The sequence below is a fragment of the Hylobates moloch genome, unplaced genomic scaffold (assembly GCF_009828535.3).
Source record: "Hylobates moloch isolate HMO894 unplaced genomic scaffold, HMol_V3 SCAFFOLD_1, whole genome shotgun sequence".
NCBI lineage: Eukaryota > Metazoa > Chordata > Mammalia > Primates > Hylobatidae > Hylobates > Hylobates moloch.
This window is the reverse complement of record NW_026652276.1, coordinates 53,295,990-53,368,078: the sequence shown is the minus strand read 5'-3', so window position 1 is coordinate 53,368,078 and position 72,089 is coordinate 53,295,990. Positions and strand designations below refer to the sequence as shown.

Sequence of the window (72,089 nt, the reverse complement as noted above, 5' to 3'; positions counted from 1 at the left end):
ACATATTGCAGTTGCAAGAGACAAACACATATTGAGACAGCCTTTGAGAATCAACACATCCATTTCTACCTGTGATGTCACTGTCAGTCTCTTGGTGAACACAGGCTAGCTGGACCATGTCCTGGCCTGGAGGGCATTTTGAATGCTCTCACTAAAATATAGTAAATGTATCGGATAAACAACCTATGCATACTCACAAAGTTTACCTCTAGCTATCTGTCTTGTGTGTTAATTTTCAGATATTTATTTAGCACCTGTTACAGGCTAGGGAGAATATTGGGTTATTTAAACAAAAGAATGACTTAAACATAACTGTTGAAATACTCTTTGCTGCATTTTAGACATGTTTTTATTATCCAATGAAAAACTTTAAGAAAGTTTATTTCCATGGGTAATCTAAGCTGACCTTCTTTTACAACAATAAAATCTAATTCCACATCCTCCCTTCCATTCATTCTTACTCTTTCTCGCTTTTACTTTCAACAAATATCAAGCCCATACTAGAAGCTAGGGATTATGCTGACCTTTAGAGATCTAGGTGTAAGTGAAACAAATAAGATGACTATCTGCTTGATTCTTAGACTCTATTAAAATTAACAGAGAAATCATCAATTTAAATAGCATGATGACTGTTTTAAGAAAGTGTAGGTACGTATGAGAAACAACTGACTTTTCTATGCTTCAGAGAAAACTTCCCCCACTATGGCCATCTGACGATGAAAAATGGGTAGGAAATAATCTGATAAAGTGGGTTGTGGGAAGAGTGTCAAGCAGAATATATTTGATAATCTGGAGGTTAAGAAAGAAGGTGATCAGTTTTGGGGAACTTAAACTAGTTCAGCATGGTCAGAATGAAGACTAGCATGTTGAAATCTGAGACAACAAAGTGAGGTGAAGAAGAATTAGGTAATCCTTAAGGTGTAAATTTTTATCCTATGGGTGGTGAAATGCCATTGACAATTTATGAGTTGGAGAGTAGAAGGATGAGATTTGGATTTTAGAACTATTTCTCAAGAAAGTAAAGAGAATAAATATTTTTTTAAAACTGGAAACGGCTAGAAACTTCGAAGATGTTACATAAATCTAGGCGGAAGATAGACTATAGTGATGATCTCTGGGGTAGCGATGTGCATAGATTTGAAACAATGAATACGTTTATAACATGGAATTTAAGTTGCCCATGAGACATTCAAGTGGATGTATTTAGTAAACAGTTGGATATATGGCTTAACAATTGGAAAGGAAATCAGAAGTGAAGTCAATGTTTGAGTTTATTTTGTGATTCGTTTATTTTAAAAATATTTGTTTATGACATACCATGTCCCATATTGGGGACTGAAACTAGCTACTGGTGCTGCAAAAGAGAACAAAGCAAACAATGTTTATAAGTTCTTTTAAGCCAGTTGGAGAGAGAATAACATAAAAAGAGGTAAAACAGATAGTATATCAAAGAATCACAAATAGTGAGAAGAAAAATAAAGCAGGATAGAGAAGGAAGAGTGCTGATAAGAATACGCCATTTTAAATGAAAGAAAAGAGTACTCACTAGGGTTATATTTAAGCAAAGACCTGAAGAAGATGAGCAAGCAAACCACGAAGCCATTGGGAAGGAGTGATCCAGGTGGCAGAACCAGCAAGTACAAAAGCCCTAGGCAAGGATTTGCCCAATAAATAAGTAAGGATACGCCCAATATATAAGTAAGGATATGTTGGTAATTAAAATAATAGAATATGGTTTCAGGTCTTAGATTTAAGTCTTTGATCCATCTTGAGTTCATTTTTGTATAAGGTTAGAGATGAGAATCCAGTTTCATTCTTCTACATGTGGCTTTCCAATTATCCCAGCACCATGTGTTGAATAGGGTGCCCTTTCCCTACTTTAGGGTTTTGTTTGCTTTGTTGAAGATCATTGACTGAAAATATTTGGCTTCATTTCTGGGTTCTCTATTCTGTTCCGTTGGTCTATGTGCCAATATTTATGAGTACCATGCTGTTTTGGTGACTATGGCCTTATAGTATAGTTTGAAGTCAGGTAATGTGATGCATTCAGATTTGTTCTTTTTGCTTAGTCTTGCTTTGACTATATGGGCTGTTTTTTGGTTCAATATGAATTTTAGGATTGTTTTTTCTAGTTCTCCATAATGATGGTGGTATTTTGATGAGAATTGCATTGAATTTGTAGATTGCTTTGGTGGTATGGTCATTTTCACAATATTGATTTTACCCATCCATGAGCATGGGTTGTGTTTTCATTTGTTTGTGTCATCTTTGATTTCTTTCATCAGTGTTTTGTAGTTTTCCTTGTAGAGCTCTTTCACCTCATTGGTTAGGTATATTCCTAGGTATTTTATTTTATTTTATTTTATTATTTTTTGCAGCTATTGTAAAAGGGGTTGAGTTCTTTATTTGATTTTTAGCTTGGTCGCTGTTGGTGTATAACAGAGCTACTGATTTGTGTACATTAATTTTGTATCCTGAAATTTTGCTGAATTCATTTACCAGTTCTAGGAGCCCTTTGGATCAGTTTTAGGGTTTTCTAGGTTTAGAATCATATCATCAGCAAACAGTGATAATTTGACTTCCTCTTTACCAGTTTGGGTGCCCTTGGTTTCTTTTTCTTGTCTGATTGCTCTGGCTAGAACTTCTGGTACTATGTTGAATAGAAATGGTGAAGGTGGGCATGCTTGTCTTGTTCCAGCTCCCAGGGGGAATGCTTTCAACTTTTCCTCTGTTCAGTATAATGTTGGCTGTGGGTTTGTCATAGATGGCTTTTATTACCTCAACTTATGTCCCTTCTCTGTCGATTTTGCTGAGGGTTTTAATCATAAAGTGACGCTGGATTTTGTCAAATGCTTTTTCTGCATCTACTGAGATGATCAGGTGATTTTTGTTTTTAATTCTGTTTATGTGGTGTACTACATTTATTGACTTGCAAATGTTAACCTATCCCTGCATCCCTGGTATGAAAACCACTTGATCATGGTGGATTATCTTTTTGATATGCTGTTGGATTTGGTTAGCTAGTAATTTGTTGAGGATTTTCGCATCTATGTTCATCAGAGATATTAGTCTGCAGTTTTCTTTTTTTGTTATGTTCTTCTCTGGTTTTGGTATCAGGGTTATACTGGCTTCATAGAATGATTTAGGGAGGGTTCCTTCTTTCCTTTCCTTTTCCTGTGAATTAGTGTCTTAGGCAAAGACTTCATGACCAAGAACCCAAAAGAAAATGCAACAAAAACAAAAATTAAAAATGGGACTTAATTAAGCTAAAAAGATTATGCAAAGGAAAAGAAATAATCAGCAGAGTTAACAGACAACCCACAGAATGGGAGAAAATCTTCATAATCTGTACGTCTGACAAAGGACTAATATCCAGAATCTACAAATAACTCAAATAAATCAGCAAGAAAAAAACAAGCAATCCCATCAAAAAGTGGGCTAAAGACATGAATAGACAATTCTCAAAAGAAGATATACAAATGGCCAACAAGCATATGGAAAAATGCTTAACCACACTAATTATCAGGAAAATGCAAATCAAAACCACAATGCAACACCACCTCACTCCTGCAAGAATGACCATAATCAAAAAATCAAAAAATAACAGATGTAGGCATGGATGCGTTGAAAAGGGAACACTTTTACACTGTTGGTGGGAATGTAAACTAGTACAACCACTATGGTAACCAGTGTGGAGATTCCTTAAAAAACTAAAAGTAGATCTACCATTTGATCCAGCATTCCCACTACGAAGTATCTATCCAGAGGAAAAGAAGTCATTATACCAAAAAGATACTTGCACACACATGTTTATGGCAGCACAATTTGCAATTGCAAAAATATAGAACCAGCCCAAATGCCCATCAATCAATGAGTGGACAAAGAAAGTGTAGTATGTATATACCATGGAATACTACTCAGCCATAAAAAGGAATGGAATAATGGCATTTGTAGCAACCTAGATGGAATTGGAGACTATTATTTTAAATGAAATAACTCCGGAATGGAAAACCAAACATCGTATGTTCTCACTCATAATTAGGAGCTAAGCTATGAGGACGCAAAGGCATAAGAATGATACAATGGACTTTGGGCACTAGGGGGAAAGGGTGGGAGTGGGATGAGGGATAAAAGACTACAACATTAAGTACAGTTTACACTGCTTGGGTGATGGGTGCACTAAAATCTCAGAAATCACCACTAAACAACTTATTCATGTGATCAAACACCACCTGTTCCCCCAAAACCTATTGAAATATAAAATAAATTTTTTTGTCTGTATGAAACTGAAGAGGGGGGGGGTCTCGCTCTGTCGCCCAGGCTGGAGTGCAGTGGCGCGATCTCGGCTCACTGCAAGCTCCGCCTCCCGGGTTCACGCCATTCTCCTGCCTCAGCCTCTCCGAGTAGCTGGGACTACAGGTGCCCGCCACCACGCCCGGCTAATTTTTTTGTATTTTTAGTAGAGACGGGGTTTCACCGTGGTCTCGATCTCCTGACCTCGTGATCCGCCCACCTCGGCCTCCCAAAGTGCTGAGATTACAAGCGTGAGCCACCGCGCCTGGCCTAAAATAAATTTTTAAAAAGAAAAACTATCATAGGATAATAAAGAAGGAATAGAAGAAGGACAAGGATAAGGAGGAATGGAAGGCAGGCAGGCAAATAGGCAAGCAGGCAGGCAAGAAGGAAGGAAGGAAGGAAGGAAGGAAGGAAGGAAGGAAGGAAGGAAGGAAGGGAGGGAGGAAAGGGAGCGGAGAGGAAGGGAAGGTAGGCAAGGAAAGGGAAGGCAAGGGAAGAGAAAAGAAAAGGTACCCTTTACCTTAAAATAAAGGTTATCTGTATTACCGCCAAAATATCCATTTAGATAAAGCCTTCCTCACATGCATTACAAAATTGCCTGTCTCCCTTGTGTAGCATATAACATCCCACTTTTACTGGTAAACGTTATTGACAGAACTGTGGAATAGGGTATATTCAGGCTTTTGTAGATTTGCTTGCTCTAACTTTGAATATTTTAAGGGTACTAGGATTATGATCTGTACATAAAAAAGAAAAACTAGTCTGCCTTTTACAGTGCCTTTATCTATCCTGTTTCCTACTTTATCTCATAGAAAAACTGGTCTGAAACCCATCCAATTTTTTTATATCAACTAATACTGTGCAGCCATATTTCTCTTCACCATATTCTTGTGCAATCAACTTTTTTACCAATGATTTTGCATTTATCTCTTATACAACTTTATTAGTCTAATAGAAAAACAAAAAGCTTTTTTCTTTTAATCTTAAGGCTATCATGCGTGTGTCGCCTTGTCTTACCTACAAACTTGATATGAATTTTTGCTATGTCTACTAATGATTATTCTGTAGAAATATTAGTAAAATAATTTCATACATCTTAGTTCAATATCATTTCACTAAGAGGTCTTAACTTACCTGGCAAGGGATAATATGAGCTTTGCCCAAATTCACTAACATGAACCTTGCAGTATCAGGAAGTACATTGAGCATCTCTGCTTAGTCTCAAATATGTAGAATTGTCCAAGCATATGGTAGTAACTTTGCAATTTATGCCCTATCACTTTAAGTACACTCACTCTTCTTTACACAAATAAGTGTTACATCATGTTTAAATTTACCATTTTATAAGTGAGAGAATTTATACCAAGAGTAGCCAGATAATCTGTTTAATATTAACTAGATTATAATGTATTTAAGGCTAGGGCTTATGCATTGCTTTTCTGTTTCTATCCTGACAAACTCAGTATGGTGCTGTGCATACAGTATGTATTTGAATAGCATACTTAACTAATTGAAGGAAAATTGTTTGAGCTGTAAATTATACCACTATCCGCATAGAGGCACTTACTTAAATGGTTGGAAAGTAATTTGGAGGCAATATGTACAAAGTGGATAATGCCCTTGAAAACCCACATCTATAAAGTGAGAGTAAATGACACATCCATCAAATAATTAATGACTAAAACTTAAATACCATAAAAATTGGAATTTGGTTAGCTGTCTTTATTTATTTAACTGTTGATAATGTACAATGTTCCTCAGTTTAACTGTCTTTCATGTTCTTCAACTGCTTTTTGGCACTGCATAAATTATATATACATATATACGTACACACACATAACTATATGTATATATAACAATTAAAATGTTATTTGGAGCAAAAAGTTTTCTTTGAAGAAACTAGGGAATTTATCAAGCTTGAAAAAGTGATAAAGAGATGTCTAAGTTGAGAAATGTTGGAAAGTCTGGGAGAGTGTTGTAAAGAAAAACCTATGATCCTTTTGGAAATACTTGCCTAAGTATGTCATTTCAGGACAGCTCCCTGCCACATAAGAAAGTTTTGTTGGAAACTGTGTTCATTTGTGCACTGTCAGGGTGGGATCATTTTGTACAGTTTACAACGTGGATGGGCTCTGAGGGGAGGGAAAGCCTAATTTGTCACTTTCTGGCTTTACTCAACTAATCTAAGCTTAATACTGACTACAGGAAAACTCGGATTATCCTAACAGATTTTAAGAAAAATAAAAATAGGATTAAAAAATCTAGTTTAGTAGAAGAACGTGAGTCTACTCATTCAGATCTTTTGTATTCCATTGTATGGTCACACCATCTCCATTCAAAACAATAAATTTAAAGAGCTTTCCATTGACTTTTAAATGTCATAGAGTACTGAGTTTTTCTCTTTTCTATTATTTACTTTTATTTTTGTAATCACAACAGAAAGAATGTGTGTTTGACTGGATCCTCACATATTTTTCAAAAACACTTTTGGAACTATTCTATGGAATTTCCTTTAGGATCATTTTATGAGACATTCAAAAAGTCAGAATCATTACCATATATTCATATTTTTTGATGCAATGTCAAACCACAACTTGCAACAAATTGTTTTTCGCATTTAAAAACAATTAAGCCTACCCTCAATGGTTCCACCAATAGGAACATGACAATAATATGTTTTGAACAAATAAGTAATTGAGAAAAAACTGAACAAAATGTAGTTACTCAAAATTATTCCATCAAAGAGGAAACCACTCATTTGAATATAGAGTTTTGACATATTTAAAAGCATAGGGCTGTTAAATTCACATAATACATTGGGATTAAAAGAATGAATTCCTGAACCAGACTTCCTGGATTAGCATCTTGGCTCTGTCATTCACCAAGTGTGTAATCTTAGACAAATCAGTTTCCTCATTTAAAAAAACATATAAAAGTAGTACACATTCATAAGAATATGATGAGGGTACTTTCTGTGTTTGTATGTGAGTGTGTTTGTGTGTGTGTGTGTATAGTACTTAGTATGCATGAGCCCTATTCTAAGTTTATATATGTGTGCATGTGTGTGTATAGCTATTATTATTCAGAAATGCTTTATTGTTTTAATTATAAAAAATCTACAATTTTTTTCATAACAATTTCTATACTAATAAAATCAACATATGTAGCCCATTTCATAATTCACCATTAAATATACATTTACTGAGCAACTCACATGCCAGGAACTGCATCAGAAATTAGATATTTAATATTTCTCAGATTTTATTGTGAGATGATTGAAGCTCTCTGCATAACACTTTTTAGGGCTAACTACTTAAATCACACAGTCAAAAACCATTTCTGAGACTAGTTTAATTGTGAAAGACTCTCTTCCTCTTCTTCACTCAACCCCATTTTTTGCCTTTATCTATGCAAACTAACATTTGCAAGCCAAGCTTTTTCTTACAAGCTTTTGGAAAAAAAAAAATTATCTCTTGGATAGGGATCCAAAATAAACAGTTCAAATAAGATAGGCTTCGGGAAAATGTTAATAAACTTGCCTCTGGCAAATTATTTGAGTTTCCTTGTATTTCTTTCACTTGGCAGGGATTTTAATTTGGAAGTTAAAAAAAAAAATGAAGAAAATGTCCTAAGATTTCACACATGGATACTTTTATTATAAAGTGATAATTTTCTTATAAAACCACAACTCAAGATTGAAAATTGGGGGGGCTTAATTTAAACTTAAACTATATAAAATAGACTGGACAAATAATGATATTGCCAGAAAATTTTGAATCATCCATATTTGACTAGAATCTCAGTATCTCATCAGTCAACAGGTCCTTACCAAATGTCTGCCCTTTTGGACTGCTTGCTAGGTGCTAAAGAAACAGTGACCACCAAAACAGACGCAACTCTTTCCCCGAGGAGCTTCCAGTCTTGCAGCAAACCTAAAGTAATAATTATGAGCAAATTATTATAACTATCAGAAAATAAACGAAGCACTTTTGGAATGTAGCCATTCACTATGATCCATATTTAGGTATTCTTCAATATTGTAAAATATCTTTACCCAAAATTTTGATGCCCATTGTCCCTAAATTCTAAACTTTCGAGAAGAAGAAATGAGAAGCATTATCTTTATCTTTTCTACGGAAGCAGAAGAAAAGTTAACTACAGCAATGTAGTGGTGGGAATAACAGTGAAGAAAGCTGACACCGTGATGGGTACATATAGGCACTGGAGATGTTGACCAGCTATCACTGCTGCTGTTGTTTCCTCTGGTTGCCTTGTCATAGTTTCTTCTTAATAACAGCTAGGAAGGATTTTGCTAACTAGTGGGCTGCAATCATTAGGGACTTGGTGAAATTCCAAAATCCACAACCCCTAGGAATTTTCCTGGATCCCCTACTTGGAGAAACATTGTAAGCAACTTACAGCACACTAAATCAGAAAGGTTGGCCTGTAAAACCATTTATGTAATTCCTCTGCTTTTGTTTTGGGGAATCTTCCAAAAGAAGTGTCTAGAGAATCAGATATAATTTGAGCAGAGTATGCTAACGTGGCTTCAACAATGATTTTACTTTTCTCGTAATTCTGTACTCAACAATCATTTTTTCCAGTGATGTGTCATGCTGTCCCAGTTGACTGTCTGGCCATATTTTGCCCTGGTGTTTGCTATAGCAAAAAGTACAGCTATAAAATTATCTTCTTCAGCTTGATGTTAATTTCGATGAAATCTTCCAAGATGTATCTTTTTTCCCCTCTAAATCTATATGATAACAAAAGATCAAATAGTTCTCGATCATATTTTGCATGGGAAATATTTGTATCGTAAAACAATTCAAGAGCCTTATTTTAGCTACTTATTTCTTTGTGGTTAGTCATCGTAACAAATAACCAGCAAATGTACTTTTTTTCTCCCCTTCCTCACCATAAAAAGTATGTCACTTGCACAACTTCAAGTTAGGAAATGGGAAGGGTCAGGGAAATCTCACACAATCCTACGCAGTTTGATCACATATTACCTCCAACAGCTAGCCTTCAGCTGTTGATCTAACACCGCCAGCCACACCCTAACTAAAATTTTAGAAGTGACTGTTTCAGCTGGACACCAGGACACAATCCATGGCAACACACCCCTGATGCTGAATCTAGGTCAATGTGGTTGCCCACTTTGCAGAGCTAACCTTGCCCTTAACAACCAAAAAATGGATTACAATTCCTACACATAAAGGGACCACTCTGGAATACTATTATCCGCCTTGTGTGTATCCTTAGCATGCTCAACTAAACAGATTGAAGTTCCCACAATTCTCATGGGAATTGAACCTAATAACTCAAGCAATCAAATATAAAGCTTTAGACATTTGTCTTACATTACATGTGGGGTGTCTGTATTTGTGGGAAGGTAAGGAATTTTCAGTGTTTTGATTTGTATTTTTTCTTTTTTTTATTTGACTTTTTGCACAGTTTTTTCCTTTTAAAAATTTCACTGTAAGGAAATTGACTCAAGAAAAGTGAAAACAATTTAAACAAAAAGTGTGATAATTCCTCTTTGAAGCATTTTAATTTCATGATGCTCATTTATATGTCATTTTTTTCTTTTTACCCTAAAATAAAAATAAATTAAAATTATGACGCATTTCTAGTTCAATTATTTCAATTCATTTTGAAATTAACTTCTGGCTTTTCTGTCATTCTCTTTCATAATCCTTGGTACATTACCTGTATTTCTTTCTATTTTACAAATTTTTTTAGTGGTCTCTGACTTGTAATACTTGTGGTGAACACAGAGTTTGACTGCTTTCAATTTATTTGCTAACTAGTTCTATTGTTTATTTTTTTCTGTTTTATAAATAAATTCATAACATCTGGAAGTTTTTTAAATCAATTATAAATCCAAAGACTTCCTATGCTGGAAAGAGTGACCTTCCTTTTTAAGAGTGATGGAAATACTGGAAATAATTAACTTATTGAAAATTACATGAGTTCTAAAGGATACAAAGGAAATAGATTACTTCAGATGTGTTTTTCTGGATTAAGTGTTTCATATTTTAAATCATTTGCCATTTGATTCTTATTAATTTCCTACTATGCACAAGGCCATGTAATAGCTACGATGGAGTATAAAATGAAAGATAAACCTTAGTTTTTCCCTGGAGTAGCTTTCAGCCTAGTAAAGGACATAAAAGGATGTAAATTAAATTAAACTCAGAGGCATAGGAAAGGTAAGGTAAATTAGAAGAAGAGCAAAATGATTTTAACAGGGAGGATCAGAAAGATTTTGTAGATTACTTGATCTTTGGGTAGAATCTTCAAAATAGGATTTGAACATATAGAATGAGGAACAATCATTTTAGACAGAAAGACAGTATATGCAAAGGTATAGAAACCCAGAAATGTAGAGTAGGTATTGGGAAAAAAAAGAGAGAGCCATTTGATTTACTAAGAAGATAGTTCTTGGATCAAGATGAATTGCATATCAAGAATTACCTAAAATAGTGTTTTGTATCCTGCTGGGTTTGGGTTGAGAAATAGAGGGGGTGGCTGTACATGAAATAATAGAAATCAAATTATTTTAATCTATTTAGTATTATTATCCAAAGGTTAGCACTTTGAATAATCAATATGGCATAATTTTTATGTGAAGACTTTCTACTTGGACTAGTTTATTTTCATGAGTCACATGTTTTACCTTAATCACTTTATGAAATGTATCTGATATCTATAAAATGAAGAGGTGAAGAGCAGAAACCGATCCATGGTCTGGGTCCTATAATTTTTTTAAGAAATGCTTATATTATTAAACATGTAATATTTTAAATACTATTTAATACCATCCTAATTCAGTCAGTCTTCTTTACATTGATCAGTATTCATTATGTATAAGGGACTGTGTTTACTACTGTGCATGATTTTTAAAAGTGGGTGAGGGTAGGAAACAAAAAAGGTTATAAAAAGGAATAAAATAAGTACATAAAGAAATAGAAAACAATGCTTCTAAAACGGACATTGCCACTAGAAAGCCAGGACTCCAGAGGGCAACACTTGAATCCTTGGGAACAAAAGGAGACTATTTGCTGCGGCCTCCTTCCTCCAAGAATAATGTTCCATATACCAAGAACATACCTAAATGTAGAGTTCTTTACACATGATTTAATGTACAGACAAAAATGAAGGCTTTAGACAATTTAGTAGACAATTTAATAGCCATGGCAAGTTAAACACAGAAAGGTCTGTTTATGTCTGTTTATTTTAGGCAACGGAGCCTGATGAGGAGGCTTTCAATTTTTGTGTACTTAAGAATTAATTGGAATCAAAGATCCTAAATCTGAGCCCCCATTGTGTATCTAAATAGAAAGGATATTGATAGGAATTAAAAATCAGTCTCCATTTGAAGCATGTAGATTCCCTGTTTTGCTTTGACCTATTTCATGTATCTATCAGAAGATCATGATTTGGGCCTTCCTTTTATCTTTATACAGAATTGGCTACAGCTGAAGAGCTGTTACAGCTGTGTTGGATATTGCTGAAAATTCCTAAGGATGACTCAGATGACAAATTATATTTGATAGAGAGTCTAGTGGGATTTGCAGAGTGGAGCTTCAACCCTGAGAATGATTAAGTTAACTGAAGACTCAATAGGGAACTCCTGAGCTGCTTCACGATGTGGCATCCCAGTTTCTGTGTCACCCCTGTGGTAAATGTATAAAGTAATCACACTATTCAGGAATGAGATTAGGTAAGGAGATGAATTTCAATCTTCTATGAATTTTCAAATATAATTACAATAATAATTATGATAGCAAATAAAGCTATAATTAAAACATAAGTAAATAAGGACTTCGTTCAAGAGAACATGCTTACAATACTTCAGAAAGTTTCACAATTCAGGTAGAGGCTTGCCAGTAGTTTCCCTTTCAGTGATTAATAGTCTGTTATGTTAAATAAGATTTCAGGTGACAGGTTTATGTCTACATAAGACAAAACTCATAGATACTTATCTACTTATGTGAAGCAACATTGATATAACAAATACAAGTTACTTACATGTATATTAAGGAAGTTTCCTAGAAATTTTTACTTGCTCGAATTTCTGACAGCTTTTAAAAGTATATACATATGTATTTAGTTGTACATATATATGTGGGGGGTATATAAACATATACACATGCAAACACACAAAAACACATATGTGAACTCTTTTGCATGCCCTAAGATGGTACTTCATGAAGTGTAAAGTAGTGAACTTTTACTTAAATACAATACAGAAAATTACTCAAAGATTAATGACAAGACAAAAATCAGAATAGTAATTTTTGTAAATTGGCCATTAACTCCATAACACTATCATTTTTTTCATCCTTTCACAATGCCTCATTAGAAAAATACAAAATTAAGTGTCAGATTTGTATTTACCACACTCCTAAATTGCATAAAAATATCTTTACCACAATCAGTGATTAGTGGAAAGCATGGTGAAAATATTTGTAAAGTGTGCTAGTCAGTTCCAATTGCAATGAATTATTTTGAGGTTCATGTAACCTCTTTGAACTTTCTGTTCAATCTTGGGATACTTCCCAGCTGCAAAATACAAAGACAAAAATTCAGAGCCTTAGCTTTAACAGCAAAGAATAGATAGGAATCAAGATACTTAGTTTTTTCTAACTAAATTTTACTGGAACTTTATTTTACTAAATGTCAAGAAAATATGGATTTTGTACAAAAGTGAAAATTTTTAGATAGTTACAATTCCAAAGAGTAATTTTGAAAGTCACGTAACCTCTTTAAACTTTCTGTTCATTCTTGGGATACTTTTCAGTTGCAAAATACAAAGATAAAAATTTAAAGCCTTAAGTTTAATAACAAAGAATAGATAGGAATTGACATACTTCGTGTTTCCTAACTAAATTTTACTAAAACTTTATTTTACTAAATGTCAAGAAAATATAAATCTTGTACAAAAGTGAAATCTCTAGGCTAAAAAGGAATGGTTATTAAACTAGTTCTATAAGAAAAAAACAAGGGGTCAATGAACTCTACCTTGGGGACTAAGGGGAAATTAAAGGAAAGGGTCTTGAAGACTTGGTCATATAATCACTCAAATACTGGACTATCATGTCCCACTGCCAGTGTAATTTGCCTCAATCCTGGAAATATCTATGGTTAAACATGTTTAAGTCCTGCAAGTACAACATGACTTTTTAAACCATATTTTTGGCTGTACTATGCACATACTAGTATTTGTTAAAATTCTTTTAAAGGAAACACAACTCTTCAAATGTAGCTTTACCTTTATCAACTGAGTGAACTTATCCACCTCTCTGAGAATAAGAAGACCTGCGTTGTATTTTACAGTTGTATTGGTAGTCCTATTAAGCACAAGTACTTTTTAAATGGCTTTACAGTGATTTGAGATCTAGAAAATGTCCCTAAAAATAAAGCATCTTGTTGGCTTCAAAAAGAAAATCACACATAAAGCCGCACAACAAAGGGGAGGGGAGAGGAGAGAGAGAAAGATTGAAACATTTCTGTTCCATGTGTTTTCCATGATGGAGATAATTGATTTTCTTAGTGCTCTTGTAGAAAGCGCTGCTGGCATTCACTAGCCTACTGAGTTCATCACAGCTGTGCTTGTGCATCTCTCTCAAGCTCCACTTTCCACTGAATTGGAAAAGATTTGAATTTTTGGTTGATAATCTGCCACACCCTTGCTTTGCCTCATCTTTCCAGGCACTCTCTTTGTTAAAGGAGATCCAGATTAATCAGTGTTTTAGTTGGTGCAGGTATTTAGATTTGTGTTAAAGCTCCAAATGCAATCCAAAAAGCAAAATGACATGTTTATGTGTCCTGGTTAACATCAATAAAGTCAGGGAAGTATGGGAAGAAATGTGTGTCTAGATAACAATGAGGACAGCAGTTCCTGGACGGCATAATAGGATTCAGAAGTGTATGCATTTCACCTAGTTCAGACCCTGTATTAAGAAATGCTTTGACCCCGTATTAGGAAATGCTTTGATAGGAGGTAGAGAAATAGGATCTGGGACACAGAATACAAAGGATCCTAGTGCAAAACCTCCAAATATAATCATATATTCGAGGTAGTGAAGAATGGTAAATCAGAATATCTGGAGAATGAATTCTCTAGGTCTCTCCTGAAGACCTTAAAATACAACAATCCTTCCATATGCAAAACATCAGCTAATGTTTCTTAAGTGAGTGGATCAATCATGAATTTTTCTCATGAGTATAAGGCTTTTATTTGAATAGCTAAGCAAATTAAGAATTTTAGAACAATAGTAATTTTATTTATAATGCCTAAAATAAAGCATAACAAGCATTATTATAAAAATAACATTCCTAATTTTTCACAGTGGAAAATAAATCTAATGAAGAAATTCAATAAATTTCAGCTTGTATAGACCACCTAAAACAAAGAGAGAAATCTAATATAGATATATGAATTCTGTGTAGATACAAAGACATCATGAGAAAAACTATGTTTCTGAATTGGTTTGAACACAAGAAATATTTTTTGTGTACAGGACAAAGATGTTTGAAAGACAGAAAGATGCATATAACAGCCTTTCCCCAACATCTCTACCGTGATCCAGTAGAAAAGCTTATATTCATGACCATTCTCAACAGTTACTTTTCTCCCACGCCCCCAAGCAGTGACTCTCCAATCTAAAATAAAGATACACAAGAGGTTGGTCTCGTTCTAGTTTTCCTTTCCTGTCATCAAATGATGTCATCTACACTGGGATGTCTTGGTTTGTGCCCTTGTAACTAAAGATATAAGAAAGCTTGGGAGGCCAAGGCGGGCGGATCACGAGGTCAGGAGATCAAGACCATCCTGACTAACACGGTGAAACCCCGTCTCTACTAAAAATACAAAAAATTAGCCAGGCGTAGTGGCGGGCGCCTGTAGTCTCAGCTACTCGGGAGGCTGAGGCAGGAGAATGGCGTGAACCCGGGAGGCGGAGCTTGCCGTGAGCCGAGATCGCGCCACTGCACTCCAGCCTGGGCGAGAGAGGGAGACCCCGTCTCAAAAATATATATATATGTAAGAAAGCAAGTTTGCCACTGTCCATGCTTACAGGATTCATGTACACCTGGGAATATACATATGACGTGAGTTGAGTGAAAATCTAGTAACAAATTAGAAGAAAGAGAAAGATGAAAATTAGTTTAAAGGAGGTGATTTACTTAAGGAGGAAAGTTTTGCATTGAGGCATAAGGAAGTGACTTCCATGAATTGGTGTGAAATCAGGAGAATTTTATGTGCACAGGCATAGAGATGGACATGTTAAGGTGAAGATAAAGAAAATTAGTTCAAGTGACCTTGATTAGAATTGAAATGTCCACTGTAGATTATAGAGATAGATGAACTATGAACTGATGATTAGGGTGTAAAGAAATATCTCCATTGCCAGATATAGCCTTATACTGTGGATAAGCATATTTTTCCTGCAGAGATTTATCAAAGACCTATAAATGGTATTTGCCCCTCTTTCAAATATGGCACAAAAATTACTGCTTAGATAGATCCAGAAATACATTGGAAAGTTTTGTGGCTGAGGATCTGGAAAGTATACCCATAAAAGTCTAGATTAGAAATATTTATATTAATCTTTAGAGTAATGCAGAAAAAATGACCACTTTCTCGGTACTCTTTTGCTATTCTATGTGATAAACTCTTTCTCTTCCAGTTTCCTAAAAAGTTATGTCATGAAAAGACTGAATTTTTCTCTAGAAAAATCTGCTCTGTCTTTCCCAAGCAACATAAAAATTGGAAATCTCACAAGAAAGCACTCTGGCTTGCTAAAGAAATTCGTGAGAAATGGAAACAGCTATAGATAAGTATCTAACTTTTAGGAAGCCATTCAAACATAGCTCAAATACTTTGTCTTTTGACATTTGCCGGAAACTTAACTTCTAGGACCCAGGGTGGGTGGATGGGTCGAAGGGGCAAACGGAGGCTTTTCCTTCAGTGAATCTCTTACAGTCCCCTATTTAAATTGAGTTAGGATTACTTCTGGCAAAATCCCAACAAAAAAATCTTCTAGGAAGATCAGATCTGCAAATTAGACGTACTAGATAAATGGGCATCAAGCAGTTTTTCAAAATTATGCAGTTGTTAACTTTATAAGGGGAAATAAAAATGTATGCATTTACATTGTATGTATTAAAACAAGGCAGAGCATTTCTATACGTTCCTAAGTTATACAAACATATATGTAAGACTGAAATATGCAAAAAAAACTTTTACATAAGCAGATGCATACAAACTCCAGATGTGCTCTTTTTCTTACTGTGGGTTGTGTCTTCTATAAGGGAAAAAGAAATATTTATCATTTCTTTTACTGCTGAGGGGATGGGTGCGGCTCTCATATTTCAGAAAGGGGCTGGAAAGTGAGGGAAGCCAAACTTTTTCCTATTTAAGGCCAAAGCAAAGGAATCTCAGTGGCTGAGTTTTATGACGGGCCCGGTGCTGAAGGGCAGGGAACAACTTGATGGTGCTACTTTGAACTGCTTTTCTTTTCTCCTTTTTGCACAAAGAGTCTCATGTCTGATATTTAGACATGATGAGCTTTGTGCAAAAGGGGAGCTGGCTACTTCTTGCTCTGCTTCATCCCACTATTATTTTGGCACAACAGGAAGGTGAGTAGGTACTGATTTCAAGAAACTTTATGGGATTTTTGTCTTTTCTTCTCCTCACAAAGAGGGGTGTAAAGGGGAAAATCGGCTGCCTGATTAAAGATAATTTCCTCTATAAGCTCCGAATTGTGAAACGTTGAACTGACCATGGCTGTGCTTTTTACATTACTTGAAAATTAATAGCGTTATGTATGTATTTAAGAGTTCTGTGGTTGTTTAAGATAAGATGTTCTTGTACTAACTTGTTTTCATGTTAAAGGCACTGGAAACTTTTAAAAATGGCTTTAAAATTTTTCCCTCCTGGATTGTTAACATCTTGGAATACTTCCCCAGGCAGTCTGGAAGTTATTGGTCTCTTGCAATAATTTTATGTTCCTCTTTGTCTGCTGGATTCTTTGTAGGGTTAGAATATTGAGCATAGTTTTCTGAATAAGAATGCATTTCAGATATCATGGATTAAGAACAGTCTAAAGGAAGGTTCTATGCATTATCAGAATCATTGAATATATTTCTGCAAAATGGCTACAAGATACCTATAAACATTCTTCAAAGGGATCAAACTGCTAAAATATTTTATTATTCCTGTTTTTATTTTGTTTCAAGAATGATTGATTAACTCATCTTTTCTAGTAGCTTGATATTAAGGCACTAATATTTTCCACATAGTCTACATTTTAACCACATTCGCATTAATGAAGAAAATATTTTTTAAAATGTTTCAACAGGAGGTTTGACTTTACTGCAAACAAGGTAAAGATACTAGTACTGTTTGACTTCAGAAAGCTGTTTTGCTATATTTTCTAATAATTGCATGTAATGTTTTTCATATTCTAATTTCCCCTAAAAACACATTGTCTTATTATTTATGTGAAAATATTCTTTTATTTACCATAGTCATGAAAATGCTGGACAAATTGGAATACAAACTTCCATAGAAATAAATATTTAAGTGCTAAACGTAAAGATAGCTAGGAGAAATTATTAGACAACTTTTATTGCACATAACTAAACACGGTTACATTTACACCTATAGATTTTGCAAAGGACATTGCATGAAAATTTGGTTTTTGTTTGTAATATCAAATGTATTTGTTGTCCTCATAGGTAATACATGTAAATGTGTGTATGAGGGGAGGGGTAGATATACAATGAAATGTCTTCAGTTATATTCAGCCCATGGACACAAAAGAAAAGAAACACCCATTTTCCTTGTTCCCTTAATTTCCTCTCCTCCTTACCCCTCCTCTCCTTCCCTTTGCCCTCCTCCTTATCTCTCTCCACCCCTTTTGGCTCCTTTAGACTTCTCTTCACTCATCACCCCACCCCTTCCTAGGCAAGCCCATCTCTACTCCTCTCTCCTCCTCTGTCTTCCCTGCCTGTTACTCCCTCCCTACTCCCCATGTGGCCTCCTTATGCCTCCATTTCTTTTTTTAGTTCTCTCTCTCCTTGCCTCCTCACCCTTTCTTTCCTCTGAACTCTCAATCCTTCTTCCTTTCTTATTCCTCTCCCCTTTTCCTCCCTATCCTGCTCTTCCCAGGAGATGCTACAACTCACAGTCCTTTCTTAGAAGGATACCAAATGACTGCTATCCCCCACCAACCATTTATTGAAAAGACTACAAACTTTGGGGTTTTAGCTCAAAAAATTGCAACATATTTGTAGTTGCCTAGTGGTTGCAAGCTTTTTATAAGCACTGTGGCTATTTTTCTTCTCAATCCAACTTTAGAGGGAGTGTTTGACACTTACAGTACCTTGACTTCACATTAAGTTCTGTTTATTTCCCTTTTTCTCTTTAGATGCAAAAAATAATCAATAAGTATAAAATTTTGCTGATATGTGTTTGTGTGTTCTTAAGCTCAAAAAGAGTGGAAAGAGAACTGTTCAGCCTATTTTTTTTTTTCATGGATAAAAGTAAAGTTTAAGTGACTTAAGACAGTACATCTTATTTTCCCTATGGGTTTGACAAGAAAATTCTGCTATAAGATAAGCTTTGGAAAAGTTACAGGAGGTATCTGAATATACAGCACACTGAGAGCTGTCATAAAGTTCTGGGGTGGCGTTTCTTATATATGCCCTCATAACTTCAGAGATGGCACAGCTCTAATGAACACTCACTTCTAGTTCACTCACAGGCATTTTCTGGATACAAACAAGTCCTTTTAAAGAATTTTGGTCTTCTTACAAATTTGTGAAAATTGTATTTAATTCATGTGTTTTATTCCACCAATGGAGAAACATGGTCTGTTTTATATTTCCTGTAGTTGATAAACATGCCAAATTTTAAGTGCAAAGATGCGTCACCTAGTGGCTGACAAGCCAGGTTACCATTTACATAACGAATGCCAATATTAATGTTACGTAGCTGGCTTCGGTAGTTTCTAATGAGCTTTAAAAAAAATCGTATGCGTGAATTTTAAATGTTAACACTGCTTTCCTAAGGAAATTAGTATGTTACGGATAAATATTGCAAACACATATACTGACACAAACACACAATGGTAATGATATTCAGAGTCTTTTTGGAAATTAGCTTAAATGTTACGGCCACTTAAAAAATGCCACATGTGACTATTGTTTAAATATATTTTTCATGTCTCTGATGAAGTCCTTATTTGACATAAGTATTTTATTCACTGCTTAATTGCTAGATAGATTATAGACAGCTGTTACTAAGTAATACTGCTCCATTAGGGCAGAAACAGAAACTTTATTTTAATTAAATGTTTACTAACGTTTGAGTTTCTATATTTTGCTACAGTAAAACAAACTGTAGGCCTCTAGTTGTTTTAGAATTTTAAGACTGTAAATGGACTCAGAGAATCAGTTTCTTATTAGACGTCATGAGAGTATATTTTTTCATTATGCTTTAAGAGGGAATTTGTAACTTGCTCAGGTAACATTCAAGTTTTCTGGTTTATGTTTGTCCCTACAATTAAGCACACTGAACTAACAGGAAAAGGTTACATAAATTTAGGAACAATTGCACTTTTAAGAGGAGAGGATGCATAGTTGCTCACATATCTCAGTGTCAGTCACCTAACATGGATCAGTGCTTTATTTGAGATTACAAAACTAGAAAATGACAGAGTCAAGGCTAGGACCAATATTCTGTTAAGTCTTAGATAATTACAGAACACATGTTAAAATCAGAATATTTTAATTTTCTTAGTTTTGTGACTATTTGTCATTGAAAGGAGATACTAAAAAAATTATATATCGTCCTAGAAAGTACATGAGCTAATAATGCATTTCTAAAGGTGAAAAAAGAATAGATATTTTTCTGTTTAATATTCAATTTTATAGAGATTAGTACGTTTATTTTTTTAAACCCCAGAAGCTCAGGATCTTATCATTTTAAAAGAAATTATCACCAGTTCTGTGTGAGTAGATAAAGTATTATAACACTTTGTGTTTTTCATCCAGGATACCTTGTATTTACTTCCCTGAGCTTTTCTTCTAGGGAAAGAAAAGTGCTCAGGTAATACCAGAGCTTTGAAAAATTTGGATTTTCAAAAATACCTATTTATGTATAGGCCTTTAGATCATCTGATGTTGAATACTCTTTAAGTGATCTAAAGGCCTACACATAAAAAGATATTTTTATTAAATTCTGGAATTAAACATTTCAGCATTATAAGAAAAGAAAGCAAAGCCACTGGAACAATTCCGGGAAAGAAGGAAAGACTGTGATTAAATGCCTCTTAACTAATTCAGATTCCTGGATTGATGTCTTATCTACAGGTTTCTTTTTAAAAACCAAGAATGATTGGCTGTGAGTTTACCAGGATTATAGTTGAGGCTAAAGGACAGCTCCTCAGGAAAGCCCCTGTTCTACATCTACAGTCACATGCTGGACCTTGAGTTGTCACTCAGAGAAAAGAGTGCCATCTACCGAAACTCCGCAGTTTCCATTGTGAATGGCTTCTTTGGTGAAGAGTTCCAAAAATTATGTAGCCCAGCTCTTTAATTTTGTAACATCTAATGATATCACCGCCTTGAAGTGATTAAAGTAGATTGCTTAAGAATTAAAGCTTTAAAGATGAAAGATGTTATTGCTTTTGCTGGACATGAGGAACAGTTGTAAAGTTTCCAGGTCTACAATAACTTTCTGGAACCCTGTCAGTGAACTGTTTCTTGTAAAAGTTTTCCCTAAGATAAAAGCTCAATCCCATTGTTTCCACACTCAAAAAAAAAAAAAAAGAAAAAAAAAAAGGTCATATAGTGTAAAAAAAAACTCTTCAGACTTTTCAAAGGGAAAACTTTGCCTGTTTCATGTCAAGATGACAACGGAAAAAATGAGATAGCTATTCTTACATAAATCATTTGTGAACTGCAGTTGGAGGAGTTACATTAACCACCAGAGTTTCAGTCTGTGTCTAATGAAAACACAGCAGAAGTGGATTCCTTTCAGATTAACTAATAAAACCCTTGTTTTTTTCCATGACTGAGGTCAAGCACTGCTGTTTGAAATGTAGTCTTGATGAACAAAATGAAACGTTGAACGAGGACCAGTCAAAATGCCCAAAAGATGTAAACATCAAAGAGAAAAGATCCAGAAATTATTAAAAGTTAAATTTCCCTTGAATTCTAGTATTAAGAAAGTACTGCTTCAGTAAAATGGCATATATTTTTCTGAAACTGTTTTTCTATAGTATTTTGTGTGGAGGATGACAGAGACTGCATTTCTCAATTGAACTAAAATCACAGAAATACTCTTTGGAGTTGCATAGCATGTTCACAACTTTCCAGTTTCATTCAATGAAAACTTCTGATGAACTTAGATGTGTATTAACATGAATCATTTAGTAACTATATTTTCTGAAAAACAGTGTGTTAATGAGATATCTTAAACATATTTTTGCGTTGGATGCAGAAGTCTTTTCTGTCCAGTACTATTGTTGTTAGAACCCTACTTTTTTGTATATAGCAAAATGTATGCAGGGTTTCTGAGTCACACATTTATTCTGTTGGTGGTCTGGATGTCATCAGGGTAGCTTTAGAGATATAACCCTTCTTCATAAGGTCAAGAGAAAATAAACAGGAGAATTTAACTCCAGATGGCATCTTCCTGTTTTGAGGCCAGATAGAAAAATATTTTGCAGAGAACTGTTCTCCTTAAAAATATACCTATCTAGATTCAGATTTTAACTTTGCAGGGATAAAAAATCACATGGGACAGTGCTTTGGAGTTGGCTTCTTTAATCGCACTCAGTTTTGAAATAGCAGAAAGAAAATAGAATGCAGTAATTAAGAGTATCAAATTTAGAGAAAGCCTTCTTACACTCAGATCTTCTTTTTTACCCTGACTGTGTAACCTTGGGAAAATTACTTAATGTTTCTGTGGTTAAGATTCCTCATCTGTAAAATTAGGATTATGACAGCTCTAAGCTCATAAGGCCTTTGGGAGGATGAAGCAAAATAGATATTCAAACTACTCAGAGCAGTGCCTACAAGATAGGAGGTACTATAGCACTAGTTTTACTAACGCTGGCAAATAAAATTACTCTAAGGAAGAAATTAAAGTACTTAGTAACTTAGTGATAAGGATGTGAAATGTAAAATTTTATTTATAAGACTATACAATTTAAAGTTGTTTGCCAAATGTAATAAGACAAGTAGAATATATTCTCTTCAATGACTTTATAATTTGACAATAAGCAGATTTTATTATATACGCAATTGCTGGTGGTTAGATATATGATACTTAAAATTTTCTAATTATCTAATTATTTTTATTTTTAACAGGATAAAATATTAATCAACTTAAACGACATTTATAACTGGAGATTGAAAAATCATACATCTATAAAATATGAAACAAGAAAATATCTACAAATGATACTTTATCAATTTTTTTTCCTGGAGGTAGCAAGAATAAATAAAATCTTATTTTCTATGCAAAACAGTGCTTTTAAATTAAAATTATTCACCTAGAATGTCTACAGATACTTTCTTCAGAGTCCTTTTTGTTAAGTAATCTAACATATTTTAACATACTCTGATAAATACATAAGCAGCAGAAAAAATATTTTATTAAAATTTATGTTTTCCAAACAGTGTCATTTAAAAGGCAAACCAAACATATTTCAATTGGAAACTATATGGATGCCAAATACCCACACGTACAAAATATTCAGCTTTCTAAAGTAACGAAAATAATTATGATAATTTATATATCATATTTGTGATTCTTAGATTTTCAGATTATACAGCAGCTTTTCCCAGATACGGATTTAGTAAGGAGAGAAAAGGAAAAAATATTCACTTTTCATTCAAGCCAAATTAACTAATTTAATTAGGTGCTTTAGGGAATAATATTATTGCTCTAAAAATAGTATTAAGACAAACATAACGTTCATTTTTTGTCCAAACAATATGATTTCTTCAAGTCAGCATGATTTAACATGAAGAATGTAAAGAAAAAAATCACAAAATAGTAAGCTTTATGCACATCTAAAAATATGGCTTTATTTTTCTCTAAAATTCCAAAATAGAAAACTAGGAAAGAAGCAGCTAAGAGTGGTTTAAGACATGTGTTAGCTTCAATATGTTTTATATTATAGATCTCAGCAAGGAGATGATTGAGTTTAATACATTGCTTGTGTGGTCACAAGTAAATTTCTTTCAGAATTGTACTTAGTAGTAAGGAACAGAAACACCAAATGACATGGGAGATGGAATTTAAAATTAATTATAAATTGGAACCGAGAGATTTAATTTAAACAACTAAAATAATGGAAGTAATTGGAAAGTCCATTACTTTCCAATAGTAAAATGAAATTATTTGCCTTTTATTTAATATTTTTGGAAAAAATTAACATTTTTTTAACCAAAGCTACTCTGAATACAGATATCTTAGAAATGAAGAGAATAATATGAGATGACTTACTTCTAAATCCCATTTTCTATTCTATTTATAAATGTTGGCAATGGCTAACTAGAGCATTTTTATTCCTCTAGAAACAAAACATTCTTTTCCTTGACTTTGCCATGATTTTCGCACATATTACTAGATATTAAATGAAGGTCCATGAAACATCAGTCTAAGAGGTTTAACTTTCAGTAGAATATATTGCTAACTATATTTTGTCATGCATGGAATAATAAAGGAAGCTATACAAAACTATTTTTTTTCAGCAAAGGTAACTAAGGTAGAAAAACAGAGAAATGGCTAATTTCAGCCACAAGTTTTTACAGGAACTGACTTTTCAGGAGAGCCAAATTTATTTCAAGTGGACGCGAAATAAGTTATGGCAATAAACAATGTTGCATTAATTCTTATTTTTTAAGCATTCCAACTCTCTTTTTTTTACTTAAAAGAATATGACTTTCTAAAGTAAAACAAAACATGCATGCACCATGTTGACTGTCATGTGCAGGTGAGAAGAAAAAAATATTTTAAGAATATGATAATTTTTTAAATTGCACTAGAATAATCTTTATATTGAGGCCTCTGTGTTTTAAAAAGTACTATATGTTTCTAATAAAATTTGGAAACAATAAGCTAAATAACAAGGTTAATATTTATAACATTGCGTTTAACCGAATTTTAACAAACTCATTTACAATTTTAATAAGTGAATATTGTCATTTATTTAATAATTAGCAGAACAAATGGAAAGTACTGTATTTCTAATGATGTGAGGACAACCTTAATAAGACATAAACATAGGAGGATGAATACACAGGAGGGAAAAGTATTTATGTTAATTTCTAGGCAAATCAAGAACATGTAGAAGATACTTAAAATAGGAAATGTTTGAGCCTAGCTTTAACTATTATCTTCATTTGTCTTTAATATGCCCTTAGTATTCAATAGCTGTTTTTCATATTCCACATGCTATATTAAGTGTGAAAAGATACTGCTGATCCAGAGGCAAAGAGCTAAAAGAATCATCCGTACAATCTAACAATGTTTTTGAGGATGGATCTGGGGAGCTTAAAATACACACTATTAACGGGAAAATCTTGAGCTGAAACTAATCTGTAGGAACATTTCATATAAAGTTGATCTGGAGAAAATTTTTAAGTGGTTCATTTTGAGAACAGGAACCAATGTAATTACAGTGTTCCATGTAATTTTACTGCACAATCTTCCAACCCCAAATTTTCGGACCTTTTCTGCAAACTGGTGAACTTAGTACTTAAATATAAGACGCCAGTTCTGTCTAGAGAACAAAATGAGTTTAATGCATAGACTCACCTATGTTATTACTCTTCATACCAATGTGTAAATGACTGTTTGCTCTTCTCTTAAATATATTTTCCATAACACCGTTCAAATAGGCCTACTTCATTTCCACTGAGATAAGTATTTTGGTATTCAGCTTTTATATTCACTAAGAATTAAGAAATGCTCTTTTAAAAGCTTAGGAAATGTATATAGAAAATATATCCCATGTTCTCATATATGTGTTTCAAACACAAGGGAGGAATTGGAATAACTTTTCTAAATAAACAAATTATTTGCCTACTTAAAATTGCAATTAAAAAAATGAAGCTTTCCTTCATTAGCTGGAAACTACATTGAGAAATTGTAACATGAAGAAAAAATGGATTTTTAAAACTTCTCAAATAGATCAAGTGTGTTGTACAATATCATTAAATTTGTATCAGAACACATAAATGGAAATGAGATGGGGCAGCAATTTCATTCTAGAGTCTAGGTTTTGAAATTCTTTTTGGTGAACATGTACTAAATCAGCTAAACATTTCAACTCATTTAAATATAAATCTAAATTAGTATTACCCTAGACAGAGAGATGACATAGAAACAAGAACTTGAAAGGTGATTTTTTGTGGCTGCATGTAGTGCCCAGATAGAAAAATCTTAGGACCACTAAAAGGACTCTTGACCACTAGGCAGCAAAAACTAATTTTGAACTACTTGCCTACTCGGAAGCAGGCCTCTTTCAGTAGACATTTTAAATATCTTGGCTTTGAGAAAATAAAAATTTCACCGTCTCGCAAAAATATAAATTACTGAACAACATCATTTGTTGTTTGCAAAAATTTTTGCAGATGCTTAGAAACTTATTATTTATTTACTCAATTACTGGCAAACTATCATACTAATCATCAAGAACTAAAGTTGTATTTAACCACAATACACAGCTAATGCTTTAAGAATTGAGACCAGGTTTTGTTTTGGCAATTCCTAAGCTGATTCACAGTTAATAGCTGCTGAAATTTCAGTACCTTGTATATAATTATGAAGCAAGTCTAAAATTTTGGTTTAAACAATTTTTTTTACCATTTTAAGCCACAAATACAGATGGTTATGATTCATATTTTCCCTATTATTTTTACTTATTCCTTGCCAATATTTATTTTAAAAACATCTTTTTCTTTTCTTTTTGGTGATTTGGAAATGTCTTTACATCCATATGGAATATACAATATATTATGTCATATCATGTTGACCTACTAATGCCAAATAGAGCTAACAGTGACATTCAATACACACAATAAGTTCTGTTAAAGCTTTCCCAGGAAAATCTGGTGGAGTTTTATGGTGCCAAGATTAGCTCAGTTTTCCCCTGAATTTCTCAACTAGGTTAATAAAATCCAGAAAGTCTTCAGAGTTAGACAAAATCATCTTTTTAGTTTAATGCTCCCATCTGCTGTTAAGGCAAAGAATAGCAATTGGGTAGAAAAGCTGATTTTCAATTTTGCCTTTAATAAATAAATATTTAAATGCTTGTGTGATACACATTGATGTTAATTCTTACTATAAATGAAATTAAAATACCTGTTGGTCTTAAGGAAAATTGACTATGGTGTGTCAATTTTATGTTAATAAGCAGATATGATATTTTAATTAATTTCTTGCTACTTAGCAAATTACATAGGACAACTATAATTTCCTAATGAAAGGAAGAAATTATTTGTTTCAAACCATTTCAACTTTGGCTATTGTTAATAGTCTTGACAGCGTAACAAAAATCACATTTCAGCAAAATCTAAGGAAACTTCATGTCATCTAATTTGTTTTTCAGCTGTTGAAGGAGGATGTTCCCATCTTGGTCAGTCCTATGCGGATAGAGATGTCTGGAAGCCAGAACCATGCCAAATATGTGTCTGTGACTCAGGATCCGTTCTCTGCGATGACATAATATGTGACGATCAAGAATTAGACTGCCCCAACCCAGAAATTCCATTTGGAGAATGTTGTGCAGTTTGCCCACAGCCTCCAACTGCTGTGAGTTTAAACATAAACTGTACATCTTCAGTATTCATATTTAGACACATGAATAATTCCTATATCCTAGGAGGCTAAAAGGAAATGAAAGTCATGTTGGTCAAATAGCCGTATTTGTATTACAAGTAAAAAGTGGACGTTTCAATTTAAAGATAAGGATTGGTTAGAATCTGGGTTAATAAATAATATGCAAATTCTGTGTCTTGTTTAAGTTGTTTCTTTTCCATTTATTAGCCTACTCGCCCTCCTAATGGTCAAGGACCTCAAGGCCCCAAGGGAGATCCAGTAAGTAAACATTCTTCAGTAGAATAAAATTAATACTAATGATAATTCTAGTAAGAGTTTGCTTTTTCTAGATTTGAACTTTCATCATACATTCTCTTTATTACCACATATTTGAATAATGGCACCAAACAACAGACTGAGAATCCATAATTGTACATGTAAAGATTTCAATTTCCCAAACTTCATATTATATCTCCGCCCCCATGATCAGTTTAAAGAAAATGTGTAGGTCAATATACAAAAGGAATATATTATACTTAAATTATTCACAAGATTTTGATTAAAAAGTATGTGTTATAAAGAAAATATATTACTTATATTGTTTCCTAATATTATAAAGTGGAGAAACAACAATCTGATAATGATTCTGTATCATCAGGATTTTTCACTATTTAATTTATTTTTATTTCTTTTTTTAGGGCCCTCCCGGTATTCCTGGGAGAAATGGTGACCCTGGTATTCCAGGACAACCAGGTTCCCCTGGTTCTCCTGGCCCCCCTGGAATCTGTGAATCATGCCCTACTGGTCCTCAGGTATAACAAATTACGGTACTTAAAAAATCCCCTCATAAAACTATCTAGTTCATCTTCTTTCTTTACTCGATATTACATCTCACTATTACGAGTTCTTTGTATCTGTTCTCTGATTCTATGTATTTAACAAATCCTTATTTAGTGCTTCTATGTATTAGGCACTATTCTAAGTGCTTTCTAAGTATTCATTCTTCCTCATAATACTAATGTCATTGCTACTATATCCTTGGAAAATTTGCTAATTTCTCAGCAGATATATGGCATACACATTATTTTTAAGAAGTGAACTATCAACTTACAAAAAAAACCTAAATAATTTAGTTAGTACTATATCTATACTTTATTCTCCTACTAACACCAATGTCAAAGCCTCTAAAAGTTTAGACAAAAAGAAGTTGAAGAACTGTGAATATTCCTATTGAACAGGATTATTTCTGCCTATGAAACTGCTCTTGCTAATACTTCTGAGCAGATCTTGCTTCTCCTGAAGCATGGCAACCAAATAAATCTGCACGTAAAACAACCAGACAAATAAATATGACAAAATTTCTGTTGCATGGAATTAGGTGAAACAAGAAAATATATTACATAAATCTTTGTGAGGTTAAAAAGTGCTTTTCAAAAAGCAATTCAACAAGAACCAAAGTATATTGTCTAAGTTATTCTTATTCTAGTAACCAAATAGAACCTAACTCTAGAACTAGAACTTAGAATTTAAAAAAAGCTTCAAAGAAATCCAATAAGCATATGAGCCTTCCTACTACTTTTTGGTTTATTTTCTATGGAGATGTTTATTTTTGAGTGAATCTTTTAGTTATTAACCTGAATCCAGGGGATATGAATTTTACTTGTATCATTAAGTGTTGGAAAAATAATTTGACTTCATTTTTTGCTCAAAATGAGAAGGTGTATTATATGACCTCGAGACTCTTTTGGCTTAAAACAGCCTATGACCCTGTGTTTGTAATGATGTAGATACTGCTTAGAAATAATAGCTTAAGTAAGTGCATAATAGGAAAAATTGGGGAGAACCAACATTGAACACAGTGGAAAGATTTGTGCATCACACAAGAAAATGCCTCTGTCTATCTAATGTCTAAATCTAATGTCTATCTAATGTCTAAATCTACAGAAAGACAGGATAAACAAGATAATTAGTGGATACATACCACATCTTTTGGCACACAAAAACCTATCAGTAGGTAGTAGATGTTGCATGCACTTCTAAATGCTTTTTAAAAGAATTATGAACTGTCTATTAAAATGATCATATCTATTTGTCTCCTTGCCACAGAACTATTCTCCCCAGTATGATTCATATGATGTCAAGTCTGGAGTAGCAGTAGGAGGAATCGGTGGCTATCCTGGACCAGCTGTATGTACAAATGTTTCTCAGCATTTTAGAGCTTTATTATCTTTCCGGTTTGTAAAATCTTGAATGGTTGCTCTTCTAGGAATTCAGTATTTGTATGGAATTGTACAAAATAGCTTACTCCTACTAAGGTTGGAAAAGAAAACGGTAGCATTATCGTGTTCTTTCTATCTCATTCACATTATTAAACCTATTTTTAATCACATATAAACTTTTTATTAAAAAACAAAAACCAAAGTCAACACTTATTAACATTTCAGAAAAGTGTTTATAGGAGAAAATGGAAATATACAAACTATTGTTTTATAAATTTACTATCAGCATTTAGAAACAGCATGTTACAAAACTGAAGCATACTGTTTTCAGCATGCTGAAGGTTTTCTAGTTTAATATGTGTTTCTGAACAATGATAAGTCAATTGTCCTATGTATGATGATTCTTGTGTGATCATATAAATCTCTATGTCAGTTAACTCTGTGATAGATATATCAACATAATTATGGACTTTAGGGTTGATTTACATTAGTATTTTAGATACTTGATTATAGGATTTGTAGTGTGCCAATAAATGTTTTTCTGCACTGAGTTTGGCTGCCAAGCAAGAAATTGCTTCTTCACCAGTGCAATATAATCCTAACATTGCAGGGATTTTCATAGCATTGTGCACTAATTTTTCCAGATTTTTAACTCCCTTCCTTAAGAGTTCAGGACAACATTTTATAACATTTATTAATAATTTATATGGAATCTGTGAGAATTTCATTACAGTAATGTTTGCTTACTAAGATCTTCATTATAGATCTCATGAATAGTTATCAAAAAGTTATCAAAAGATGAGATATAGTTGTTCATAGTTTTAACAATGCTAGCGTCATCGCTCTGAAGCATGGATAAAGTATATTTTGCATTCATTTATTTTGTTTTTTATTCAAATTCACATTCCAGGGCCCCCCAGGCCCTCCCGGTCCCCCTGGTACATCTGGTCATCCTGGCTCACCTGTAAGTATAGCCATTAGTGGTGTTTTCTTCTTCATTTTTAGAAAAATCTAATTTATATATATTCTGCTGTAATTCAGCCATTCCAGCATGCATAATCCCTGTTAACTAGCGAAATCATAACCAAGAAACTGATTAAGGCTTCAGAGATGGAATTCCATATTTAATTCCTTTCCACCAACAGTTTATAGCAATTGAAACCTTGGTAAAATTAAACCACATTAATTTGCATGTAATATGGCTTTTAGTTCAAAACCATTCAGTTTCGATGGATTGCAATGAATGGAATGAAATACATTAACTTCATTCTGATCTGAAAAAAATTTGGTCTCAATATTTATAAACTGGAGTAACATTTGCTGATTACATTCACAATCCTGATTTCTTACTGTCAAGATGTAAATGAATTACATGACGATTTTGTTACTTTAAAAATATTTACATATTCTACTCACTAGGGATCTCCAGGATACCAAGGACCCCCTGGTGAACCTGGGCAAGCTGGTCCTGCAGTAAGTAAAAATTAAATTTATATTTAATAAGTTGATAATTCTATATGGAACCTACCTTTGTTTTCTAAAACAAGTATAGGTCCTTACAGAATGAAGATTAAATTTACCCTTAAATTTGTAAATAACAAATAGCATTCTATTGAGTCTTTTGGATTCTTTCAATTGTTTAGCTGTCTTAGAGACACTAGTTAATAAAGGAATTCCCTCATCATTAGCCATCAGAATAGTCCACTTCCCAGAGATGATAAAAATTCTGTATATATTAAATATAGATTTCATTTTTCAGTAACCACTCAGTTCACTCTTATATCTAATCTATTGATAAATATAGTTATATATATTTACGTATGTAAATATACATATACATGTATCTTAGGCAGTCGAAATAAACATAATCTAAGAGAGTCCTTTAGAAGGATATGCTCTGTAAATAAGCAAGTAAAATAGTTATTTAAATACAATATTTCACGGAATTTAGAAATACCTTTATATTTAGATATATTTAATATCCCAAAACATGTAGAAATGCATTTGGATTTATAAATACACACATAATATAAAATACAGATATGTGATGCTTTTAATTTTTATTAACAGTAAGTTGATATAACAGAGTTATAATATTAACTTAGTAAGTATCATTTTCATTATGAGAAACATTAAAAGTATTTTCTGGCCGGGCGCGGTGGCTCACGCTTGTAATCCCAGCACTTTGGGAGGCCGAGGCGGGCGGATCACGAGGTCAGGAGATCGAGACCACGGTGAAACCCCGTCTCTACTAAAAATACAAAAATTAGCCGGGCGTGGTGGCGGGCGCCTGTAGTCCCAGCTACTCGGAGAGGCTGAGGCAGGAGAATGGCGTGAACCCGGGAGGTGGAGCTTGCAGTGAGCCCAGATTGCGCCACTGCGCTCCAGCCTGGGCGACAGAGGAGACTCTGTCTCAAAAAAAAAAAAAAAAAAAAAAAAAAAGTATTTTCTAAAAGGAGGTTCCTTCCGGGAATACATACACTGTGTAATAATAAATTGTAACAGAAAAACTTACAAATCTATTCATTTCTTATTTTCTTATTTTCAGGGCCCTCCAGGACCTCCTGGTGCTATGGGTCCATCTGGTCCTGCTGGAAAAGATGTAAGTTTTTAAAAATTAAATAAGAATACAGCAAAACTTAACTTGGTGCATTCTAAACAGTATATGCTTTATGTCAGAATCCCAGAAGAAAAAAAAGTTATTCAAAATATTGTTGTCTTAACAACATTTTAGTTAATACTAATCTTTGAGTAGCTACACAGTATTTGCGTACCTATATATATCATTTGTTGAATTCCAAAATAAAATCCTTAAAGTGCTTTTTGACTACTGAGAAGACTCATCCATTGAATATATCATTTAACTGAAGGAGAAATAGGTGTCTCTGCCTGCCTCTTGTAATGATGAAATTGATACCACTATTTAATGAACTTGAGAAGTTGTAGATGCCTTCAATTCAATGGCATTCCTTCTTTCCCTTTTACTCTCCAATGGCTAATTCTTTTCACTGGGTTATGTTACTTCAGTGATTAGAAGCACCTGCATTATCTCTTTATAAGCTTATATCAAAGTGGGAAAGGTCTTCCTCATGCCTTCTACCAAGAAAGCTGATCTCAACCATACATTTTGTGTAACAATTTTAATGAGTCCTTTGCAACAAAAATGCAAAGTAACCATTTTGCTTATTGGCTACAATGTATTTTCTCATACATGAGCACCTATGTATTCTTTGTTTCTCTACCTAGGGAGAATCAGGTAGACCCGGACGACCTGGAGAGCGAGGATTGCCTGGACCTCCAGTAAGTCTTCAGCATCTAATAAATTAATTGGAATAATCTTAGCTCGAAAACTATTATGTAATTCAATGGAATTAAACTTAAAAACAAAGTGTTTTACTACTAGATTGTGATTCTATTTGAAGGTTCATTAATATTTTTTCATTCATTATTTTTAGGGTATCAAAGGTCCAGCTGGGATACCTGGATTCCCTGGTATGAAAGGACACAGAGTAAGTAGAGTTTCTAAGTTGTTTACAAGGTATTCCGCTGGGCTATTTTTACTTGCCCAACCAATTTTACTGGACAATTATGTGCCAAAAAAGATGATTCTGACAATTAATTAATTTGATATTTTTAAGTCTACCAAGTTTGTTTGTTGACCAAACTAGTCATTTTTTGCAAAATAGAGGAGTTGATTTCTAGTGTAGAAAATACTCTTGAAAAATATCGTTTTCTTACTACCACTATCAGAAAAATAAAAACATTTTATGAATTATGTTTTTTATTGACTTAATCTGATTTATAGATTGAGTTGAACAACTTTATTCTATGCAAAACATTTAGTACATTCAACCAACTGTGCCTACAACCTATCAACTTAATTATAATAAAATCTATGAAACTCATGTTTGCTACTCTACGGTTAAGGCAACTTTCTTATCAGACTAAATTGCACTTTCTAGTTAGTTCATGTTTTCCTGCTGTAAAATCAGTATGAAATATCTTCAACCCCTTTAAACAAGTTTTAAATTATTTAAGCTAATTTTGAAGTAGTGTTATAAAGACCAATTAGAAAAGTTCAATGTAAACTTTGTCATTCTAGATTATTAACAGATTTTAATAATTTTGCTATTTTTATACATTTCCTAGGGCTTCGATGGACGAGCTGGAGAAAAGGGTGAAACAGGTGCTCCTGGATTAAAGGTAAATCACAACAAAAATCATATTTTCATAAGTAAATTCATTAAATATTAAAGCTACATTTAAGATTCATATTGTGAGCCTTAACTTGTTTTCTGAAATTTACCTGAATTTTACCTATTAGGTGTGAATAATGGTAACTAATTGAGATATTCTATTAACGCTTCCATGAAAAATGACAATTTGAAGAGTCTAGATTAGAAATAGTTGAGCATCTTAGTATAACTTATCAATTACTTCACTTTAGTCTTTAAGTTTTCAAATACAGAAATTGAGATTTCTGGTAAATAAAATACTAACAGAAAATTAATATTGTTAAAATGTATATCTTTTTCTAGGCTCTATAAACTTTTCCATAATATTCTGTATTTAAAAATCTATAATATTTTCTTCCTCTTATATGAAATAGTAACGTATTTTATATGTATCTAGGGTGAAAATGGTCTTCCAGGTGAAAATGGAGCTCCTGGACCCATGGTAATTATGTTTCTTATGTATAATTTTCAGTTTTATTATTAACCTCATTGTTACCTAAAACTAGCTTTGCTCCCACCCCAACTGTTCTTACACGTGTCAAGATTAGAGTAAGACCATATTTCAATTTTACTCTGTAGGGTCCAAGAGGCGCTCCTGGTGAGAGAGGACGGCCAGGACTTCCTGGGGCTGCAGTGAGTATTGCTGCTAACACCACACAATTGCAACCCAAAGTGACAGATTGGTGTCTCAGTAAAGTTGCAGGCTGTAAAAATATGTTAGGAAAAAGACCTTTCTACAAAATTATACTCAATGATACTGTGATAAAGTTTTGGCTATAGTTAAAAGGAAATGAATAATTGTTTTACAATTATTATCTCTATTGAGAATTTTTGTGTTAACTTTTCACATGTCATTAGAGCCATTATATCTGCATTCAGTCCTGAAAACACAGACTCCAATCCTTCTACATTTGATTGTTGCTGTATATATCAGAATTGTAATCATTGACTTTAAAATATATAATTATTAAGCAGATTTCAATGTACTTGAAGAAAACTCAACTCACTTGAGTCAGAATTTTAGTCAAAATATTACTCATGACCAGCCATTCAGAATTAAAAAGATATTTGATGTAAACTTCTCTTTTTAGGGTGCTCGGGGTAATGACGGTGCTCGAGGCAGTGATGGTCAACCAGTAAGTAACTTTCTATCTCTTATTTGTTATAGGGTAATGAGAAGTTATGGATTGTGGATTATTGAATATTTTATATATATATATATATACTGTTAGATATATATATATGCATATGTATATATCTAATATACACATTAGCATCTCTGTTGACCATTTTTACAATTTAAAAAGTGAAAAACTATTGTAGCCCCAATACTCAATATTGTATATATACCTGTGATTAAAACTGACACTGAGCCCATAAACAAAATCTAGGTTCTGACACTCATTCTGCTTGATCAACTGCTAACATTTGAATGGTGCTCCCAATGTTACTTAATATCCTATGTAAGACATGGCACTTTAAAGAGTCCTACAAAATGGATAAAATAGATGTTACCTCCATTTTGTAAACTGGAGTACAAAAGCCCAGGGAAAAGTAGCCTGCACTAAGTCACAGAATTCATGGCAAAGTAGGGAGAAACCAAGAATTTCTAACTTCAGATTTCAATCTTTTCTTATTTTACCACATTGTTTCTCTACATAATATCCATAAAATATGAATATCATTTTTATCTGCACAAATATCTTCTTTACTTTATATGTGCTCACGTATTTACTAGTATATCAGCTTTCATTTAGTTGAAAAAGAGCTCTTGAAATTGTATTTAATTTTTTCAGGGCCCTCCTGGTCCTCCTGGAACTGCCGGATTCCCTGGATCCCCTGGTGCTAAGGTAAACATGTGTTTCTATAGAAGGGTATAAAAATATCTTGGAGACAAGAGAAAAGCATTAGATTACTTCTTGCAACTGATTTTTTTAATCAGTCAAATGGATAGCTTTTATCTATACATGTCTTTAAAGCCTTATTCTTGATTCTAAAAGAGGTCTTGTCCCTAGTATTCAACTATCTTGATATTTCTTCTGATGCCTTCTGTTTTCCCCAGACTCTTTCTAGGAAACTGATAACACAATCACACACATAGTTACATTTTTCTCTGCCTTTATGACTAGTGATTCCTTGCTTTACCTTCAGTATAGAGTCCTACTACTCCAACCTTTGGGAGATGTGTTTAAACAGGACTGAAGGGTGAAGTAGCTAAGTGAGCAGAAGTGGTAAGAGAAACTGACTACATAAGGTTTTACCATTAGGGTGAAGTTGGACCTGCAGGGTCTCCTGGTTCAAATGGTGCACCTGGACAAAGAGGAGAACCTGGACCTCAGGGACAGGCTGGTGCTCAAGGTCCTCCTGTAAGTATCATAGTTGAGAGGGAGAGTGCTGCTACACTTACTCCACGAAAGCATGTGCTTCAATATGGCTATCAATGAAAATTACTTTGAAAAAATTGTTGCTTAGTGCTCTAAAATGATCCTCCTGTGACACATACTGATTTGATTAGTAGTAAAAATGATAGTTTTTGACTGTTGCACTATTCCAGAATTCATGATTTTTTATGTTTATATGAAAGAATAGAGGATAGAATAGTTTTCTGATGCTTTCAAGGATGTGCCCCAAGCTAATCACCAATCATAAAAATTCAGAGAAGAACCAAATTCAAAATCTCTTCTATTTATGTATCATTTAATAATTTATACCAAGTACATATTATCTCTAATTTATTTAGATAATGATGATTCTTTTGACTACATTTCGTACATTGTGTTATAGTTGGAGGATTCACTTAATCTCTACAAAGCATAACGCTCACCAATACATTTATTTTCACACAAACAACTTCAAATATATACGAACTATTTGCATTACTATTAATACATTATCTGTTTTTTGTATACTTAGGGCCCTCCTGGGAGTAGTGGTAGTCCTGGTGGTAAAGGCGAAATGGTAAGCTGTCCCCACTCCTCACCCTTATCTCATCCACACATTACTGGCTTCTTTTGCATTTTGCATGACAATAGATTTGTGATATTTAAGTGAGATATTCATAAAAGAACATTCAAGTTTGGCTAATACAGTGTCTTTGGTTTGCTCTTAGGGTCCCGCTGGCATTCCTGGAGCTCCTGGACTGATGGGAGCCCGGGGTCCTCCAGGACCAGCCGGTGCTAATGGTGCTCCTGGACTGCGAGGTGGTGCAGTAAGTTGCCTTGTTTTTTCTCTGTTGACTGAAAGGTATAGTTTAATTCCATCAACAAAAAATTAATAGCAAAATTTTGCTCCCGTTCAGTTCAATTTATATTGACTTCACTCTTGTCTTATAACTGAATTATGTGTTACTGGTGATGATTTGTTAGTCAAATCTTCCCTGTTTTTCAACCAAGACTTTGTTATACTTTAGGGTGAGCCTGGTAAAAATGGTGCCAGAGGAGAGCCCGGACCACGTGGTGAACGCGTAAGTTTTACTGCAACAGATCTGATTATTTTTTGAAAAAATGCAACATAATTAGAAAGTAAACAGGTAAAGACTTTGAACTAAATTCAGTCATAAATTCTTTATTTTACCATCTTTTTTTTTTTCAGGGTGAGGCTGGTATTCCAGGTGTTCCAGGAGCTAAAGGCGAAGATGGCAAGGATGGGTCACCTGGAGAACCTGGTGCAAATGGGCTTCCAGGAGCTGCAGGGGAAAGGGTATGTTTTCCATGGGGCATCTAAAAGAAAAACAGCATCACTGTCATCTAAATAAAACTACCTTCAGGGTGAGACAGCCAATTTTTCTGAAGTTGAGTGTTCAGTGGAAAATATTGTTTAAAGCATTCTATGACATAAAAATATTTGCTACTCAAGAATTATGAAAAAGAATTGTAATCCTTTGGACTGAAATACTCGTCTTTCATTATTTTCAGGGTGCCCCTGGGTTCCGAGGACCTGCTGGACCAAATGGCATCCCAGGAGAAAAGGTAGATAACTTTAGTTTCTATGTTCCTAAATGCTAGCACCACAAATAGGTAGTTCTTGTGTACAATTTCTCATTCATGAAAACCTAAATATCTGAAAAACATAGAGTTAAAAATACTCGTAATGTAATGCATCCTCTGTTCAACCACTTTCCTGGCTTTGTTACTTACCCTCTATGAGAATCCTTTACTTATCTGTTAATTGGAAAGCATTTATCTGAGCATCATTGAAAGAGTACAATAAACTAAAATGCCTGAAAAGTCTTTGAAAACTCTAAGGTTACATCCAAATATGATTTCATATCATCAAGATATTTGATTTTAGATGCACATATTTTTAAGCACAGTGAATACTGTTTTATTAAGCATGTGATGTTCACACAGTTGCTTCGAAATTTTTTCAATATGGCAATCCAAGCTAAGATAACTGATTTTACATACAAATTTTTCAGCAACACACAAACCCTTTTTAAAAGTTCAAATGACGTTCTCTATTTGTAACCAAACTATTGTTGCTATCTAGGTTAGTGAAGGCTATTTTAATTTTTTTTAATTTCTTTCACTACTTAGGGTCCTGCTGGAGAGCGTGGTGCTCCAGGCCCTGCAGGGCCCAGAGGAGCTGCTGGAGAACCTGGCAGAGATGGTGTCCCTGGAGGTCCAGGAATGAGGGTACAGAGAAACATTTGTTTGAATGACACTTTAATTTAGACAGAAGAAAGGCAAGACAAATGAAGACAGATCAAAAGCAACTTAAATCAATCGGATTACGTATTTTGTAAGGCCCCAAACAAAACAAAATTCTTTTAAGTAAACTTAAGCCGAGATAGTTCAAGGAGAAGAGAACATAGAACACTTGCCTTAGATACTTTATAGACAGGAAAAAAGATGTGCGAATCTGAGGCTTCCCATGTAAGTGAAAATATGAAAATCATACAAATAGTGTATGTTGTAATTTTTTATTGTTTCATTTTAAATCACCAAACAACTGACTTCTTTACTTCAGGGCATGCCTGGAAGTCCAGGAGGACCAGGAAGTGATGGGAAACCAGGGCCTCCCGTATGTACATTTTTAAAATCTCATTTTAAAAGGCCAGTTGAAATGGAATGTATATGTTGGCCTATCCTTGAGTGTGTGTGTGTATGTATATATATATACATATATATATATAATGTAGATATATATATACACACACATACTATATATATAGTATGTTTTAATCTTATCTTTATTAAACTTTTATTAATGTAATTTTTTCTTATTAGGGAAGTCAAGGAGAAAGTGGTCGACCAGGTCCTCCTGGGCCATCTGGTCCCCGAGGTCAGCCCGGTGTCATGGGCTTCCCTGGTCCTAAAGGAAATGATGTGAGTTCCTCCATTAATTTCTTCAATAAATATTTGACTGGAAGGCTTTTATTTTCCATATGGAGTATAGAAATGGTCAAAACTCAGTCTCCTCTTCAAAGCATGGAGGAGTATATGAAAATCAAATTGCGTGTAGGAAGGGAGCTAAATATATAATTGGTTATGGTTGTATGTGTGTGTATGGAGCAGGCAGATAAAAAATATGAGACAAGCCAGGTGCGCTGGCTCACGCCTGTAATCCCAGCACTTTGGGAGGCCAAGGCAGGTGGAACACCTGAGGTCAGGAGTTCAAGACCAGCCTCGCCAACATGGTGAAACCCTGTCTCCACTAAAAATACAAAAATTAGCCAGGCATGGTGGCGTGTGTCTGTAATCCCAGCTACCCAGGAGGCTGAAGCAAGAGAATCGCTGGAACTCGGGGGGCAGAAGCTACAGTGAGCCAAGATTGCACCACTGCACTCCAGCCTGGGCGACAGAGCAAGACTCAGTCTCAAAAATATGTGTGTGTGTGTGTGCGTGTGTGTGTGTGTGTGTATGAGACAATAATATGATTAGTTATTGCCCTTTGAGAATTAGTGAATACTGACCACTTCTTTTTTAGGGTGCTCCTGGTAAGAATGGAGAACGAGGTGGCCCTGGAGGACCTGGCCCTCAGGTATGTAGCTTTCATCAATTTATTTCTAGCCTTCTAATAGATGCGTTCACCTCCAACCTTGTGACTTCTCTCTGTAATCTCTATTATTTCTACTTCCCTAACTGTTCTTGTTTTTAGGGTCCTCCTGGAAAGAATGGTGAAACTGGACCTCAGGGACCCCCAGGGCCTACTGTAAGTTCACTCACATAAAATTGGAGATGAAAATAGGGTGGAGATGGGGCAGGAAGGCTTCAAAAATTACATAATCTCTGACACTATGTTATTATAGTTTACCAAAGCAATGATGAAACTTGATGACCTAGTTATCTAGCTAAATGCTAGCACTGAGTTTAGAGTGTACATGTGTGCTTTGGGTCCAGATCCTCCCCTTTCTTCACATCACTACTTTTATAATTAAGCAACAGGCCTGTTGAAATGGATACTGTAGACTAAATATAAAAGGATGTTTATAACAGAGTGTATCATTATAACTTTCTAGGGGCCTGGTGGTGACAAAGGAGACACAGGACCCCCTGGTCCACAGGGATTACAAGTAAGAACTTGTTATTTCAATGTCATGTCATATCTGACCGTCAAATTTTTTTGTGTCCCTAATAGATTATAATTTATCTGAAGCTTAACTTGTGAGTCTGTCCTTCATCTGGAAATAAAATGTTAGGCAATGTTAATAGATAGGCATATCTTCCATGTCCATTCCAGAGCACATTAATAAATTATTTAAAAGAATTAATGAAACTCAAATAATTCTATTTGCTTACACTTATTTTTATTATAACATAAATCCATATAGCCAAGTCTATCCTGCCATGGTCGTCAATACATTTTTATTTGTGGCAATTGAAAGAACAGAGAGAGATGAACATGGATTTGTAAGCTATGATTATCACATATGTGTCACTGGATTTTGAGTGGCACAACGTTTCTACCCCTACAAGACCACTGAAACTTTTTTTTTTAAATATCTTGCGGAAACATGTGTACATATGAGAAGCTTTTCTATAAGCCATGTTTGAGCTAATTACCTAATACAAATATGATTCTTTCTAGGGCTTGCCTGGTACAGGTGGTCCTCCAGGAGAAAATGGAAAACCTGGGGAACCAGTAAGTTACGTTTCATTTTTCAAAACTCAGAAACAAAAAGAATACATACTAATTGTTTGTCAACTATTAACTTCTTAATTTTCTTATGCCATGATATTTGAGATTTTTTGGTTTTGAAATGTTATCAAAACAAAGACAAATTATTTAAAAGATAACTATCATATAGTTTGAATTTTACCATAAAATAGAGTTCATAGTTTCAAGATTTGAAAAATTATACAGTATGCCAACATGACAAATGTGTGTTTTGCTTATATTTACATAAAATGCATTCTGATATGGGCCTAATCATATAATGCCAATCTCCCAGGGTCCAAAGGGTGATGCCGGTTCACCTGGAGCTCCAGGAGGCAAGGTAGTATTTCAATTTATTCTCTACCTTCTTCAGCATGTTAGAGAGCAATTGATTAGTAGTATATTTTTAGTATATCAAGTCAAAATACTCTGTCTTTAAAAGAGCATCATTACAAATGTTTGGTAAGTACACTTAGAGAAACTCAAGACATTTTCAATACATTAAATTTGCTTTAATCTGGAAGGTCCAATTCTCTGACATTCATAATCACTACAGAATCAAATGTGGACTTAAAATTTCAAATGGAAAAATATTGCCAATATGTTGGTTCTATGTAGGAAAACTGTTTTGGTAAAAGAAATTTAAAATGTTGCCCTTGTGAATAAAATAATAAGTATTTCAATGACAGCTCACACTTAAGCAGACTAAGTATCCAAGTTTTATTTTAGACACTCTTTTAAGCTTCTGGTTCCCACCCAGCTGTTCAACTATTTTTAAGCATACAAATTTCCAGATTGTTCACAATAAAATAACCTAGTGGCCTTATTCAAAATGATGCAAGCTAAGGTGTTTTGTTTTTAGCTTTGGGTTGTCTAATATGGTTATTTACATATTTTTATCACAGGGTGATGCTGGTGCCCCTGGTGAACGTGGACCTCCTGGATTGGCAGGGGCCCCAGGACTTAGAGGTGGAGCTGGTCCCCCTGGTCCCGAAGGAGGAAAGGTAACTCCACAGCATTCCATTCACCTAGGTTTAAAAAATGCATTTGATTTCCTTCTGATCATTTATTATTTCTCGCTTATTTTCAGGGTGCTGCTGGTCCTCCTGGGCCACCTGGTGCTGCTGGTACTCCTGGTCTGCAAGGAATGCCTGGAGAAAGAGGAGGTCCTGGAAGTCCTGGTCCAAAGGGTGACAAGGTGTTGACTTGTTTTCTCTTAATCGTTCAACAAATCAGTCATTGTAGGTTTTAAAAAAAGCAACACTCCTAGAAAGTAATCAACTGTATTTTCAAAATTAATATTGTCATTTTATAGTAAGTGAAATTTAAGATGGATTCCTAGAGCAACAATGAATTAGAACACCCAGTATATATCCCAACAAATCCTAAGGGTTACTCCTCTTCTTGGCTGATTTTCACTGAAGATACTTTGAATCTGATGACATTGGCTTTTATTTGACAGGGTGAACCAGGTGGTCCAGGTGCTGATGGTGTCCCAGGGAAAGATGGTCCAAGGGTAAGTATCCCCAGTGAGGAGAAGCAGGCCTTATCTATACGTCATATGGGACAATCCTGCACTTCAACTTTTATTTTTTCCAAAAACTATTCAAGATAAATTAGATAGTTTACCACCTAAAGACCCAAATGACTTGATTTATAATTAAATTTGTGGTCTATATCTATGGCTACTTGATAGATCTACAGTGACCAAAGAATGAAAAAACCTCAAGAGTAAGATAAAGGTCACAAACTAGCATTTGTGAGTCACTAAAATCTGAGATAATCACTGAAGTTTAAGATAATCAGTGCTGCTCATTAAGAAACTAAAAGTCATTAAAATTCAATATAGTAAGCACTCCTCATTAATAGACTTTATATTTAAAAATTGTAATCCTATGGTGCATTCTCACTATGGAATAGTATTTAGCAACAAAAAGGAATGAACAATTGACGCTGTACACATAGCAAATTATACAAACCTCAAGGACAACATACTCAGTGAAGAAAATTCAGTCTCCAAGGGATACATACTACATGATTCCATTCCTACAATATGTGCAAAATAACATCCTTTTAGAGATGTAGAACAGATTAGTGGTTGCTAGGAGTTAGGAATGAGAAAGAGAGAGATGGATGTGGCTATGGAGAGTGACACAAGGGAGTCTTATGGTGATTGCACATTTGAGTATCTTGATTGTGGTAGTAGTCAGGCACATCTACACATGGGATAAAATTCTATAGAGCTACATATACACACACATAAATGAGTGCGTGTATCACTGGTGAAATCTGAACAAGCTCTATGGATGGTATCAATGTCGATTTCCTAATTTTGATATTGTATTATAGTTGTATAAGATGTTAACATTAGGGGATGCTGGGAGAAAAGTGCACAGAATTGCCCTGTGTATTCTTTTGCAGCATCCTGTGAATCTATAATTCAAACTAAAAGTAAAAAATAAAACAAAAAATCCTCTAAATATGATTACAATTAAGTCATTTAATAAATTTATATAATAGTTGCCTTAAAGAAATTCCTGAATGCTTTGCTTTTGACAGACTAAGTAGATAAGCCATCATTCAAGTAAAAGTGCTCAATACTTCATTTTTGTAATATAAGTAAAACTACTATTTGAAAATTTCAAGTTGAAAAATTTAATATGTACAATGATACTTTGAGAAAACATTTAAATTATCAAGCAATTGAAGAAAGAAATGTACTTTAATTTAAAAAGACATTACTGTAAGATCTTACATGACATCCTATTTGTCTTCTACAATAGAGATAAAGATAAATGAATCAATAAACTACTGCTGAATCCTATTTTCTCCCGGAGTTATCCCCAAAGAGTCTTGTGTTTACTGAGCTCTGCAGTATTTACACATTGAGTGAAAAGCATAGCATTCAAGCCATAAAAAAAATTTTAAAAGTATGTTATCTAGTTTATTAGGTATCTATGTCTATATACTTTCTGTTTGATTAATGCAAAAAACGATATTTGTATCTTCAAAATTAAAAAATATTTTTATTTCCTCTAGGGTCCAACTGGTCCTATTGGTCCTCCTGGCCCAGCTGGCCAGCCTGGAGATAAGGTAACCCTTAGTACTATCTGGAGATAAAAAGAAAATGTCTCTCTCTTTTGGATGCCAGACAGTGACATGGTTTCTCTTTTTCCAGGGTGAAGGTGGTGCCCCCGGACTTCCAGGTATAGCTGGACCTCGTGGTGGCCCTGTAAGTGTTAAAGACATTCTTAACATACCTTTTAACCCCATACAGACAGTAGCTACTTATGCTTCCCTTTTTAGCAATTCTGCCCCCAGTTCCCTGAGCCTCAGTTTGGAGATACTATCTTCAGGAACCATATAGCATGCAAGGGAATGTTAAATTTCTTAAATCTAACATTCACAAGAGACCATTTTAAATCAGGATTTCTTTCCTAAATAACTTTGGAAAAAATACATGAATTGCACAAGTAGTATATGTTTGAATTAGGTATTTCTTAAGCCTACAGAATCTTTGCCTGAGACTCCTTCTAGATTTAAAATTCTTGACCTTTACGATTTAAGACTCTGGAAAGATATTTAGCAAATGGTTTTTTAAAATAAATCAGTTAATTTTTCAGTTAAGCCTCTACTATATATTGAAATACATAAATATCTATATATAGAAATGTGTTAAATACTTTAAAATTCTCAAACTATTTTTCTTGCAAATAATATCACAGTAGGAGGCAGAAGGAATCAATGGTTCTGGTATTTTCCACTCCTAATTTGATTGAGAAGTGGCAAAGTCTTCAGAAGTTTATTGGCTACTCTGCACATTTCCTGCTTAAAGGAAAGAAAAGATAAGATGATAAGATGACATTTCCTGCCTAAAGGAGATGACGCACACTCCCCGTGGGATATCTTCACTGTGACTAAGAAGGATATTTTTCTCTTCAGGGTGAGAGAGGTGAAACTGGCCCTCCAGGACCTGCTGGTTTCCCTGGTGCTCCTGTAAGTGTGAATATTTATACATACATGTCCCATAGCCCAGGATCTCTATCTTGCTGAAAAATTACAGAAGTATAGTCAAGTTTGGGTTCTAGTCTCGTTTTAGCTGCTCATTCCCTATAGGATTATTGTACCCCTATTTTGTTTCACTTTACCCCTATTGTCGCTCTTTAAAAGATGGAAATAAAAACACCTGTCCTGCCTTTATGACTGGGTAATGAACTAAAGCAGCACCATAGATTTAAATGCACTCTGAATTTATGTAAGTTCTTCCATTATAAGATGGTACTAATTAAAATTTTCTCTTAAATCCAGTCTTTCTCAAAAAAATTTACTGGTGCTGATTTTTGAATGTTTAATCCTCAGAGACACTTCCTCCCTCCCTAATGGCAAATAATGTACAGTTTATGCTTTCTTGGTCATGTTCTTTGATCATGAAAATATTTTGATTGGCTTCATTTTGTCATGTCTTCAGAAAGCCTTGTTTTTAAATTTTATTTCAACTCCTTCCATCTGAAGAATTCTATATTCTGAAGAGAAATAATAATAAGCCAAGTGTATCATAAAGAGTTTCAGCTGAGAGATTGTTGTTGTTGCATGTAGGGACAGAATGGTGAACCTGGTGGTAAAGGAGAAAGAGGGGCTCCAGGTGAGAAAGGTGAAGGAGGCCCTCCTGGAGTTGCAGGACCCCCTGGAGGTTCCGGACCTGCTGTAAGTTCCCTCCTCTTTCTCTGTCTATCTATCATCTATCCATCTATTGATCTATCTGTCTCTCTCTCTCTCTCTCCCTCTCCCCGCTAAGTGCTAAGTGTTCTAATGGAAAAACATGGAGGTTTATCAGTAATTTAATATTTTATACTGAGATAGCATGTTATGGTGGCAAGAATATAATCTTTATATGAATATAGTCCAAGTATGAATCTCAGCACCAGCAGTCTAAAAATTATTTTAACCTCTTCATAGAGTTACTGTTTTTCAAAGCCTTAATGCTTTTCCCAAATTTTGATTTTGGTGCTATTCTTACATACCTTCCTTCCATTTCATATAGGGTCCTCCTGGTCCCCAAGGTGTCAAAGGTGAACGTGGCAGTCCTGGTGGACCCGTAAGTATTGATCCTCTCAACTATTACTGAAAAGCATTAATTGATATCAACCTGTATAAAAGCTGCATTTGAGAAACTAGATCCATAAAGAGAATGTAAAAATTGTAATCGCTCATTCATACATGAGTTATATGTAAATTCCAGGGGGAAACACAAACCATAAATGACTTTCAGGTACAATGCAGATCATACCACACATTATACTTTTTGTTTGTTGTATAGTTATTTGTTCTACTTTTGAAATTCAAAAATATATTACCATTTCACAGGGTGCTGCTGGCTTCCCTGGTGCTCGTGGTCTTCCTGGTCCTCCTGGTAGTAATGTAAGTAATTGTTAAAGTATTTTCTCATCATACACTTCAGAAACAGCACTCATATATGTATAGGATGAGAAACTTACACATTGCTACTTATTTCTCTAGTAAGTCTCAAATAAAATTATTTGAAGTAAGTAAAAAAAGAAAGAAAAAAATGCACTTTTTATTATAAATATTCAAATTTCAAACAATTCTTTGTAGGGTAACCCAGGACCCCCAGGTCCCAGCGGTTCTCCAGGCAAGGATGGGCCCCCAGGTCCTGCGGGTAACACTGGTGCTCCTGGCAGCCCTGGAGTGTCTGGACCAAAAGGTGATGCTGGCCAACCAGGAGAGAAGGGATCGCCTGGTGCCCAGGGCCCCCCAGTAAGTAACTTCATTTTTTTAAATTGATTGTACTATTTTGATTTTTATCACAAATTGATTAGAGAAAAACACTGTCACATAAAGATGAGCTAAGTCTTCATTATCTGTATTAGGGAGCTCCAGGCCCACTTGGGATTGCTGGGATCACTGGAGCACGGGGTCTTGCAGGACCACCAGGCATGCCAGGTCCTAGGGGAAGCCCTGGCCCCCAGGGTGTCAAGGTGAGTATAGTCATTTTCCACTACACTCTTCCTTCCTTTGGTAGCCTTCAGAGATCACTTAACCATATCAAGGATGAAAAGATTTTCTGTCACTGGAGTAAATTAGCCAGGAGATAATTTTTTTTATTTTTAGATTTTTAAAAGCGTAAATTTTAATAAATGGCTCCAGAACACAAAACAGGGCATAATGTAGACCAACCTTGAATATAAACACAAATAATATGATGAAAACAATATTGCCATCTCAAACACCTCTTTTAGGAAACTTGTGAATATTCTTCAATTTGTTGACCGTCAGTTTTGAAGGGGGAAATAGTGTTAGCTTACAGATCTAGGAAAGTCTTTCATTAACGCTAGTTATCCATCCATTCAAGTCATCTTGCACTCCTGACTCTCTTTCACTAGTATTATATTCCTATAACATTCTAGTGCTTAGCATCTAAAACATTCATTTGGTAAACAGGGTAATAAAATTGTATTTTTATTAGGGCTCATATTATGGCACTTTAAGTACTTCTTTCAACAAAATATTGTGTAATATTGTCATAAAATTAATATTTCATATTTAAGTGTGTTCAATTGATATGATATTTCTGGTAAGTGTATATTCTTCAGATAGAGACAAATAACCTAATTTTAAGGATCACCATAAACCTCTAGTTTCATGATGGCTCATTTTTTTTTCCCTATACTAATCATGTTTATGTATTCATCTCAGATTAGAATGTACAGTATTATGAATTAGATAATCAATGTAACTATTCAGCCCTTTGCCATCCAGAGTCACTGAGCAAGTTAGAAAATGCAAGAAGCTTGCTCCCCCAAACTTTTTCCCATAGCAAGCATAGTTTTAATTTTAAAATTCAATAAAGATTAAATAAAATAAGTTTTTTAGCTGAAAATAAAGACATCTGATAACACCATTTTAATTGATTTCTTAAGTTAAAACAAAATGTTTTTCATTCCTTTGTATACAGGGTGAAAGTGGGAAACCAGGAGCTAATGGTCTCAGTGGAGAACGTGGTCCCCCTGGACCCCAGGGTCTTCCTGGTCTGGCTGGTGCAGCTGGTGAACCTGGAAGAGACGTGAGTAGCAGTTTTTATTCAACCAGCCAGGTAGAATTTGGTAATTTATTTCAGCAAAGGTGAAATTGAGCCTTAATATCTAAGAGTGTAAATATGGCCACATAGCAAAGTTCTTCTATCTGTAATAACAGAAATTCTTTCATTACAACTTAGAATAGACTTAAAAGCTCTTGTTCATTAGTATTTACCCAATGAATAATCATTTGTGGAGAAAATATTATCTCTAACTAAATTAGGAAAAAAGTTAGTGGGGAGAACCACAATTCACATGTTTTCTGAGTGAAAATATTCTGCAGTTATCTGTGACTAGTCTTTTATTATTTTTAAAGAATTTAAAATTAATATTATTTATAATTAACAAATCATAATTGTATACATTTATAAGGTACAATGTGATGTTTTAATATATGTATACAATGTGGAATGATTAAAGCAAACTAATTAAACTGTAGGTTTCCACTAACAGTTTAGATCACTATTTCTTAAATTTGTATTTGTTAGAGGTCTGTAAAGACTCTTTTTGGATATTATTTTTCTAATCACCTCTCCTCCATGAATACACTAACTATCTGTTTGGATATTGTGACCCTTTGAAGGGCCACACCCCTTTGTAATATCTAAGATTTGTTACCCCCAAGAACCAATTTTCACCCCCTTGAGAATTCTATTGCCCTGCTGAGAATGCATGGATTAAATGGCTTTTGGAAGGTTTCAAGAAATTTTATTTCCTTTCTCATTTTTTAATCAGGGAAACCCTGGATCAGATGGTCTTCCAGGCCGAGATGGATCTCCTGGTGGCAAGGTATAATAAACACATGTGCAATTGATTTGTGTTATCAAAATAAGTGATCATCATGTTTATTTTGGACCTATGAATTTGTTCACAGGGTGATCGTGGTGAAAATGGCTCTCCTGGTGCCCCTGGCGCTCCTGGTCATCCAGGCCCACCTGGTCCTGTCGGTCCAGCTGGAAAGAGTGGTGACAGAGGAGAAAGTGTGAGTTCCCAGAAGCAGCATCTCTCTTGTTTGTCTGTTTCCTTCAATAAAGACATTTGTAGGTAGAAGATAGAATGTCAGATCTGCCAACCAAAATATCCACTATCATTTGTTTTACAGTTTTAATGCTAGTTGTTCCTTAGACAAATATGTGAATAAATCAGTACCAGAAGTACCTGGCAGTAGTCAATAAAGAATTCATTACTGAAACCCGAAATCATATTAATCAGACCAACTACCTATTTGCTGGGTAAATGTAAGGCCAAATTAACAGGGCTCTTGCCCAGCTTTTCTGTTTAGATCCCCTGATAAAGCTGTAAACAGGGCTTTAGCACTTTAAAGGCAAAAACAATATTAACTTCCAATAATTGCATGCATACTATAATTCTATGATAATGAAATTATTTACTTTTGAAAACAAAATTGTGTCAACACATAAAACTAATTCCGTGTATGTTTTCTCAATTGAATGTTTTCATCTTAGGGCCCTGCTGGCCCTGCTGGTGCTCCTGGTCCTGCTGGTTCCCGAGGTGCTCCTGTAAGTTTTGTCATTTTTTTGTTTTATTTTGTTTTGTTCTTTTTTTAACTCATTCTACAGTGTAGGAAATATTTTATTTTCCAGCATGTTCAGGAAAAAAGAATGAAGATGATAGATAGATAGATAGATAGATGATAGATGATAGATAGATAGATAGATAGATGATAGATAGATGATAGATGATAGAATATATATAGATAGAATGATATATATAGATAGAAGATAGACAGATGATGATAGATAGATAGATGATACATAGATAGATGATAGATAGATGATAGATAGATAGATAGATAGATGATAGATAGATAGATAGATGATAGATAGATAGATAGAACAAATATAAACTTTCCTCTAATGATGATGATATGGAAAGCGGTTCAGGATCTAAAAGTTCTTTGGAGCCAAGGGTAGAAACATCAGTTGTTAGGGATCCATGCAATTTCAGTCCAAAATTAAAACAACCATAAAAACAATCTCATTTCCCATCTGAAGTGTCTGTTGATGGGGGATTTTTTAGCTGATAGAAAGCCATAAAGTAGATTTAATTATTATAAATTCTATTTTATTTTTCCAATATGTATGTGTGTATATGACTTCAATTCAAAATATGTTTCTAAAGGGTCCTCAAGGCCCACGTGGTGACAAAGGTGAAACAGGTGAACGTGGAGCTACTGGCATCAAAGGACATCGAGGATTCCCTGGTAATCCAGGGGCCCCAGGTTCTCCAGTAAGTGCATTTATTTTGTTGGAAAATCCCTTCAATGTATACAAATTTTAGAAATTAAGAGAAGAAAGCTTTCCATCTCTAAAAATATGTACTAGAAGAGATGAGAAATGGATTTGAAGACTAATTTGAAAGAACAATCAGCATGAAACAATGGGAAGATTAAAGAAAGAAAAAAAATATTTCATCATGATCCCCATGTTTCTTGATCTGATCTTGAATGTACAGTTTCCCAGTGCTTTTTAAGGCCTTCACTCGTATGTACACTTCCTTTCCTTCCAGGGCCCTGCTGGTCAGCAGGGTGCACTCGGCAGTCCAGGACCTGCAGGCCCCAGAGTAAGTAGCACAGAAAGATTATTAGAGGTCCACATGTTTCAGATGTCTGCACTTCAGAAAGATATTCTGGCATCGTGATGTCATGATACTTTCTTAGGGACCTGTTGGACCCAGTGGACCTCCTGGCAAAGATGGAACCAGTGGACATCCAGGTCCCATTGGACCACCAGGGCCTCGAGGTAACAGAGGTGAAAGAGGATCTGAGGTAAGACATCACTTATACGTATGTGTATTTAATTTGCTATAATCTTCCAATTTTCAGAAACACTGTGCATTATGTTTAAATTGAAATAGAGAGGCAGACGCAATGCAACCACTCAATTTAGAAAATGAACAATGACTTTAAGACATTCTCCATCACACCAAAAATGTTTCTATCACAGTATAAAAAGAGAAAAATATCTTTTTTAAAATTTGATCAAGTATCCATGGTATCAGAATAATGACATCTGCCCAATTAACCAAATAAACCCTGTCCGTATTGCTATCACACTAGAGATCTCGGAATTACAACATTCATAATTATCTGCATTTATGTAGTGCATTTTACTTCTCAAACAGCTTCCATGGTTACTATTTTGTTAATGATACTATCATTCCTAATACTTTCTATTCCATGCCTTTGGGTAAATGAAATAAAAACCATTATCCCAAAAAGTTACACTCCCTTCTGTCATGTCAATATTGGAATTGTAGCTCATAGGTGTTTGCTTACATCATTCATCCAGAAGGAAGAATGATAGAGAAAACTTGTGCTCTGACACTACTGATTCTTACATAGTGGAACAATACCTTTCTTGATAATGAATTGTAGTTATTATAAATTGGTGATCACGTGACCCTAAAAGCACCCAAATAAATCTTTAGTAAAATAATTATGATAACACAATGAATGAATTGTTTTTAAGGCATTTTCTTGGACTGGCAATGTATTCTTAGAGTGGCGACCGAACGTGCATACCTCAATGATCCATGTTTTACTCATTCTAGGGCTCCCCAGGCCACCCAGGGCAACCAGGCCCTCCTGGACCTCCTGGTGCTCCTGGTCCTTGCTGTGGTGGTGTTGGAGCCGCTGCCATTGCTGGGATTGGAGGTGAAAAAGCTGGCGGTTTTGCCCCATATTATGGAGATGAACCAATGGATTTCAAAATCAACACCGATGAGATTATGACTTCACTCAAGTCTGTTAACGGACAAATAGAAAGCCTCATTAGTCCTGATGGTTCTCGTAAAAACCCTGCTAGAAACTGCAGAGACCTGAAATTCTGCCATCCTGAACTCAAGAGTGGTATGTTTGGGAGTCTTTCATCTTCATGGCAACAGGATTACAGAGAAAGCTGCTTAGATTAGAATGAGAACGAAAAAACATCCATTTTCAATGGAAAGCTGAAATAGTACTTTAAGAAAGTTAACTGAACTGAAACTGCTTGATATAAAAGAGTAAACTTTGCAGATGTAAAATATAACATAACTTCAGATCATGCCAAACATAGAAAAATATAAAGACAGTTTTGTAGAAGTTGTAGTTTAAATCATAAGTTATTTGATTATAAAGTAATACATATCATTTTTTTCTCAGGATTAAAAATGTAATTTGATGCAGACAATTATAATCTGATTATTGTAATATTTACTTATTGCAATAAATCTAATTATTAAAATTTTCAAATTAAACAAATGAAAAATTTCAGAATACTGTATAAAATTAAATAGAATATTGTAATAGTTTCAGGTTTTGCATATATTGGGTTAAATATTTCTGAAAAGCAAAATTATTTCAAGTTTTCAAATATCTTGACATGGAACACTGCCATTGCTAGGAGTCATTTCTAGAAATTACTTAAAATAGGAGACAAGCATCAATTATAGGGACTTCAGCTTTAGAACTATTGGAATAAATCTAGGTTAGACAACCAGCTTATATTATTAAGCAAGATTACACATAATAATCATCATTTTTAAAGGAGAGACTTTTGCAAATATTATACAGCAATTAAAAGGTCTTAGCTTAGTGTATCATCCTTATTAGAAACCAAGATGTTGCATTTTATTTCAGTGCTTTCTATAGTCATAGCTAACTCTTTTACCTCAGCAATTTCAAGCAAAAAGTTTCTCCATCATTCTATATATAAAATGCAGACACATTAGCAGTCAACATTATGAATGCCTTTACAGGTAAACAAACAAAATCACTTTATTACTGGATTTTATAACCAATTCCCATTCTTCTTTTTTGTGACTATTCAGGAGAATACTGGGTTGACCCTAACCAAGGATGCAAATTGGATGCTATCAAGGTATTCTGTAATATGGAAACTGGGGAAACATGCATAAGTGCCAGTCCTTTGAATGTTCCACGGAAACACTGGTGGACAGATTCTAGTGCTGAGAAGAAACATGTTTGGTTTGGAGAGTCCATGGATGGTGGTTTTCAGGTAGGAAAGGATATACCTTTTTTTAAATAAGTCACCTCTATATCCTTTGTATTCTTCCTGTGTGTTCATCACAAAGCAAAGTTATTAGGCTGGTACAAACATAATTGCAGTTTTTGCCCTGAAAGTGATGGCATGCAATAAAAATATGTTCACACATAAAATATTCATACATAAAATATATAAACAGCCCATATTACAACATGCATACGCATACTACATGAATCCCTTGCGTGCAGTTGCAACTAAAATGTTTGATCTGTTTTATTTGTTCCCTATTACAGTTTAGCTATGGCAATCCTGAACTTCCTGAAGATGTCCTTGATGGGCAGCTGGCATACCTTCGACTTCTCTCCAGCCGAGCTTCCCAGAACATCACATATCACTGCAAAAATAGCATTGCATACTTGGATCAGGCCAGTGGAAATGTAAAGAAGGCCCTGAAGCTGATGGGGTCAAATGAAGGTGAATTCAAGGCTGAAGGAAATAGCAAATTCACCTACACAGTTCTGGAGGATGGTTGCACGGTAAGAAACATTTTTCTCAATATAGGTCATAATGCATTCAGCATTTTAGTTTAATCATGCAAATTATTTTGAATAGAAGAAATAAAATTAATAGGAGGAAATAAAGATAGCATTTGGTATGAATTACATACATTGCATCTACCGATTCATTGCAGGGAATGTTAAATGCAACAAAAAGTGAATGGATCTTAGCCTCCAGATGAAAACCAGTTGAAATAAAAGCATTTAAAATTTAAATCCACAATGCAAACTTTATCAGATAATTGGGATAGTTACTATATGTTTTGAATAATATCTGTCACATTAACTCAATTTGAAATATCTGCTTTTTAAAATTTTAAAGGTTAACTTCAAATCTCTCCTTTGTTATTGTTATTTGTGAACACAGGGAAAACTCACTTCTAATATTAGCAAATTTCACTGTGAGGGACCTATCCTGTTTTTAATAAACCAATTAAAAACCTGTTAGCAATGGCCGGAACCAGGCCTCCTGAGGATGCACTGGTCTATAGCAATTGCCCTGCTGCATTTACTAAGAATCCTTACAAGGCATTTATTTAAGAATATTGTTTATCAACTAAGAAGATTACAGCTTTGAAGTGGAGCAGGTCTCATATATATGAATAATAACATGGCACGATGAATGCTCCTTTAGAGTAAAACGGTTTTCTTTAACTTGATCAGTCAGAGTTGTCTAAGTAATTGTAATGTTATGATCACTTACATTTTGTCCTTTTTTACAGAAACACACTGGGGAATGGAGCAAAACAGTCTTTGAATATCGAACACGCAAGGCTGTGAGACTACCTATTGTAGATATTGCACCCTATGACATTGGTGGTCCTGATCAAGAATTTGGTGTGGACGTTGGCCCTGTTTGCTTTTTATAAACCAAACTCTATCTGAAATCCCAACAAAAAAAATTTAATTCCATATGTGTTCCTCTTGTTCTAATCTTGTCAACCAGTGCAAGTGACCAACAAAATTCCAGTTATTTATTTCCAAAATGTTTGGAAAGAGTATAATTTGACAAAGAAAAATGATACTTCTTTTTTTTTGCTGTTCCACCAAATACAATTCAAATGCTTTTGGTTTTATTTTTTTACCAATTCCAATTTCAAAATGTCTCAATGGTGCTATAATAAATAAACTTCAACACTCTTAACGATAACAACACTGTGTTATATTCTTTGAATCCTAGCCCATCTGCAGAGCAATGACTATGCTCACCAGCAAAAGATAACCTTTCTTTCTGAAATAGTCGAATACGAAATTAGAAAAGCCCTCCCTATTTTAACTACCTCAACTGGTCAGAAACACAGATTGTATTCTATGAGTCCCAGAAGATGAAAAAAATTTTATAAGTTGATAAAACTTATAAATTTCATTGATTAATCTCCTGGAAGATTGGTTTAAAAAGAAAAGTGTAGTAGTGCAAGAATTTAAAGAAATATTTTTAAAGCCACAATTATTTTAATATTGGATATCAACTGCTTGTAAAGGTGCTCCTCTTTTTTCTTGTCATTGCTGGTCAAGATTACTAATATTTGGGAAGGCTTTAAAGACACATGTTATGGTGCTAATGTACTTTCACTTTTAAACTCTAGATCAGAATTGTTGACTTGCATTCAGAACATAAATGCACAAAATCTGTACATGTCTCCCATCAGAAAGATTAATTGGCGTGCCACGGGGGATTCTCCTCCTTCATCCTGTAAAGGTCAACAATAAAAACCAAATTATGGGGCTGCTTTTGTCACACTAGCATACAGAATGTGTTGAAATTTAACTTTGTAAGCTTGTATGTGGTTGTTGATCTTTTTTTTCCTTACAGACACCCATAATAAAATATCATATTAAAATTCTTCTGTTTTTTGTCACTTTTCAAAGATTTAAAAAATGCATGTCTACATTAAGGAACTCCAGTCATCTTGAAAAAGTATATTGAATTCTAACTCTACATATTAATAATGCAATAACTTTTAAGAATATAAAATAATATAACATATATTCAGAATAGAGATAATGCTCAGTGAGGAATCCTGCAGATTTTTAGATCATATTTGCTGGAACCCCTGTGGGACATACTGAACACTGAGGGCATTCTGTTTGAAAGGATCAATCCCTGGAAATGGTAACACGGTAAATCAAGGTGTTCCCAAACTGGGAATAATAAGGGAGGAAGATGTTAATAGTTTATCAGAAAGTAATTGTAATATGGGTCTGTTGAAATATATTAATATTAAGAAAAATTGACAAGTACCACATGATCTCACTTCTATGTGGAATCTAAAAGAGCTGAATTCATTGATGAAGAATAGAATGGTGGTTACCAAGGGCAGAAGGTGGGGTGGGGTGGGGAGATTTTAGTCTACGGATATAAAATTGCAGTAAGATAGAAGTTATAAGCTCAAGAGATCTATTGTAAAACGTGGTGACCACAGTCAATAACAACGTATCATATTTTTGAAAATTGCTAAGAGAGTAAGTGTTCTCACCACAAGAAATGATGAGAATCTGAGATACTGCATATATATATATGTATATGTATCTCTGTCTCTCTGCATATAGATATATACACATACATATATGTGTATATATAGAGAGAGCGAGAACTCAAATCAATAGTATGAATTAATAAATTAGATACTTGGAGTTTTATTTTAGACCAAGAAACATATCTGGAACACAATGTTCTGCCTCCTGTATTTGTAACTTAATATATCATGCAGAGTAGTTCATTTCATTATATATAGCTCTAACTTATCGTGTGTTATTGATCCCAATACTCAGTTTAATGAACACACTAGAGTTAAAATTACTTGTTTGTTTATTTATTTGCTACCAAGTATCTAAAGCCCTATCTCATTGTGGGGAAGTTACAGTTAAATGAGTCTTGGTTGAGGTTAGAGGCCATAGACAGTTGCTTTCCTAACCTCTCTTGAGTTAGGGTGTAGGCAAGTGGCCATGTGACCTGAGCTTGGCAAATTAGAGACACACACCTAAAGGTTTCAATCTGGGGATAGTTGTATTCACTTCATGGCAAGTTACCATAAATTTAGTGACTTAAAACCACACAGATTTCTTGTCTTACATTTCTGAACATCAAAAGCCTAAACTGAGTCTTACTGGACTAAAATCCAAGTGTCAAACAAGGCTGTCTTCCTTTCTAGAGACACTAGGGAGAAACTGTGTGTTCTCTTTTCCAGCTTCTAGAGGCTGCCCAGCTTCCTTGGTTCATGAGCCACTTCCAACATCAAAGCCAGAAATATTTGGTCAAGTCTTTCTCACATTGTCTCATTCTGACATTGGCTCTTCTGCCTTCCTATTTCACTTTTAAGGAACAAAATGATTGCACTGGGCCCAAATGGATAATCCAAGCTACTCTCCCCATTTCAAGATCAGTTGGTAAGCAACCTTAATGCCTGCTGCAACCTTAATTGCTCCTTGCCTTGCCAAAAAAGGTAATATATTTACTGGTTCTGGGGATTAGGGTACAAACATATTTGAGGGAGCCTTATTCCACCTATCAACAATAGTGATCCAAAGAAGTAAAAAGAATTAAAAGTCCAGTTTGGTGGTGATCACAGCAGCTGTTGGGGCAGCAACTGCCAGATATCAAAAGAAGCATGGCCAACAGTGCCAGAAATGGCATCCACTGTCTTGTGTTTATGATGGCATCCACTGTCTTGTGTTTATGATGGCTTTGTCAGGTTGCTTTTAGGGTATGATTTTGAAGATGGCTCCGAATGTCAGCATTCACTTCATTTTTTGTTGATTTTATGCACCTGGATTCTATAGCTTTCTCTGAATTCCTCTGAATTTCAGAAAAAAATCCATAAATTACATTTTTACTTCAGTGAGCTAAAGTTGGTTTAGATTGTTTACAACTAAGAAGCCTGACTAGGCCAGCAATTGGTAACAGGAGGGCTGGCAGGAAGCAAAAATGCAAGCAAATGGAAAGACTCTGAGATCAAATGTTTGTACTAGTTGGGAGCAAAAATAGAAAATCCAGCTTGTATTAGGGAAGGAGAATTTGGAAGTTCATGGAAATAGGATTAATCATTTATGATTACATGGAGTGATTTGCACTTTAAAGACAAGGCTTAAGGAGATAAGCGGCCTCTACTACACAACAATATGTTTGAATTTCATGAGAAATTGCAGGACTGCATGTGAATGTGGCTGCTGTGAATGGTGATGAACAGAAACAGAATGCCAAGTTCAAATCCCTAACTTCTTGATTTAAGACACAGAAGAAAATCTATGCCCTTTCCCTGACTATGCTAAAATAAAAGCATACTATCTTTCTGGAAAAAAAGAAAAATAATTCATATTTTTGCCAAAGGTTTGAGATACTAAAAACCAAATACAAATCTTAATTCTGCAGATCACCAGACTTCAACATAAATCGAAATGGATTTTCCAATTCTCTATTTGATTCTCTGTAATTGGGAAATAGCAAGACCCTGGAAATTTAAAAGGGGTTTATGGAAGAATTCTCTTTAAACATTCCAGTTTCACATTAAGTTTCTTTAGACATCTGAAATGGGATCTGCATTCCTTGCCTGGTAATTGTTCCCCCATTCTTAAAATGCAAGATGACTACAAGAAAAAGCCAATTCTCTTCAGACCTCATTCTCACCACTGCTTATTGTCTCCAGATTTATAACTGAAGTCAGATCCCAGAATGCCTCAGGGGGTAGCAATTTAAAGGTCAATCTCGGAAGAGGTTTACACATAAAAAGAATGGAAGGATTTAACTAATTTATATTGTTTAAAATCTGAGAAACGTGTGTAGGAGTGGGTTTTGAGATACTAGACAAAAAAGAACAGTGAAATTTGGACAAAATGTATCAACATATGAATGTAACAAAGAGTTATAGGAACATTATAATTATTAACATGGTTGAACTGAATTCAGGCCTCAGAAGTTGCCCAAACTGAATGAATTTGAGACATTACAAACTTTCTGACAGGTGGAGAATGTAATTCAAAAACTTAAGAAGATAGAAATATTGGAATGAATTTATTATATGTAATACAACCATTCACCTTCTGAGTATATTCTCAAGGTGGACCAGTAAGGTTTTGAGAAACACGTGGTGGGCTGCATGCCAGCACCTTTGAATAATCTCCTTGTGTGTCTGTAGTCTGAAGATGGAAGTAGAAAAAAATCTAGCTGAAATAGGCTTCTTGATTCAATGGAGATGACAGAATCCGAGCTTGCAGAGGACAAAGGGCAACTCTAGACTACCGGAAACAAAGTGAGAATGATATTGCACAAGATAGCAGGATTGTCATGGTAGAAAAAATAAAATGGCATAATTCAGAAGTAATGTTGTCAGTGATTGATTGATAATGAGAATGATGAGCTGTCTGGGACAGTCACATTTACGTCTTTTATAAACAATAATGACAAACATATTTAGTTCAGGTAAAAGAGACCTCAGATTAGCAACCATACAGGCCTCAAGACTTTCTTCAATTCCCAGACTATAAGATGGTTAATAAACCTAGTCTCCTTAAAGGAAGCAGAAGTTCAGTGCTTTGGAGGAAATCTCTTGCAATAGAATCACAACTGATAAGCACTTACCATGGGCCAAGCATTGTTCCAGTCACTTTAAACTTATTAATTTGTGTATTACTCACTTTAATTCAATGAGGTACTAGTATTTTCATTTTACCAAAAAAAAAGCAAGAAAGAAAATGAGGTACAAGAGCTTAAGTAAGTTGTCCCAAGTCCCCTAACTAATAAGAGAGAGGGCTTAGATTTTAACCCAAACATTTTGGCTTTACAGCTAATACTCTAAGCCATGACACCAAACAGTCTAAAATATTTACTATATTCTTTCTCCAAAAGAAACCTAAGTTAACATTTTTGTGGTACACTGGGGAAAGGTCAAATGCATGACTTTGAGGGAACTATGGAAGAGTAATTATAAATTATTACCAGTTACTACAGATTCATAATGCCACTCTAAAACTTGAATTGGGATTTTGATTACTCACTTCCAGAGTGGTCATAGCTAATTCAGGTACCATAATTCAGGTAAGCATGCATTTACCTTATTTAGTAAATCACTTAGTCATAAGACATTTATTGAGCATCTAATGTGTACCATGTATGGACGTCATACCTTATCCTAAGTGAATTTCCTCCCTTTTCTAGGCCATGCCTTCTCTATCTTCATTATCTTCCTCTGCCTAGTCATTAGAGTACCAGCAGCCACTCTACTATCTCTCCTTGACAATCTCATCTATTTCCATGATGCTAGTCATCAATTAAATTAAAGATAATTCACAAATTGACTTCTGGCTTTGTGGAACTAAAGACCCATATATTCTATGGACTAATTGAAATCTCCATCAAAGTTTTGAATATCTTTAATGTAGCAAGTAATATAAAGCTTTTAAAGAGATCATTCCAGGAAGAGAGAAGAGCAATAGCATGAGGAGAGGAATGTTCCGGATGTGTTCAAGGAAAAACAAAGGGAATATGGTTGTGACAAAATTAGCATCTGGGGGAGGAGTATAAGAGAAAGCCATAGAAAAAGAGAAGGAGACAAATCATGTGGAGTCCTATAAGAAGGGTGACCATAGGTGCAGCTTTGCCTTGGAAAGTAACAGTTTATGCCTATGTTCCCAATGTCTAATAAGATTTAGTATTGTAGAACTCAGAAATATCCTGATCTGATGACATTATATGGTCACCCTAATTTTATCTGGCGACTGAGGATATTGGCTGTTGCCTCAGTTAGATGAGAAGCCACTATGATAATGGATGACACGATCTGGCTTGCAGTTTTAGAGTATTTCTGTGACTGCTCTTTAGAGATGACTGTGTTTTAAGAGCAGAAACCATGAGAACAGTCATGAGTCCATTGCAATATTCTAAGCCAAGGATGACAGTCGTCTCCACCAGGGTGGTAATAGTAGAAGTGATGAAAAGTAGTCATGTTCTGGATGCATTTTGAATACAGAGCCAAGAGGAACTGCTGACAGTTTGGATGTGTGGTTTAAGAGAACGAGAGATATCAAGCATGAATCCAAGGCTTTTGGTCCAAGTAGCTGGAAGAATAGAGTTGTAACTAAGATGGGGGAGACTAAGGTAAAAAACTTGAGAAACTCAGTACTTTGAAGCTGGGCATGTTACATTTTGGATGCTTATCACTCTTCTAAGCAGACTTGCTGGAAATCAGAGGAGAGGTCCAGGCTAGAGAAATAAATTTAAGAGTTTCAGCATATGGCTTTTACATCCTTAGAAGTAGAAGAGATCAGGCCAGGCATGGTGGCTTACGCCTGTAATTCTAGCACTTTGGGAGGCCGAGGTGAGAGGATCACCTGAGGCCAGGAGTTCGAGACCAGCCTGACCAACATGGTGACATCTCGTTTCTACTAAAAATACAAAAAAGTAGCCACAGTGGCACAGGCCTGTAATCTCAGCTACTCGGGAGGCTGAGGCAAGAGAATCATTTGAACCCAAGAGGCGGAGGTTGCAGTGAGCCGGGATCATGCTATTGCATCCCGCTTGGGCAACAAGAGCGAAACTCTGCCTGAAAAAATAAAAGGGGGGAAGAAAAGTAGAGATCATGAAATAATAGAGTGTAGAAAGAAGAAAATATGAAAGCCTGGGATATTTTAATATTCACAAATTGGAGAAATGCGGAGGAAGCAACAAAGGAGACAGAGAAAGAATGAAAGGAAACCATGAAAGTGTAGGGACTTAGGTGCCAGGTGAAAAAGTTTAAATTTCAGAATTGTGGCATTAAGGGAACAAATGAATTTAGAGTCAATGTATTCCAAGATCACTAATTATAGATTTTTAAAAGCAAGGTCAAGTGAAGTTATATGAGTTTTTCTGTCTATAAATGGCAGTAGTGATGCAATGTAATCCTTCATATCACAGTTACGTTATCTCTTTATTATCTCTTTCATGATGGAGGATTAAATACAACTTTCTTCACCCTCAAACTGACATTTTAACAAAAATTATTTTACTTCCTTGACTAAAATAAAATGTATTTTATAAAGATTGAGGATGAAGTTAATGCAGCCGTTATAACATAGTTAGAACATAGTTAGCAGAAAACTAAGAGGAAAAACAGAGTATCTGTGTTCCAGATCAGTGGCTATTTCCTTCAAGTCTTCTATGCATATTCTAACATAATTGGGATAATATTATTTAGGCAATATTGTATGCTGCTTATTTTACTTAAAATAATATTATTTTATCCATAAAAATGTATTTTTAAATTTTTGGTCAAATTAGGAGAAATATAGAGGAAACCGTTCTTATAGAGTAATGGCTCCAAAGTTAGAAATCACATCAAAGGGAAATTTCTTTTGTCTAGTGTATACTAAAATCCTATTTTTCTGGATTCTGTCTTAGAGGAATGTGCCTATTTTTAAAAGTGAGTCTGAAACGATGAAAAAATATTTTCTTTTCATACATAATTATTCACTGAGTCATAACTCACTAAGATAGCTTGATATAATATTGGTGAACACATTTTATACAACACAGCATACTTGAAAGATCTCCCCAAATCTCCGTATTCTCTAGTCTGCCCCATTGAAGGTTTTCAGAAATCTTGCAAATAATCACTTGTTGAGTCAATGCCATAAACAAAAAGACTATCATCTATGGCTAACATTTTTTATTAAACAAGTTTTTATCTGATATTTTGCTCATCCTTTTTCTTTTCATTGCTTTAATCTTCCTCAAAAACATCTTTACCCTTATAACTCCTGAATGTTTTCACTAAAATGCATTGAATTACTTTGCATTTTTGGACAATATCTGCTATGATATTTATTAACAGAAATCAGGTTGCCTTTTGAGGTCCATAAAATTTAGAAATAGGAGTTACGATATTTCACATCAGTTTAGTGATTCTGTGGGATATACTTTCTATTATCTTTAAAATGAGATACCCCATAATGGAGTAGGAAAAGAAGCAAAAGTTAAGCTCTGTCTTTGGTTGAGTTCCCTGAAAACAGACTGTAAGGCAGCTAATGATGAGCAGAAGATTTACTGGGGAGTCATCTTGGGAGATACATCTGTAAGGAAATGAGAAACATAGGTTTAAACAGAGGGGGAAGCTGACCCCATGCAATTGACAGAGGTTTCAGGGGACTCTACAGGAAACTCTGGAACTGAGGTGGTCCTTCAGAGTTGTTATAATTCACAGTAAGAGGGATGGGTTTTTTTATTCCTGAATCAGACAGTCATTGACTGTGGGCTGAAATTTGGAAGGGGTGGAGGTTACATTTGGTAAAGCAGTCTTCAAGACTGGGGGCAATTCTATGTGAGAGACACTGCTGTGAACCCTCAGTAACAACTATTTTCAGTGGCTGCTATCAGCTGCTATCAATGTTTTGGCTTTGAAAACGGCATACATGTGGATTATCAAATCATAACCTCCTCCTATATGTTCAGTACTCTTCTAAACACTAGACGGAAATATATCACATGATTGTCCCTCTTTAGGTGTGTGTTGTCTAGGGTAGATAGGTTGAACCCAAATGAAGTGGCACAAAAGCATTCAAGACAACCAATTAAGTGCTAAATTGTGCTGGGCTAACTATAAGAGATATAGATAGCAGATGAGAAAAAGAATTGGTCAATGATGATTATATTTTCAGGACTGTCTTCTTTAAAAGATAAAATGTATTGTACAATAAAAAAGAGTGTTATTTGAGTAAACACTGGAGAAAAGGAAAACCACTTTGGACTAATAAACAAAAGAAGAGAACAAATAGAAGAATGATTATCCTATGTCCATAGCACAGTGAAGAACCCAGGCTACCTAAATCCATTCATTTTAATTCAGCCACAGTATTGAGCAATTACTAAATGCAAGGCTCAGAACCAAGTGCCCAAGATTATTCAAGGAGAATAAGAGATCATGAAATTTAGTAAAAGTATGATGACACAAGCATGTCACAAGACTTAACGTATAATTTGAATTAGAGAAATACAAGGTACTAGTGATGGCAGCGGCTGTAGCCATCATGCAGGCTGCAGCAAGGAGGCACAGGGAGGCATGGCTGGGGCTGCACACTCCATGGAGCTGGTGGGAACCCTGACCCAAGTTGGTGCAGGAGCTCCCCAGGTGCCACTGCAGCTGCCCAAACTGCAGCTGCAGACCCAGGCCTCCCACTCTGTGGAGCAGGCAGGAGCCCTGCCCTCCTTGGTGGGGGTATAGTCACCAAAACTGTAGCTGTGGATCTGAGCCTCCCTATACTCTTGGAGGGGGTATGAGCTTCTCAGGTGCAGCTGCAGCTGCCCTCCCAGGCCCAGGACCTGTACATCTCTGTAGCCTGCATACTTGATGTCCCGGGAAGTTCCCGATTGCACATCCCCATAGGCTCGGGGGTATCTGCTCTGGCTGCTTGGCCTCTGTCCTCTGCTGCCACAGCTCTGATCTCACCCCTGGTTGCAGCTGAGCCCTGGGGTCATGAATAACCATGGGACACAGAGTCCTGGGCAGAAGTTGGTGGGTCTCTGGTAAGGCCCCACCTTCAGGCTAGAGAGGGCCTAAAGGTTAGGGGCCAGGCTGCCTGTTCCATGGACCAGAGTGGGGACTCGTGGTGCCTCTCCCAGGCCACCCATGGCCATCCATGACCAATCGGCAGGCACTTCCACCCCTGTGAGGTCCATAAAAGCCCTGGGCTCAGCCAGAGCAGGGCAGAGGATGGAGAGGACAGAGAGACAACAGGACAACCAACTGCAGAGAGGAAATACCCTCTCTGCTGAGAACTTCAGAGACCTGCAGAGACGTCTGAATGATCTGCAGAGAGGAGCTACCCTCTCCAGGGCTTCTTCTCTGCAGAGAACTGAACACTCCACAGATGACTTGCCTGCGGAGAGGAGCTACCCACCGTGGGTCTCATCTGAGCTGTTGTAACACTCAATAAAGCTCATCTTCGTCTTGTTCACACTTCACTTGTCTGTATACCTCGTTCTTCCTGGATACAGAACAAGAATTCAGGCTGAGGCACCATGGCCACAGAGGTTTCCAGTCAGAAAATCGACACTCCAAAGATCCCGTAACACAAGAAAGGGACAAGGAATGAACAGTTATGTCCACATGGAGGCTCTCAAGTCAGGCTACATGAAACAGATGACATGTGGGGCCAACTTTAAATAATATAATGTTTTTCAGGTAGCAAGAGAAAGGAAGACCACAGAAAATACTGTAAGGAAAGAGGTGCAGAGTTGGGAGGCATACTTGGCAATTTAAATTATCCCAGTTTCAGAGGGAGCGTGGGTTTCAAGCAGTGGTGTTGTGAGAGATGAGGCTGGAAATACAGTCTAGACATGAGGCCTTAGAATAGCAAGGTGATGACTTTTTATTTTGTCTACTTCTCAGTCTAGAGTCATAAAAAGGTAGTAAATATTGAAAAGCTGTTACTTGAGGAGAGCACAAAATCAAGGGAAACATGGGGAGCCATGGTCAGATTTGCAGGCAATGAAGAGATACCCATTGTGGGAAGAAGGAGGCAGATTGGATCTCCATTTTAGGAAAGATGAGGATGAGACAAAACAATTTTAGCAGCGAATCAGAACACCTTTTCTTCAAAGACTAGACTGAAGAAAGAGTCACAGAGTGCAGACATACTTGCCGGGAAAATTAGGTTAAGGAGGGAAATGGGGTCAGGCTGAAGGAGAATATCAATAAGCAGGCAAGAGATGTTTCCATTTAATAAGGACTCAGTGGAAATTTACACAACTTCAGGCTTATTTGCAGCTTTCTACGTGGCAGTTAAACGTGGCAGTGATTCATTTGGAAGGGTAGTTGAACATGATAAAATGTGTGACTGATTGGAGAATACTAGGTCAGAGGCAGCTAAGTCTATTTGGAAATTATCCTTCTGCAGATGGTGGATGAAATCATCTGGCTCCAGAATGAAATCATCAGGGAGCAAAACTTCCAAAGGAAAGGGGAAAAGAACAGCATGCATGGTGTGTACATGGTGAGAAGGAGGATGTGGAGGAAACATCATCAAGGGTCTGATTGGGGATACTGTAGCTTTTAATCATTTTTTAAAAGGAGGATTCAATTTTGAGGGCTGAGGTTGTGATTACTTCAGGGCTATGAGGAGAGAGAGGAAACTGAACAGAAGGAGGGCTTCATTAGTGCTATTGATAAAAATGGTTTGAGACTGATTTTCAAATTTTGTCTTGAATTTAAACCACCTGGAGACTGTCCTCAGCAGAGTCAGCAAAAGCACAGCTTTGAAAGAGGCGATCACTTTCTGTAAGAACCCAACAAAGCACAGTATTATGCAAGGAAACGTCAAATGTCTCTGGGAGGGGCTGGTACTTTAGCTTCCTTTGAGTCTTTAGGGCTACAATTCTGACTACAGATGTTTACAATTTATGTTGCTTTTTTTTTTCTCATTAAATTGGCTAACAATTGTGATCATTCTGTATCTCCAGCCGCCTTTCATTATAGGATCTAATCTCATAACAGTTTCAACTGCTGGGAAAATTGTTCACATTACCATTACAGTTCTACCTTTCTCTATTTATTACCACTTGAATCTGCATTTGTACTTCACATATATGCAGACCAATTTTCTGCCGTATCAATGGCATTTAACCATAACTGCTTATATGCATATGCTTTTGGTATGCACTCTTCAAAATGAGGTGAATCATATTCTTTGATTAAAAATAAATGCATCTGGGAGGCCAAGGCAGGAAGATCATTTGAGGTCAGGAGTTTGAGATCAGCCTGGCCATCATGGTGAAACCCTGTCTCTACTAAAAATACAAAAATTAGCTAGGCATGGTGGTGCACACCTGTAATCGTAGCTACTCAGGAGGCTGACACAGGAGACTTACTTGAACCCAGGAGCCAGAGGTGGCAGTGAGCCAAGATCACACCACTGCTGTTTAACCTGGGCAACAGAGCAAGACTCTGTCTCAAAAGAAGATATACAAATGACCAAGAAACATAGGAAAAAATGCTCACCATCACTAATGATTAAAGAAATGCAAATCAAAACCACAATGCAATACCATCTAACTCATGCAAGAAATGGCCATAATGAAAAAATTTAAAAAAATAGATGTTGGCATGAACACAATGAACAGGTACACTTCTACACTGCTGTAGGGAATGTAAACTAGTACAACCACTGGTGGAATACAGTGTGGAGATTCCTTAAACGACTAAAATTAGAATTACCATTTGATTCAGTGATCCCACTCCTTGGTATCTACCTAGAGGAAAAGAAGTTATCACACCAAAAAGATACTTGCATGTGCACGTTTATAGTGGCACAATTTGCAATTGCAAAAATGTGGAACCAACCCAAATGCCCATCAATCAACACAGTTTCTTTATCCACTCGTTGATATATATATATCATATATATCATATATAAATATCATAAATATGATATATATGCCCCCTTTGCTAGTCCCCATCTCAGTACATGCCAGCACCTTCCTGCCAGCTACCTAAGCCAGAAATTTGGAAATAATCTTAAAATCTTGGTTCCTCACCCTCACTCTTTCATCAGATTGCCTTGATGCTTTTTCTTAAATATCTCTCATATATATATATGATGGAATACTACTCAGCCATAAAAAGGAATGAATTAATGGCATTCACAGCAATGTGGATAAGTTGGAGACTATTATTCTAAGTGAGGTAACTCATGAATGAAAAACCACACATTGTATGTTCTAACTCATAAGTGAGAGCTAAGCTATGAGGATGCAAAGGCATAGCAATGACACAGTGGACATTGGGGAATCAGGGGGAAAGGGTAGAAAGGGAGTGAGCTATAAAAGACTACAAATTGGGTGCAGTGTGTACTGCTCGGGTGATGGGTGCACCAAAATCTCAGCAATCACCACTAAAGAACTTACGTAACCAAACACCATCTGTTCCCCAATAACCTAGGGAAATACAAAATTTTAAAAAAAAAGAAAAAGAAAATCAAAATAAATGCAATCTTCAGGGCATTATTTATCCTGTAAGATAGTCACATATGAATGAAATATCATTTGAGGTTTTTGTTGATAGCATCACAATAAAATCCAGCAGAGAATTACGAGCAAATTTTTATAGGATTTTGCTAAATTTTTACAGTTTTATCTCTAGAGCTCCTTATTATGTCTCACTAATGCTTTTGTCTAGTTCAATTTTCAAATAGAATTTTCATTTTCTCTCACATTTCATTCTGTTGGTTTTATTGAGGTTAATCATTAAAGTATAAAAATGAGAATAAGAGATGCATTATAGCATTAGACATGGCTTCAAGCTCTCTTTTCTGACTTCACAGTTACCTCTAACATCCGAGGTTTAGAATTCTATGACTAAAAAGTAATATTCATATAATATATATTCCTCCTTCACTCTTTTCCTCTTGAACATCAGCATTCTCCAGTGGTCTGTTCCGGGCTCACTAGTCTCCACTTTTGTGAATGATTGCACTCACATTGAAATCTCAAACAATTACTGATGTGATGGCTCATCTATCTTCATGTATATCCCTGACTATCTCAAGCTAGATGCCCCATGGACATAGAACACATGTCCTCAGGCTGCCCCCTTTGCTAGTCCCCAACTCAGTACATGCCAGCAACTTCCTTCCAGCTACCTAAGCCAGAAATTTGGAAACAATCTTAAAATCTTGGTTCCTCACCCTCACTCTTTCAACAGATTGCCTTGATGCTTTTTCTTAAATATCTCTCAAATCCATCTCTCTCCATGTGCAGTGACATGAACTGCTCTTTCCTGCTTTTCTTATACATTGTTTGACTAATTTTTCTCTTTTCAGTCTTACTCACATTAAAAATTCTTCCTTCAGTATTGCTGCCAAGGTGATCTTTCTAACATGCAAATCACAACGTGTCTTACTTGCCAAAACACTTCAATATTTTGCAGTGAAACTTCTATTGGTATTTTGGGTGGTTCAGAGTTTGTTCTAAGGGATTGGCCTACATACAAGAATTTCAACATCCTGGGCCTATCTACAAAATGCCTAAAATATTCCCCAATCTTTATTACAAACACTAACATCCTCCTCACACATTTCCAAGGGCACTCTAGAGGGTATGGTTACACACCCAGCTAAGAACCACAGATACTTTCCTTAAAACACCTTCAAAATAATTTTCAATCTCTTTATTTCTACACACAAGTCCCTTCATGATACCTCTTCCTGCTTCTCTAACTTCATCTCCCACCAACCGCTTGTATGCAATCTATTACAGAAACTGCCCACTAGGGGCTCCCCAGGCAAGGCCATGACTTTTAAGAACTCCATGCCTTGATCTATGTTGTTCTTTGTGTCTTACCTTCTTTCATTGCTCAAGACACTGTCTTTAACCCTCAAGACTCATTAAGAAAGAGTGTATTCCAGCTACTCTTCCTTGCTTCCTCTCCTCTCCAAATTCCAGCCTAGCTTAGATGGCTAGGTCCCATGCTTCCCATGTGCATACCTAATTAACATTAGTTATCACCATGTATTTATTCAGCTTAGTTGGTATGTTGGTCTGTTTTACCCACTAAATGGTATAAACAGCATATAAAGCATGGAGTGATTTCTTGTACCATGTGCTGGGTAATAATTTTACATTCCAAAGCAAAAATACCAGTATCTGACATGAAATCCACACGAAAAGCATGTACCCACAATAGATTCTTAGTCTGTAGTGTAAATAATCTGGCACCATTGTGAAATTGGTTTTATCATGTTAATTTTTAAGTTCTATTCTATCTTATATTATATTTATTATATTTACATTTGTGGAGTTGTTTTGTCTTTTGTTGTTTTTTGTTTTACAAATAATGTTTTAAGTTACTTGTCATCAGGTAAAATCAACAGCCCCAAAGGACATCCTAGTATGTACTACTCTATCCTCAACCTCTGGCTCACTTTTGGGCCTACTACCTTCTCACATTTATGGGAACTGTGAATAAACCAATTAGAGAAAATGACTTTAACTATTCTTTCCACATTCCAGGGGAAAAAACAGGGGAAAAAAGTGTTTAAGTGTTTTTCTGCATCTTCTTTGACACTTAATACTATCAGGTATTTTAATGTTTGTCAAATTCTGATTGAATTCAATATCTTATTGTTTCTGTTGCATTTTTATTTCTAATATTAAATATCTTCCACATTTATCAGTTTTTATATTGTGGCTTTTGTAAATTACCTGTATAGGACTATGCATATTTTGGAGGTTTTTACAGAAACTGTATTAAACCATTTCTGTAATATATATTACATAAATTTTCCCAACTTGAACATGCTTTGAAGCATACTACTGAGAGTTTTATAATAGTTTTCTTTTTTTTTATGGTAGGATTTCACTATCTTGCCAGGGCTAGCCTTAAACTCCTGGACTGAAGTGATCCACCCACCTCAGACTACTGAATAGCTGGGACAACAAGTGATTAGTATTGTGCCTGGTTATAATACAGATTTAAGATGTATTTTAGAATCTGATCTTTCAGCATTTTATTATTTATATATTTGTTTTCATTTCCATTCCAGGATTATTCAACTACTCAATAATTTTTATGCAAACATATTTAGAGGTTTTAAAAATTAAATTAGTTCACTTGGGAACTGTTTTGGTATAAGAATTAAAGAAAGAAACATGCTTTCAAATGATAAATAATTATAAATTTACTTTAATAGCATTTACTGAATAAATGGGAATTTTTTTCTATATTAATTATAATACAGGTACATAGATTCATTACTAAATATTTTTTGTTCCCTATGACTGGTAGCTTTTTGTTATTTTTAAATACTTACTTGGGCCAGGGTCCACCTTTATTCACCACTTCTGTTTTGGAGGGGATTTTTTAATCACTTTTCTAGCAAATTTTTTATTCCAATGAGCTTTAGAATAGTTTTGTCATGTTTTCTGTTTTTATGATCTTATAGAGATTTTCAGTGGGAGTATTTATTAATTTAGGAAAAAATTACACTTTTCAAATATTGAGCTTCCCTATGTTAAGGTAGGTTTAGCCCTAATTTTAATTTACATGTCTCAGTCAAGCGTTAATGGGTTCTTTTCAATCAGGTTCTGCAAATTTCTTGTCACGTTTAGGTATACGTTGTATGTTGCTATTGTTATTGGATAATAATCCCTTCTTCAATTGTGTTTCTGTCCAGTAGTACTAATAGAAACAGTAACATAATATAATGGTAATAACGATGTATGCTTCACGCTAGTACATAAACCAAGTATGATTACTCTCTGAATGTATTTTTCCAGTTACACATAGTATACAATTGTTCATCATTCAATGAATGTATGTTGAGCATGCACAAATACTAAGAAAATTTTTAGATCCTGTGTAAACAGTCCGTGCCTTTGTAACAAATACAATTAATAGAAAAGACTGACACCTACCAAATAATCACACCCTTTATAAAACATTCTAATTTGTGCTATAAATATAAATATTTATAAGAAGAAATACAGTGTGCCAAGAAAATTTAACGGGGACTATCTTACCTGGGTTGTGGTGAGGAGTGAGGAGCCTAGTAAAGATTTTGTGAGGATGAGGCATTGAGAAGAGTTCTGAAAGGTAAATACAAGTAAACTGGGCAAAAAGAATACACATACAAATGGTTTTCAGCAGGACGGGAATCTAGAAGCTTTTAGAAAACGGACAAAATCCCATGTGAGCGGAGCACAGAGTAACGGAGACAGTGGTGTAAGGAAGCCTGGGAAGAAGGCAGGAGTCAGGTCATGCCAGTACCTCATAGTTTGAAGATTTTTGTCTTTATCCTAGAAGCTACCACTGAAGCTTTTTATAATAATGAGTGCGTGTGTGTTGTGTTAGCTAGGGTGGCGGGGGGGAATGGGAGGTGACATATTCAGATTTTTATTTCAAATTGATTTCTCTGGCTGTAGTGAGAACAATGGATCAGAAGAGGGCAAGAGCGGATGCCTGAAAACCTGTCGGAGCCTATTGAAAAACCTCGGGCGACACAATGATTACGTGGACAAGGATAGCGGCAGTGGAGATCAAGAGAAGGATATGATCTTAGGGAATATTATGGGGCAGAATTGGAAATATTTAAGAAGGACAGGACTCTGGCATGGTCTGAGAGAGAGAGAGAGAGAGAGAGGTGACAAAAATGACTCTCAGGTTTCTGGCCTGCCTAAATGGATAGATAATGAAGCTATTGTCTTTTTTAAAATTTCTGTTAATTTTGAGAATTTTCATTTGTATTTTTTAAATAAATCAACAATAAATGTATGCCACCATCCTCCCCAAATGTAGATTATTTCACTTTTTCTACTGTAGAATTTGAGGTGTCTATGGGACATGAAAGTAAAGAAATCCACTGACAGGTCTAATATATAGGCAAGAAATCTGAGAGCTTTGGAATGGTCTGGGCAGGCTTTTATTGGTAGCATTCCCAAAATCCAAATAAGAACTGTTATTTCTGTAGTTGGGAATTGTTAGTGTTTGTGACTTAATAGTATTACCACATATTTCTGATTCATCTATATGAACTTATATAATCTGTATAGTTTGGACTTGAAGGAAGTAAAACAAAACTCACACATGTATTCAGGCATATAAATACTCAAATTTAAGACATACAGGTCAAAATATAACCAGTTTAGGGGAAAATGATGTTATAAACTAAATATTGAAAACAAAACTGAAAACAATTAGGCTAAATTCATATGTGATAACTTTGAGACATATGTTTTATTATTACAGTTTATTCAGTCATGAAAAATCTATT

General features: G+C 35.1%; 2 protein-coding genes across 2 annotated transcripts in view; one reads left to right on the top strand and one right to left on the bottom strand.

The window, feature by feature from the left end:
- The first annotated feature begins 16,748 nt into the window (after positions 1–16,748).
- Positions 16,749–55,198, top strand: COL3A1 (collagen type III alpha 1 chain). Its single transcript, XM_032755187.2, has 51 exons — positions 16,749–16,944; positions 26,940–27,142; positions 27,377–27,427; positions 27,847–27,960; positions 29,255–29,335; positions 30,278–30,331; positions 30,787–30,840; positions 31,916–31,969; positions 32,614–32,667; positions 32,823–32,876; positions 33,517–33,570; positions 34,000–34,044; positions 34,182–34,235; positions 34,694–34,738; positions 35,399–35,452; positions 35,870–35,968; positions 36,516–36,560; positions 36,712–36,810; positions 37,012–37,065; positions 37,194–37,301; positions 37,517–37,570; positions 38,138–38,236; positions 38,571–38,624; positions 38,831–38,929; positions 39,531–39,584; positions 39,702–39,755; positions 40,063–40,116; positions 40,632–40,685; positions 40,996–41,040; positions 41,606–41,704; positions 41,791–41,898; positions 42,163–42,216; positions 43,740–43,793; positions 43,879–43,932; positions 44,643–44,696; positions 45,297–45,404; positions 45,742–45,795; positions 46,065–46,118; positions 46,314–46,475; positions 46,589–46,696; positions 47,674–47,781; positions 48,530–48,583; positions 48,669–48,776; positions 49,261–49,314; positions 49,937–50,044; positions 50,324–50,377; positions 50,475–50,582; positions 51,368–51,665; positions 52,625–52,812; positions 53,094–53,336; positions 54,080–55,198. Exons 1-51 carry the CDS (start codon positions 16,866–16,868, stop codon positions 54,224–54,226), a joined length of 4,401 nt encoding a protein of 1,466 aa, XP_032611078.1. The 5' UTR covers positions 16,749–16,865; the 3' UTR covers positions 54,227–55,198.
- A 16,772-nt stretch (positions 55,199–71,970) lies between these two features.
- COL5A2 (collagen type V alpha 2 chain) overlaps positions 71,971–72,089 on the bottom strand; it is a 150,247-nt gene continuing 150,128 nt past the window's right edge. Inside the window, exon 54 of the mRNA XM_032755185.2 lies at positions 71,971–72,089. This exon is cut by the window's right edge and continues 1,950 nt beyond it. The gene's annotated coding sequence lies outside the window, so the exon portion shown is untranslated.

Bases quoted from the DNA above. Each gene is read 5' to 3' on its own strand.
- COL3A1 (XM_032755187.2), top strand. From the start codon at position 16,866: ATGATGAGCTTTGTGCAAAAGGGGAGCTGGCTACTTCTTGCTCTGCTT. The intron at 50,378-50,474 runs GTAAGTAGCACA...ATACTTTCTTAG, and splicing joins CAGGACCTGCAGGCCCCAGA to GGACCTGTTGGACCCAGTGG. The intron at 50,583-51,367 runs GTAAGACATCAC...TACTCATTCTAG, and splicing joins GAGGTGAAAGAGGATCTGAG to GGCTCCCCAGGCCACCCAGG.